A 72089-nucleotide genomic window follows, 5' to 3' on the forward strand; every position below is an offset into this window, starting at 1 on the left:
ATAAAATAGCCCTACAAAAGTAGTGGTTTATTTCAATGTGCACTAGAATATCTATGAAAAATGCTAAAATAGCCCCTCAAATTTGCAAGAACTAGCATGGTGGGCAAGCGTAACCACCAACTGGTTTTAAGAAATTTAAAAAATGCTAAAATAGCTCTCTTTTTGAACAATAACATTGATTGTAATGTGGTGGTATCATGAGGAGGGTTTAACCTTAAACCTAAACCCATTTCCTATAAAAACCCACTCCACCCCCTCATTCTTCATCTTTCACATCTTGCCTCCATCCCCTTCCCCATTCCGAGCCCTATGCAAGACACTCCTCCCTCTCCATCGACCACCATCCTACTCCCATCCTCACATGGTAAGTTACTTTGAGCCCATCACAAAGTGATAACCTAGACATCCACCCACCCTCCATTGGTCCTCAACAATCCCGTTGCATTGAGAAAGAGTTGGAGAGCGTCAGGTGACCACCTCTTCCTCCCTTTAGATTTCCGTAAAAGTATTTGTCCGTCAAGTTTTTTTTCTTTCTTTTTTCTTCTCCCCCGCCTCCATCTCCACCACCCCCTCTCCTCCATCTCCACCACCTCCCCCTCCACCACCTCTTTCTTCCCTCCCCCCTCCCCCCCCTCCATGCCGGTTGTGACTCGCATTCGCCAGCTGATAACAACTCATTGAAAGTCTAGCCGATTGTGTAGCTCGCAATTGCTAGCTTGTATCAACCCGCAAAGTACACACTAGAGAACATTATAGACTATACTAGTTTACTTGTAAGATGAAATTTGTGGCATTCTATACTATGCATTTATGTGTAGACATTAATCCTATCTTATCGGAACAATTAGTTGATCTTATATAGGTATGATATGTATGTCTAAACTTACATTAGATATGTCTAACCTAGGTGGCATCCTTCACTTCATAGATTCAAACAAACGGTCTTAATAAGTGCACATGGAGGTATTGCTGGCTACTGCACTAGTGTGTGTGAAATACCAACATTCACATACAGAGCATGATGTTGCAAATGATCATAGTGCAGATAGATGCTTGCTTGAGAAAGAGTGGGACATGGGAAAAGGAAACTTGCCATCCCACACGTATTTCTACAGGTAGATGACCATGTCTATAACCATCCAGTCATGTTGAGAGGGGACAAGAAGATTGGATGGTTGATCTCTCTTAAGGTATAGCAAACTTACATTTGTTTTTGATGACATGTTAATGACATTTTCTTAAGTTGCTAAAAACATATTAATGAAATGAGGTGGTTTTTGTCTCTTACATGTACAACAATCATGGTGTACAAAGAAGATAGGGTAGTCCAACATCAACTGCCAAACAAGACTCAAGGAAGAGGCCAAAGTGTTGCAAAACCATAGGATTTTGTTACAATCTTAGGGCATCAAAAGTGGAAGTGTAACTTTTGCAACCAAGTCTTTACGCGATCGGTCATGAGAATAAGAAAACATTTGATTGACGATGAAGAAAAACTAATAAGGAGATAAGAGGGACCAAGTGTCTAATCCATTGTTGCTAGCATCCTACAAGGCATTAACCATGCAGAGAGTAGAGTCACCCATGTACAACCTGAAGATGTAAATGAGTGAAGATTTACTATGTGGAACTATTCTAATAAAATTTGACATTGATTTGGACCATGGATATTCTTAATCAATTAATTGTTGATTCCTTATGTATTTATTTGATTCTAGATATTTTAGACTCATTGTAGCATGAACGAACGCATTTACATCTTTTGAACATTTGTGTCAAATGGTTGGGATTGAAAAGTAGAAGGTGTGGAGTAAGAGCTGCCACATGCATGTAAGCAGTGCTAGCTACTGCACTAGAGTGTGTGAAATACCAACTTTTGCATACAAAGCATGATGTCGCAAAACATCATAGTGCAAATAGATGCTTACTTGAGAAAGAGCGAGATGTGAAAAAAGGCAATTTGCCATCCCACGCCTAGGTCCCTAAGCAAATTACCACATCTTTAACCATCCAATTATATTAGGAGGGGGAAAGACAATTGGATGGTTGCTCCGTATCAAGGTCTAGTGCACTTACTAAAGCATTGGTGGAATAAGAGTGAGTGAAATGATTGTTCCATGCAACACATATTTGGGAAATAAAATTGTTCAAGAGTACTGGAGATATTTTTTTGATACGTGACGATTGATAATTATGTTTCTATAACTTTTGCACTGTTGTGGGTCTCGGCAGTGAATAACATGTCTTGGAGACGTTGAAGATATGGCGACGGATTCTCCACTTCTAGCTACTCGTAATGCATAGCACAAGTCGTCCGCAAGTGTCACGCAACCGGCCTCTGGATTGTTGTTGCAATGTGATTTCACGTGAGAGAGAGGGAAGAGGAAGAGGGGAGGGGAGAAGGAGAAGGAAGGGAGAAGGAGAGAGGAAGAGGGGAAGGGGGAGAAGGGACTGAAGGGGGATAGAGTGACAACCACAAGGGAACTATGAAGGAAACAAGAGAACACCCAAAACACTCTCTTGGAAGAGAAGAGGGAGCTTGTATTCAACTTGGTGCAAACAACAATGAAGACCAAAGTCAACCCTTTGGCCTTTTATACAAGTCAGCTTTTGAAGGGAGGGCCAACCCTTTTTGGCACTCTCCCTCTCTTTACAACCAAGGGCTCTTGGGTCCATAGGGTGCCAAGGCATATTGCTATTCTTAGCATCTTTCCCTACTAGTGGAAATAGCACTTGTGTTAATCATATTAAATCACTTGGGACAAGCTTGGTGTTAGGAGGCTCCCAAATAGTGCTTATGTTCGCCTTGCGCCTCCTAGGCTTAGGTAATTTGGGGCTCAAACTCCTTGAGCGCCCTCATACCTTAACCTATTGTGGTTTGAACCCCACGCATGAGGCTCAAAACCTGGAGTGGCGAGGCTCAGCTTCCATGAGACACTCAACGGTAACCTTGTCTTGGGATATTTGGGGATCAAACTCCGCTTGTACTCCTTGTACTTCTATGGACGTGGACCTAAAGTGTACATCTCCTTATTCCTGGTGGTAGCTGGAACATACAACCTGTTCCTGGAATCCTTGAATCCTTGGAGTTTGGAGTGGACTTTGGGTATTTGGGGATCAAACTCCCTGAGTTTGCACTATAGTCCTTCCATGTGCACATTGCTTGTAATCACTGACCTTGGGGTATTTGGGGATCAAACTCCCCTTGAGCTTGTTCGTTGAAGTAGATCATTCGGCTTGGTCACCTTTCATCATTTATTACCTTACATTTGGTGGCTGTACTCTATGGATGTTAACATGCAGATTATTGATCTATTAGTATGTGCATACAGACGTGAACATGGCTCCAGAGAAACGAGGCCGAAACCTTGCAAAAGCCCATGACTATGTTACGCTCGTAATTGCCACAAAGTGGAGATGCAACATCTGCCACGAAGAGTACACGGGTTGAAACTCGTATGCGCAAACATTTCCTAAGTGACCCTCAAAGAGTGATTGGAAAGTGCAAGGGTCCAGGAGTGGAAAGGGCGGTAGCCATCTTGGGTGGTCAAATAGCTGCAAGTGCAGACACGATTGTGGATGAACTAGTCGCACACCACCAATCTCAACTTGTAATTGAAGAAAGCACTATGGGTCTTGAAACCCCGGTCGAGCAATCGGCGACTATGGAAAGTTGTTTGCAAAGTGCAACCGCACACAGCAGTGGCGTGGAATCCCTTGCATAGTTGGCAAGTTGCTCAAACGTGCTTATGGAAAGAAGACAATGTAGTAATGTGCCTCATTGGTTTCTTACAGATCGGTGTGCAAATATATTTGTTTGTGAACTGCTTTCAAACCACTAGCAATAGCAGCAGCAATGGAAAATCCATTGATAGAACAACCTTGCTCGCAACTTGGTGAGTGGAGAGGTCCACTCAAAGCGAGGTGCTTCTTTGGGATGTGTGGTCTTTACCCATCTCACATATGTCCCACAATGCTATGGGAGACACATCATCATATCATGCACACCTCCTCTCCTCTTTCCTTCTCTACTCTACTTCTTCCTTCCCCTCTTCCTTCTACTCTACTCCCTCCTCCTTCTCTCGCCCCCATTATGGTCCCCTCCCTTCCTCCCTCTCCCTCTCCCTCGCATTGGGTTCCGTTCACCCTCTCCCTCTTCCTCCCCTTTCTCCTCCCTTCTCTCCCTTTCTCTTCCCATTCTCCTCCCTTATTTCCCTCTCTCTTCCCTTCTCCTCTCCTTCCTCCCTCCCTTGTCCAAGAGATCACGTTGTCATGGCAGTGTGGATGCGGCGACCAAAAAAAATAAAAATAAATAACAATAACTTCTTTTTTTTGGGTCACCGCCTCTATGCTGCCATGGCAGTGCAATCTCTTCCCCTCCTCCTCATCACCCACCTCTCTCTCTCTCTCTTTCTCTCTCTCTGTCTCTCTCCCCCCCTCTCCTTTCCTCGTTCTTCCCTTACCTTCATTCCTTCCCCCTCTTCTTTCCTCTCTTTCCCTCTCCATTCCATGTCTCTCCCCCTTCCCTTCCCTTTTCCTTATTTCCCTCTCTTTTGCCCTCCATCAAGATGCGTCATTTGAAGATGTGTGCTTCACTGAGTGCAAACACATCTTTAAAAACCTTTGTAACTATTGCAAGGTGTTTATAAAGTTGTTTGAGATTATACTAATGTTGCTTTCTGAAACATTGAAAGGTGTTTATTGACACCATTATTAAGTCTTGGCAATTTTAGAGTTCCAAAACTCTAAAAGGTGTTTATTAACACCGTTATTAAGTCTTGGAGATTTTAGAAGACTCAAATGGTAAATTAATCTCATACATGGACCTTAACTATATAAATATAAATATAAAAGCCTTATGGGAATGCCCATGCCATGTGGACAGTGCAGTGCATTGGTCCCACCATATGTATCAATGGCCTTTGATCAATGAACCAAGGACATATACGTTCCATGCATGCATGTGTAACATTGTGTGTGACTCCATATCTACCAGATTTTAGAGTTTTTAAACTCTCAAAAGGTGTTTGTTAATACCATTATGATATCTTGAAGATTTTAGAGGACACTTATGGTAAATTAATGTCATGCATGGGCCATACATAGATACATGCATGCACACATACATACATACATATATACTTCCATGCATACATGCATGCATGCATGCATGCATATAATTTTTTCATACATTTAAATTTCTTTTATTAATTTAAGTGTAATTAAACTATTATTTTTTATTAAATTATTAATTTAAATTTTTATTAAGTGCAACATTATAGAGATATTCTAAAATTTATTACGTGGAAATGACAGTGCCAAAAAGTAAACTTTTGATTCTTGAACATTTTCATAGGTAAACTTTTCATTTGGGAAGGAGTTTTAGGAATAGTCCAAATGTAGAAATATGAGTCCAAAATTCATGAAAGAAGTGTTATCATTGAAAAACAGAGTGATGACCCAAAGCTCTTGGGTGTGTGAGTACCGCAATACTCAACAGACATCTCTATGGAAAACTGTCATCCCTAACTCATTCTTTAGTGCCAAAGTATATGTAAAAATGAATTTGTACATTGACAAGTCCAAAATTAATGAAATGACTGTTCTCCATGGTATCCCTATGTGGGGGGCCACAAAAGCCAGGCCAACTCCTGTGGAGCCAATATCTTCCAAGAAAACCAATCCTCTCACCAAGTCACTTGCCTCAACATCGAGCTTTGGCAATCGGAGCTTGACCAAATTTGTTAAAAGAGATGGCACTGCGCACATCTACTGCATCATTTAGCATCTATAGGTATGGCAATAACTCATGAAGCAAAATAGAATCACCACAATCTATATCAAATTTTGTAAAGAAAATGCAATTTTCTGCTAGATTAACACAACCCGTGTAAGGCAAAACATCAATGAACACTATTCTTGCTGGTTTGCATTCCTCTTTAAAACAACACCACACTCTCATTAATGGTTTAAACTCCGCTTCCACATTCATCCTATCTGGTCAAATGATTCTACTCTTTGTATGCTTGTGGCATGCCATTGCACCCCAAACCATTTAAAAATGTAACTTTCTGTTAACATGATGCTCCAAAGTGTCCAGCATGTGTTGCACCATGTCCTTTTCTCCTCCAGTGGACCAAATGCCAACATGGCAGTGATCGAGCAACCATTGTAGAAACTCTAAACACCCAGGGCAGAGAACAAGCCAATGCTTCCCATTGTGCAAGCTCATATGTTTGTTTGTCTTTGAAAAACAATGCTCGAGCAATAACCCTTTCAAATCTATTATCACTGCTAGTCTTATTTTGTTATCACCTCTTTTGATGTTATTTCTGCGGGTGACATTATGTCTTCTCCTTTACCTTCTAAGATTTCTTCTTGCACCTGCTGTGGGCTGGATCATTAACTCCAGACATTGCATCCTCAACATTTTCAATCAACCATGTTGAGCTTGGAACTTACATGTTTATGTTCAAATTAGGCACATAACAAATCATTGGATCAGGTGTCACATGTACAAGCAATGCTTCTAGCAATGTGAAATTGAGATGGCCAAGATTATTGATAAACAAGGAAATGAAATTCATAAGTAGAAACAAATTGAAGATTGATATGGAAAACCAAATTGTCAAACTTTAGGTTGTGTGCTCTCAATGCAATTTGTTTGTGTGAAAGCATTCATGTTTTTCTTTTTCAAAACAAAATTGGATTACTAAAAAAAAGAAAACATTCATGTTCATATGCTTAGTATACCCCCTAAAGTTGTTGAATTTATACCCTTTCAAGTTATTTTAATCCCCAAAACTGCATATCCTTACAATGCCAAAAACCTTTCCGTAATAGATAGAGTGGAGTCCAACATTATCTAGCATTGCCTGAGTGTTCCCACTAACAAAAGATTTGGCCAAGTGGCCAAAACATATTTGAGCATTCATATGAAGTGAATAAGGATAGAGACAACAATTTACACTAATTCATTCATCACAATCAAGACTCAGCGCACTTTTTAACATTTATGAACTCATAAATAAATTTGGATGTGTATCACACTCCATACAATTACAACATGCAAACACATCTTTTCATGAAATATAGAAAATTAAACATATTCAAGAATACATATGAATGCTTGAATTATGGCAATGAGATAGAAGAAATTTCCAAGTAATATTAAAAGATCTTTGGAACGAAATTAATACATCATATGAAGAATATAGCAAGATAACATATGTAAAACACAAACACCATATAAAAGGACAATTTCAAGAACCTGTTGCTTCCTCTTCTGTTTCCCAAAACTTTGAAGCGTGCTTTTGTAAATGCTCGCATTGCTCTTCATTGAAGGGTTGAAGCGCTTTTTGTCCTAGTATGGTATCAATTTCTTTATCCCCTCCACCTTCAGTTGTATCATCTTCTTTTGGTACCCCCTCTATTGCCAATATTGGTTCTTGCAAGCCAGCCCATTGTCAAATTTCATGATTACTGTAAGCATACTTGTAACAGATACTTTCCACCTTTGCAACCTCCTCATAAGTCTCAACAACTGAAATAACATGCCTCTTATAAGAAAGAGACTCCATTGCAGCAAGCCCCTCAGAGAACAAGTCCAATGCATACTCATCTTCTTGAAAGAAACCCATGATCATGTCTTTCATGATACTTGAACATTTTCTTTTCAAGGACAATTCAATGTCAAATTCATCATCATCATCCTCATCACTTGATTCTTCTGCACCACTTGATTTTTCATATTTTTCATCTACAACATATATTGATGGCTTACATTGTGCATTGGTATAGCACTCAATATCGTTGAAATGCTTTTCCTTGCTTACCAGTACACAGGCAATTAAGCCATCCATAGATCCAATGACAAATATATCTACAGTTTCAAAATTATGGCAACCGAAGTGTATTTTATATTGTCCACATGTCTTATTTAATGCATTCTTCAACATGATACATGATCCATGGTCAAGAACACCATAAGAAGGAATTGCACTGGGGGAGAAGAGATTGTCATCAAGCTTTTCAACAAACACTAAAAGCGATCCTCATTCCAATGTCTACTTCTGCTTGGTCCATACATTACATCCAAAAAAGCAACCCCTATTGCCATTGGCTCTTGGTACACATTATGTATAAATTCCATCCCCTCTATGTTTGAACTGACTGTGTAGAACCTCCAAGGCCGGGTGGAATTTGGTCCATGACTTGCACCTTCACTTTGTCCCATAATCCACCTCAGATACCCCTTTGTGGCATTGGGCAATGGTGGAGTTTCCTTTCCCTGTTGAAGCTTCACTTTTAACCATGAGTTAGAGCAACCACGAGTCCGATGATACAATTTTGGACTAATTTTAAAATGTAATTTGCACTCATCCCAATTTTTTAACATTAAAGAAGGCCATTATGCCGATATAAACATATAAAGTTCTTCTTGTAGTGCAGCATCTCTCTTGATTTGCATAGCTCATCATTTAATATCAAGAATTATGGCATCAGTATTTGTTTTAGCTATGACTACTCTACCTTCCTTAATGTCATTTTGAATTTGACCAATTTGATCATCACTCAAACCATGCAAGCATCTACACATTGAGACTATGGGTTGCCTATGGCATTTTCCATCGTGAATATTTTCTTGCAATGTAATCCTCAAGGATGGAGATCCAACAATCATAAATGGCATCGCTTGTGATGATCATATGTACATCCTTCGTGGCAAGGCTATTCCCCAATGTTACCTTGCCAGTGTCAATGAAAGCCTGCAAAATATATGAATCCATTAGAATACAATAATTAAGAAAATAGACTCGTAAAAAATGATTCATAATTAAAATATGTACGTACATCCCAATTCTCACGATCTAGATGTCCTTTTGCAAGCCCTTGTTGTGCTTTCTTGGGTCTATTAAAGAGAATCCATTGTCCCCTCACCTGCTTAAGTATATCAATGTATGGAGATTGTCTCGAGATATTTTGAGACTCCAGGTTTGCCATCTTTGATATCTCCACACAAAAGCTTTCGGGACAATTCACAGCAATCCTCGCTTGGTGGGTGCGGTAGTAGTTCTTTCTTTGGGCCCTGTTGTTATCATCATTAGATGTGAATATTTTAGTAGCATATATTGAATGTTGTCCAGATAGTATCCAGTAGTGGCACTTGGTTAGATCCTTTTTATCTACCCTTTCTAGGGGCTGCTTTGTTTCAGGATTAAAAGGCATTAAATCTGCTACAGCAGCAAGAGGACTAGAGTTATAATCGAAGTCTGCAGCAAGCTTCTCCACATGCTCTTTGTTCAACCCTTTATATACATAGCTTGGAGGAGCTTTTTGACATCTTTCAACTGGAATTGGAAATGTTGCATGCAACCCAAATGGGTAGTATTTTTCATATTCCACCAAGCCTGATGGTTTCTTTTGCCCTTTTTTTCCTATGACCTTTCCACTTGGCTCCAATTCACTACCACTGCCTCTTTCCACAACTGCTAGCATACCCTCTGGAGGTGTTCCTTCCTCTGGTACATCAATTATAGTTAGCTTTCCTTTCTTTTCCCCTTCTCTGCTACCACCTGGTGCTTGAACCATAGTCGACTTTCCTTTCTTTGTTCCTTCCCCACTCTTGCGCTTCTTTAATGTTGCTGAAACTTTGTGATATGATTCAATGATTGTTGTCCTGTGTCAATTTCATTTCCATCAACTGATTCAACACTTATCTAGCCTCTTGAGTGCATGTTATCATCTACATTAGACCATACGAGATGCTTCATAATTGCTGGGATCCAAGAGAAATTTCTTATTTTGATTTATAATGATCAACAATCCAATATCTCCCCCTTTTCCAACCACATCTTCTGTGATTTGATGTACTGATCCAACACAAGTGTATGCACTTTTATTAGGTAACAAAACAAATAAGTGAACTCGTGTCAACTGTGCTCCCTCAATACTATATGTGTCAAAGTACCAAGGTATGCTTTTTTCTCCGAATCCACTTACAACTTTCTCAACCTTCTTCTTATTTGTGTCTTTCCTGTAAACAATCCAAGCAATATACAAACTATCATCTTTACAATGTTTAATGTTAGACAAAACACATTATCGATAAACATATCTCAAATAGAATTGACAATTGACACTAGACATGATGGTAGATTTGAGAAAGCAACGCCAGGAACAGGATGTCACTTGCGGATCGACGAAGGGTGCAGGAGGAAGCTGGGGGTGGGAGGTGAAAAAACGCGGAAAAGGAAGGTTTGGGGGGAAGGAGCAATCCCCCAAAATGCATGCTGAGGTTTTTTTTTTTTAAGACCTCTTTCTAATCCAACTATTGAGTGTGGAACTTATGGAGTGTTTAATTGGTGATGGAAGTTTAAAGCCTACATAGTTAAGTGCACACTGTTAGGACAAATCTGGGATGGGGAGCCTCTCGAGACCTCTCATTTTGACATAGTTTTGAACTTTTTTGCTTGCAATTAGCGAACGAAGGGTGGAGGAGTGTTTTCCAAGAATGACCCCATCTAAGAAATTGTCCTAAGGCTCTCAAACCACCCTAAAAATTTGAATTTTGAATTTTAAAATCTATATTTTCAATTTTTAAATTTAACGTTTGAAGATTTGGCCATGTGGCTAAATCTTCCTAGTGATTTGAAAGAAGCTAGCAACATTTGGCAGCACAGAAAAATCTTCCCAAACCCTGGTGGTTTGAAAGAAGCTAGCAAGATTTGGCAGCACCACCAAATCTCCCCAAACCCTGATGCTTTGAAAAGATTTGGCCACATGGCCAAATCTCCCAGAACCTAGTGATTTGAAAGAAGCACGCAAGATTTGGTTGCATAGCCAAAACTCCCAATACCCTTAGAGCTGGTCCCCATGCACCTGCAGAGAGTCACCCACCACCACGCTCACCTCCATGCCACTGGCTCTGCATAGGCAATTGCCAGTACAACCTCTCCATCTCCTTCCCACATGTGTTGCTGCCTTCCTCCAAACTCCCATTGTTGCATCGCCTCCTCCGTAGCACCTGCGTCCATGAACTTCTCCAGCAGCACGTACGGCCACCATAGCAACTATGTCCAAAGCTCTTGCAAGCACCTGCGTTTAGTGAGTCGAGCAGCCACCACCTACGTTTGACAGTGCAAGGTCATTGAAGTAGCCTCGCATGGATCTAGAGGTCATCGCTACACTTGCTGCTGCTGCTACCATGCAAGTGGGCCTTTGCATTCACCATTGGCTGCAAATGATGCAAATGCTCACAAGCCCACCCAAACATGCTCTCCTTCTCCATCACAGCGATGAAGATTCATCGGACGAGGAGTATGAATATGACGAAGAAGATGTTGAGGAATTCATCCAAGCCCTCTTTCTTCACATAGCAGGGACATTGGTGGAGGAGTTTTTTCAACTAGATATCCTATGCAAGAGGAATGTGTATGGACTTTGGTATGTGAAGCCACGCTCCCTTCATTTGTGGCAGAATTTCTTTGATTATGTTGATGATGACGACTTTAATAAACTAGCTAGAGCCTATGAACAGTCAATATCATCCCCGTCCATTCTTCCCATCACATCTTCCATGAAGTTCCTAAAGAAGAACACAAGAAAAACTTAGTCACAAAAGAGTGCAATTTCATTGGAACATTTGATAACCAACCTTATAGCCCAGACTCTCCTCTTTCTAGCACCACCAGTGGGTGCCAATGCATCAATGTTATGTAAGTACCTTCTTTTCTTATCCTTAAATCCCAAAGATGTTTCTTTCATCTTTTGCACTCGTTCTTCTGCTTTCTCTCGTTCCTTCTCTACGGCTTGTCGAACTTGATTGTATATAGATCTTTCCAAGCCTTTTTTTGACTCAGCTAGCTTACAGAGTGACTCTTCTAATTTATGTCGCTCCAAGTCCAATGCATTTTGCTCCAAGTCCAATGCTTTGGCTTTATCATGACGATCATGGCTCTTCCTTTGAAGATCCTGCATAGAGTTATGCATTGCAACAATGGTGCTATTTCCTAAATGTGCTAGCATCTCTACTTGGGCTTTGCGCATATCACTTGCTTGCATAGCCATTGACTGATTTTTGTTTAACTGATTGCAATAACCAAGAAACCCTGGATGTCCATTTCCAACAAACCAAACTAGCTCATGCATTGTATGGAAAGGAGGGCTCTTTTGGTTGGCAAGATCTAAAGATACAAGGATCCTTATACCCAAAGGTGGAGATGCTTCTTTCCTTGCGAACAAAGAATGTGGATTTTGGAAGCTCCCCTCAATCCTAGACTATGTGTGCTAAACGCCATGCAAGTGGCTTTGTAACTATTGACTTCACAAAGTTTTGGCAAAGTAAGGACACACTAGTACTACCGCAACAATGTGAACATGTATTGTACACACACACAACAACACAAAGCAACTATAGATGTGCAAAATAGCGGGCGTGTCTATAGGCGTTGCTTGAATAGAGAAATCACGGGTGCGTCTAATAGCGCGTCTAACAGCTCATCTATTTGCATGTGTATTGACACGTCTATTTGCGCATCTACACTGAGAAAATACGGGCCCGTCTTAACACTGCGTTTGTCAACGCGTCTATTTGCGTGTGTATTAGCCCGTCTATTAGCACGTCTACACTAAGAATTAGATGCGTATTTAGATGCATATTTAGACGCAAAACAGAGAATACAGAAAGTGAGATTTTGGTGTACATCACTGCTTTCCAAACATTGCCCATGATTACCAAAGCACGTAATTTTAACAAAAACATCAATGCTTTTTTGCAAGCCCACATATACAAGAATTAAGTGAGCTGAGGAGAATGAGACAATATGTAAAATAGTTTTGCCAATATCAATGATGGGCTACGGTTCAATCTCATCCTCAATGAAATCAACCCTTGCCAAACTATCTACTTCAAAATCCAAACAAGTGTTTAGATCTACAAATACATTCAACCCACTACTACTTATGCTAGTCATGTGCTCATCGAAATCAGCATCACCAATGGTAGGCTCATGGTAGGCTCATCCTCACGGCTAATGGCCTCAATATCTATATCTCCTATCTCATGATCATCCTCCTCTCTTGTATCATGGTCATCATCACGTCCATGGCCATGATCATCCTCCATATGCTCCATATTAATAAATGTACTATACATCACTTTGGAACGTGGCATAATAGGTATGACATGCCACCATCTGTTATTATCCACCATTGGTTGATAGACAACCTAATTCAAACACAAATACAATCATGTTATTTTCTTTGTATCGAAGGTATCAAATATTTAAAAGCGAGTATTTTTATATGTGTGCACAGTACCTGTTCACATTGTTGCGGTAGTACTAGTGTGTCCTTCCTACTTTGCCAAAACTTTGTGGAGTCAATAGTTACAAAGCCACTTGCATGGCGTTTGATTGTTGCATTAGGGCCTCTTTCCACCAGGTCCTTAAACCACTTTACATCCAAAACATACACAAAGAAGCGTCAAAAGTCAAGCTTAATAATATCTTGGATTATGCCACAATAATCATCCATGGCTCCATTGGCTCCCTCAAAGCTAGCAATGACGCCGCAATCTTGTGTGTTTCTCTTATCATCAATCCATTGTGTTTGAAAATGCTTGCCCTCACACCATATAGCATTGAACATAGTGCACTATACCAAGAAAAAATAAATTAAATAAGCAATCTAAATTATTGAAAGCTCCTAACTTATGCATAACATTCTATATACCGACCTTGCTCATGCATCCCCTAGCATACTCCCATTCTTCCATTCTGATATGCATCCCCTCGTCTTCCTCTACTTTCTCCATTTCATCAAGTAGCGAATCCACATGAATATCCTTTGGAAGTGCTCTTAGATAGTGAGGGTATGGCACATGAGATCCGTGGTGTGTACAAAAGAGGGCCCTTTCTTCTTGTCTTCTTGCCTTTGCATCCTCGTATCTTGTCACCCATCTTTTCATCACATCACTATTAAGCATGCAATAGAGGTTGATACTATTATGCAACTCCGTTTCTATTACTTTGTTGCGTCCTTTCCCTTGAGGCACAATAGAGGTCATCCTTAGGTCTTCATTATCTCTCCATAGTCGTGGGAGAGAGCTATCCACATCAACAAGAAACTCATAAATATATCCAAGTGACGCTTGTACCAACCAACCCTCGGCCATGCTACCTTCGAGTCTTGCATTTTGTCTCACGAAGCCCTTCAAGGTCTTCATGAAGCGCTCGAGGAAGAACAACCATCGTCCATGTATAGTACCGCATATAGCAATCTCATCCACCAAATGCACTATAAGATGTAGTTGGCTTGTGAGAATAGAACGTGGAAATGTCTTCTCCACTAAACAAACCACCTCCACTGACATAACTAGAGCATTCTCAAGCATGGTGGGATCTATATCCTTTGAGCTCACATACCTACAAATGAAAAAGTACACCATATTAGCAATATGAACACCTTGCATGGAGCATTGATATGCATCATATTTTGTATCATGTAAAGTACCTGACAAGCTCGCCCATCTTGTAAATACAATCCTTCACGTCCTTGAATGCACTACGAGAAATGCTAGTAGGTAGTATGAACTGAACCCACGAGGAGGTGGTTGATTAGTTGCTTATAATTATTCACTCACAAATTTGAAAGGAAAAATATATTATGCACATAAAATACTTACTTGGAGCATCTTGTGCCAATCATGAGATTTCAAGCCATATAATTGCCCTACACCGCTTTTCTTGCTCTTTGTAAAGGCTCCCTTCAAACACCTCATGCATCCAGTGGGAGTACGAATTGTAGTAATAGCATGCTTCACCGCCGCCATCTCTAGCTTTGATGACCTCCACGGTGCACGAGGTAAAAAATCACGCCCATTTGGTCTCTCTTGTGTCCAAGCTTCACGCATCCTCCCTGTGGTACGTAGATCCTCCCTTATGCCTATGGAATCTCGTGTCCCATTCAAATGCTCCCAAATGGTAGATACCACATTCTGAAGATATGCATGGGATCAAGCACGTGATTGATCTTGAGGTGGGACCAATATGGTAAACAATAAAAGATAGAGTATCTAAACAAAAGCTAGTGTTAGCGGGCAATCTTTATTTCCAGCCAATATAGCACACAATAGTTACAAACCCTTACCGGCTCATGCCAAGTGGTGGAGTCATCGTGGAACCATCCCAAATTCTCATCCAATCTCCCGTGGTGAGTGATTGTGGGAGGACTTCATTCCAAGGGGCAACATATCTAGGATAATCAGGTGGGAGAAATCGATGGTGATTCTCATAGATGACCTTATTCAATGCGTCTAACCATGAGGCAACTAGCGAAGGACCACAAACAGGACATGCATGGTAACCTGATGTAATGAGACCTGAACAATAGACGCAATTAAGAGTTGAAGGTGGGTTTAGGGTGCCACATGCTTTGCCTATTCATAATTAGAAGTGCAATGCTTACCTGAACACTCGCCATAGCCTGGGAAGTCATGCATCGTCCACATCAAGACTGCTTTGCAGTTGAAGTCTCGTGACGAGGGAGGCCTGCTCACATCATGCATCTCAATACCTATCCAAAGTATCTCTAGCTCGTCAATCAAAGGCTCCAAATAAACATCAAGATTTTTTACTTTATGTTTCCCTGGAATTAGAAGGGAGAGCATAACATGTCCTTTCTTAATAGCCATAGAGGGTGGAAGATTATAATTCACCAATATCACTGGCCATACACTGTAAGAGGTGCTTTTGAGACCAAATGGGTTCACACTGTCCATACCCAATCCAAGTCTCAAGCTCCTAGGTTCTTCCTTGAAGCTTGGCCATGTGTCTTCAATATGCTTCCATGCAGGAGAGTCTGCGGGAGTTCTCCACTTGCCATCGGTTGATCGATGGGAGGAATGCCATGACATGAGCTCTGCAATGGATTTGCACTTGAACATATGTTGGATGTGAGGGATTATGGGAAAATGTCACAGAACCTTACGAGGCACATCCAAAGTTTTGAGATCTACTCTATATCTTGCCTCTCCACAAGTAGGGCACTCTCTTGCAGCCTTATGTAGTCCACGAAACAAAACGCAATCGTTGACGCATGCATGGATGCGCTTGTAATCTAATCCTCCAAGAGAGGTCACATGTTGCCTTGCCATATCTCTTGAGGTCGGTAATTTATTCTCCCTTGGAAGCATTTTACACAATAGCCTGCACGTGAAGACCATAAATGAGGAAAAGCATTCGAGTAATTGACCCACTAGCATAATTCACCATGTTTGCAAAATAGACTTTAAAGCTTACTTGAGTAATGCATTCAAACTTGCATTGCTCCATCCATAGATGGTTTGCAAGTTTAGTAACTCAAGGGAGGCACGTAGAACAGAGAAAGTGCACCGCTCAAATAGTGGAGTCGATGCTGCGGTCAAAAGATCGTCCTGCTTCATGCTATCATCCCTCCCTTCAGATTGATGGACATATAAATCCAGCACCATATCATCAAGCACCTCCTCCTCCACGCTTCATGAGGTAATGGCGGAGGGCTACTATCACCATCACTCCATGCATCCGTAACGGTGCCTCTTGAAGATCCCACCTCATATCGGCGACGCTTCGCCTCCTCACAGCGAGCATAGGGCAACATACGCGGGTGTGGCACTGCATCCTGTATCAAATTAAAACGGGATCATAACTCAAACATATGAACACCCATAGGTATCTCAATCAACCTTAACTCTTTAACACTTACCATGTTTACGGTTGCATCCCATTCTCCATACTTTGAGATGTGATTCAGTGTAATCCTGCATGCATGATACATGTTTCCTCGACATTGATCACACATACATTTGATTTTTATTTGGTAATCATGGGCAATGTTTGGAAAGTAGTGATGCACATTTATCAGCCTGCACAAAAATATCACTTTTTATATTCTCTGTTCTGCGTTTATAAAAGCGTCTAAATCCGTGTCTATTTCACAGTGCAGACGCGCTTATAGGTGCACCCATATTTTCACTATTCTAGATGCGCCTATAGACGCACCCACTATTTTGTGTGTCTATCAAGTGCGTCTATAGTTGCTTTGTCTTGTTGTGCTAGCCAAAAGCCAACTTGTAGAGCAATACAAGGCTAATGTTTATAAGGGTTGGGGAGAGGCCATGGGGAGGCCTCTAAAGTGGTGAGCGACGAAGCCGTGAGTCACTTTCATATGGGGGAGAGGCCAACCCATGGCTTCTCCTGACCATCAAAGTCATGTGGTGAGGAGTTGACACATCAGCAATTAAAAGGTTGATGTGATTTCCCTCGATGAGCCCCGAAATATACGCTACCATAATGCTCAGGTGGAGAGTGAAAATTATGCTCTCCACCCTAGCATTACGGGGCCATGGTTCGTTGTAGAGCTCCTATTTGATGAAGACATCTGACATCAAAGCTGTGACGTTCTGAAATAGTTTGCACCTCTGACATAAAAGCTGTGGCATCCGTGTTTCCCTTTGCGGGAACCTTTATTGTGCTCTGCCAGGGTTCGCCTACTATGTAGCATTTTTGCTAGTGTCGTAAACCATGGGAAACACAACAACACAAAGCAAATATATACATGCTTGATAGATGCCCAAAATAGCAGGCACGTCTATAGGCATTGCTTGAATAGAGAAATTACGAGCACATCTAATAGCGCGTCTAATAGCTCGTCTATTTGCGCGTGTATTAACACGTCTATTTGCGCGTCTACACTAAGAAAATACGGGCCCATCTAACATTGCGTTTATCAGCGTGTCTATTTGCACATGTATTAGCGCATCTATTAGCGAGTTTACATTGGGAATTAGATGCATATTTAGACACAAAACAGAGAATACAGAAAGTGAGATTTTGGTGTACATCATTGCTTTCCAAACATTGCCCATGATTACCAAAGCACATAATTTTAACAAAAACATCAATGCTTTTTTGCAAGCCCACATATACAAGAATTAAGTGAGCTGAGGAGAATGAGACAATATGTAAAATAGTTTTGCCAATATCAATGATGGGCTACGGTTCAATCTCATCCTCAATGAGATCAACCCTTGCCAAACTATCTACTTCAAAATCCAAACAAGTGTTTAGATCTACAAATATATTCAACCCACTACTTTTTGTGCTACTCATGTGCTCATCGAAATCAGCATCACCAATGGTAGGCTCGTCCTCACGGGTAATGGCCTTAATATCTATATCTCCTATCTCATGATCATCCTCCTCTCTCGTATCACGGTCATCATCACGTCCATGGCCATGATCATCCTCCATACGCTCCATATTAATAAATGTACTATACATCACTTTGGAACGTGGCATAATAGGTATGACATGCCACCATCTGTTATTATCCACCATTGGTTGATAGACAACCTAATTCAAACACAAATACAATCATGTTATTTTCCTTGCATCGAAGGTATCAAATATTTAAAAGTGAGTATTTTTATATGTGTGCACAGTACCTGTTCACATTGTTGCGGTAGTACTAGTGTGTCCTTCCTACTTTGCCAAAACTTTGTGGAGTCAATAGTTACAAAGCCACTTACATGGCATTTTATTGTTGCATTAGGGCCTCTTTCCACCATGTCCTTAAACCACTTTACATCCAAAACATACACAAAGAAGCGTTGAAAGTCAAGCTTAATAATATCTTGGATTATGCCACAATAATCATCCATTGCTCCATTCGCTCCCTCAAAGCTAGCAATGACATCACAATCTTGTGTGTCTCTCTTATCATCAATCCATTGTGTTCGAAAATGCTTGCCCTCACACCATATAGCATTGAACATAGTGCACTACACCAAGAAAAAATCAATTAAATAAGCAATCTAAATTATTGAAAGCTCCTAACTTATGCATAACATTCTATATACCGGCCTTGCTCATGCATCCCCTAGCATACTCCCATTCTTCCATTCTGATATGCATCCCCTCGTCTTTCTCTGCTTTCTCCATTTCATCAAGTAGCCAATCCACATGAATATCCTTTGAAAGTACTCTTAGATAGTGAGGGTATGGCACATGAGATCCATGGTGTGTACGAAAGAGGGCCCTTTCTTCTTGTCTTCTTGCCTTTGCATCCTTGTATCTTGTCACCCATCTTTTCATCACATCACTATTAAGCACGCAATAGAGGTTGATACTATTATGCAACTCTGTGTCTATTACTTTTTGCGTCCTTTTCTTTGAGGCACAATAGAGGTCATCCTTAGCTCTTCATCATCTCTTCATAGTCGTGGGAGAGAGCTATCCACATCAACAAGAAACTCAAAAATTTATACAAGTGACAATTGTACCAAACAACCCTCGGCCATGCTACCTTCGGGTCTTGTATTTTGTCTCACGAAGCCCTTCAAGGTCTTCATGAAGCGCTCGAGAAAGAACAACCATCGTGCATGTACAGTACCGCATATAGCAATCTCATCCACCAAATGCACTATAAGATGTAGTTGGCTTGTGAGAATAGAACATGGAAATGTCTCCTCCACTAAACAAACCACCTCCACTGACATAACTCGAGCATTCTCAAGCATGGTGGGATCTATTTCCTTTGAGCTCACATACCTAGAAATGAAAAAGTACACCATATTAGCAATCTGAACACCTTGCATGGAGCATTGATACGCATCATATTTTGTATCATGTAAAGTACCTCACAAGCTCGCCCATCTTGTAAATACAATCTTTCACGTCCTTCGATGCACTACATGAAATGCTAGTAGGTAGTATGAACTGAACCCACGTGGAGGTGGTTGATTAGTTGCTTATAATTATTCACTCACAAATTTGAAAGGAAAAAGTTATTATGCACATAAAATACTTACTTGGAGCATCTTGTGCCAATCATGAGATTTCAAGCCATATAATTGCTCTACACCTCTTTTCTTGCTCTTTGTAAAGGCTCCCTTCAAACACCTCATGCATCCAGTGGGAGTACGAATTGTAGTAATAGCGCGCTTCACCGCCGCCATCTCTAGCTTTGATGACCTCCACGGTGCATGAGGTAAAAAAACACGCCCATTTGGTCTCTCTTGTGGCCTAGCTTCACGCATCCTCCTTGTGATACATAGATCCTCCCTTATGCCTATGGAATCTCGTGTCCCATTCAAATGCTCCCAAATGGTAGATGCCACATTCTTGAAGATATGCATGGGGTCAAGCAGGTGATTGATCTTGAGGTGGGACCGATATGGTAAACGATAAAAGATGGAGTATCTAAACAAAATAAAGTGTTAGCGAAAAATCTTTATTTCCAGCCAATATAGCACACAATAGTTACAAACCCTTACCGGCTCATGCCAAGTGGTGGAGGAGTCATGGAACCGTCCCAAATTCTCATCCAATCTCCTGCGGTGAGTGATTGTGGGAGGACTTCATTCCAAGTGGCAACATATCTAGGATGATCAGGTGGGAGAAATCGATGGTGATTCTCATAGATGACCTTATTCAATGCATCTGCCCATGAGGCAACTAGCGAAGGACCACAAACAGGACATGCATGGTAACCCGATGTAGTGAGACCTGAACAATAGACGCAATTAAGAGTTGAAGGTGGGTTTAGGGTGCCACATGCTTTGCCTATTCATAATTAGAAGTGCAATGCTTACCTGAACACTCGCCATAGCCTGGGAAGTCATGCATCGTCCACATCAAGACTGCTTTGCAGTTGAAGTCTCATGACGAGGGAGGCCTGCTCACATCATGCACCTCGATACCTCTCCAAAGTATCTCTAGCTCGTCAATCAAAGGCTCTAAATAAACATCAGGATTTTTGAGTTTATGTTTCTCTAGAATTAGAAGGGACAGCATAACATGTCCTTTCTTAATAGCCATAGAGGGTGGAAGATTATAATTCACCAATATCACTGGCCATACACTGTAAGAGGTGCTTTTCAGACCAAATGGGTTCACACCATCCATACCCAATCCAAGTCTCAAGCTCCTAGGTTCTTCCTTGAAGCTTGGCCATGTGTCTTCAATATGCTTCAACACAGGAGAGTCTGCGAGAGTTCTCCACTTGCCATCGGTTGATCGATGGGAGGAATGCCATGACATGAGCTCTGCAATGGATTTGCACTTGAACATATGTTGGATGCGAGGGATTATGGAAAAATGTCGCAGAACCTTATGAGGCACGTCCAAAGTTTTGAGATCTACTCTATATCTTGCCTCTCCACAAGTAGGGCACTCTCTTGCATCCTTATGTAGTCCACAAAACAAAACGCAATCGTTGACACATGCATGGATGCGCTTGTAATCTAATCCTCCAAGAGAGGTCACATGTTGCCTTGCCATATCTCTTGAGGTTGGTAATTTATTCTCCCTTGGAAGCATTTTACACAATAGCCTGCACGTGAAGACCATAAATGAGGAAAAGCATTTGAGTAATTGACCCACTAGCATAATTCACCATGTTTGCAAAATAGACTTTAAAGCTTACTTGAGTAATGCATTCAAACTTGCATTACTCCATCCATAGATGGTTTCCAAGTTTAGTAACTCAAGGGAGGCACGTAGAACAGAGAATGTGCACCCCTCAAATAGTGGAATCGATGGTACAGTAAAAAGATCATCCTGCTCCATGCTATCATCCCTCCCTTGATGGACATATAAATCCCGCACCATATCATCAAACACCTCCTCCTCCACGGCTTCATGAGGTAATGGCAGAGGGCTACTATCACCATCACTCCATGCATCCGTAACGGTCCCTCCTGAAGATCCCACCTCATATCGTCGATGCTTCGCCTCCTCACGGCGAGCATAGGGCAACATATGCAGGTGTGGCACTGCATCCTGTATCAAATTAAAACGGGATCATAACTCAAACATATGAACACCCATAGGTATCTCAATCAACCTTAACTCTTTAACACTTACCATGTTTATGGTCGCATCCCATTCTCCATACTTTGAGATGTGATTGAGTGTAATCCTACGTGCACGATACATGTTTCCTTGACATCGATCACACATACATTTGATTTTTTGCTCCAATCACATTTCGCAATGGTGGATACGGAGGGATTCATCCTCACTGGAGCTACTTGTTGAAGATGAAGACATCCTACAAACAAACAACCCAAAAAAATTTGCTCTTCTTCAAATATTTAATTTTAAACTCTGTGGCGCATCCAAAACCGCGTCTGTCTGTTCTGTGATGCGCGTCTACAACCGCGTCTATCTGTTCTAAGGTACGCATCTACAAGCGCATCTAAAACTACGTCTACTCTGTGTATTTAGACGCGTGTATAGACGTGCTATTAGACGTGCCTATAGATGTAGTTTTTAAATCTGGTTTAAGCGCGCTCGCTTTGCTTTTCTTCACATTACTTATACTTCGCGCGGCTTGCTTGCTTTGCTATTAGCAGATCCACAGTTTCGACGCTTAAGAGGAAGGCATCCACACTTACTTCCAAGCTTAAAGGAGAAGAGGGCGAACAAGGAAGAGAAGCAACTTTGAAAAAGGAGAAGAAGCTTCCATACCTCTATCCAAGGTAAGTCTTTTTACAGTTGATCTTTTTTGGAAGTTTGCTCTCTTTGGATTTGTACTTTCTCGTATCCAAGAAACGCATGATATTTGATATCAGTGTTACGTTTTTGTGTCAGGCACATGTCCTTTTCTACTTTTTAAGAAAGTCTATCTGTCGGAGCACGTCTATAGGTGCGTCTCAAAGCACGTCTAAAATCGCGTCTACAGGTGCGTCTAGCCTATTTGCAGACACAGACAACCGCGTCTATAGACGCGCTCTTATACGCGAAAATAGACTCGCTTCTCAGATGCGTCTATAGACGCACTCCGACGGTAATCTTTTCTTCCTTTTCTCTTTCTTCTCAGCTCATCAATAATCGTCTTTTTTTCTTTTTTCCAATTCATCATGTGGCCAGGAAGCTCTTCAGGCTCACTTAATCTTCGAGAGTCTATTTTTAGAGACTTATATAACCTTTTAGGGCACCCTCCTAGTCCTGCAGAGTTATACAAGTATATGATGGGTACTCTAAATACCCCCCAGGAGTCGGCACTACAGACTCCAAACCACCCCACACCAGCTGAGATTACCCCAGTGGAGTCAGCACAGCCCAGGCGACTACACAGCCGAGGCCCTTCTCCCATGCCGTCTTATGCCCCTTCCCCCATGCCGTCTGATGCCCCTTCTGCCATGCCGTCTTATGCCCCTGCCCCCAGGCCGTCAAGAGGTCCTTCTGTCTCGCGGAGCCGTCGGCGTACTCCTGTGTAGTCAAGACTCGGTTCTCCAGCTACGAGTGGTCCACGTAGTCTCTTGCAGTCTCCAGCTACGAGTGGCCAACGTACTAGCTCGACACGACACGGTAGCAGGCGTAGTAGCAAGGAGAGCGGTGGGGGATGCATGGCACAATGCTTTGGGAGGGGTGGTGGTGGGGACGACGATGATTCAGATGATTTAGACGTGCCTCCGGGTGATGGTACGATATTCTATGACATCACTCAGACAGGAGGCATCTTGATGGATGCATGGGGGAAGGACATCATGGCCTTCATGCGCTCTGTAATTGCTAACAATTACAGAGATTGCTTTATCCACTACAAAGACCAGCCAAAGAGGTTAGCTGATGAGACCCTCGCTGCTGTTCGCTCTAGGTATCCTAACCCCCCCAATCGTCAGTTCACAGATAAATGGGCCAAGTCAAAGATTGTTACGATACTTGCAATAAAAGATCTTCGCTTTTAAGAGGCAGGCACTAGCGGAGCTTGCTAGGCTCGAGGGAGGTCAACCACCAAGGGGCCCGCCCCACACCGCTCATAAGCGTGAATGGAAGAAAGCAATGAAGTTAGCGAGGGAGGACCCCAGTTTGCAGCACGTGGAGGCACGAAGGATCCAGATGGAGCAATATGGAAGCGTGCATTTTGGAGCAAGGGCTGTTGAATCATGGGAGGCCCAATTTGTAAGTATCGATCTCAAATTATATTGCTTATGTAGTTTATTAGGAGGTTGTTTCTTTGTACTAACCCCTCCGTAAATTGTGTCGTCTTGCACTTGATATCGTGGGCAGATACCCTACTCCTGTCGAGATAGCCTACCATTGCCACCATCACAGAGGAGATACATGAAAGCACTTCTATCATGATGGGTTGATTACTGAGGAGCAGTATATCCAGGCTATTGGAGCGGCCCCTGAGGTATTTGAAAGTAATTAAATAATGTTAATATTATAAGTAAAGATTTGATTTTTCATACATTGATATATGTTGTCCCTTGTTTACAGGTCCCTGCACAAGAAGACGAGGAAGAAGACATGACGTCTGTCTGTTTTTTAAATTTTTTAGTAGAGTGTCTATTTAGGCATCTAGATGCGCATCTATACGCACGTCTGTCTGCTATATAGACGCGCTGTTAGATGCGGGTCTCTAAACATAGAAATAGACACGTAAATAGACGCGCCTGTAAGTTTTTTTTAAGTTCAATAAACTCATCTGTGTGTGCGTCTGTGGGTGCTTTGTCTTGTTGTGAAAGCGCTCTTAGGATACATGAGATTTCCATGCATCCTTTGGGAGTACATTGACGCCCATGTGAACTGTTAGAAAAGAAGAAGATTCTAAAGTCATTTGAAATTGGACAATGGACCTTGACAACGACAAAAAGGACCATCCGACAATGACATGACAAGCGCTGGAGGTCCAAAAGCTTCTAAGAGGAGTTGCTCTATCCTCAACTTCCAAGCATCCATGGCTTCTACGGCCAAACCTCACGCCCTTGCCGTCCCCATGCCCGCCCAAGGCCACATCAACCCTCTCATGCGCCTCTGCAAGACCCTCGCTTCCAACCATGGCTTCCTCATCACCTTCGTCACCGTCCAACCTCTCCACCAACGCATCATTCACTGCCAAGCCAATTCCAGCCCTCCCACAGATGATCCGCACTCCATCCATTTAACCTCGATTCCCTTCCCCTCGCTCGACTTGACGGACGATTTCAGAATGCCGTTTGAAGGCGTGCTCGCCCGGACAGAGGAAGTCGGTGATTCGCTCGAGCAGCTCATACTCCGGCTTTCAAAGGAAGGCCCTCCCGTCACCTGCATCATTTCGGACGCCTTGATTTCAAGCGCAACACAGGAGGTGGCTGACAAGATGAATCTTCCCAGGATTGCTTTATTTCCGTCCAGTCAAAGCTTCAATTTATTCCTTTATTACGTCGTGAAGGGCACGATTTCTTTAGGCGATGGTTAGTTTCCTGTGAACGTATCTATCTTCTATCATTGAATGGCTACATCCAGCTCTACTGCGAGGGTCTCTAATGGTGCTATCTTTGTATGTTCTCAGTGGTTACCAAAAGAGTCACCCAGAAAAACAAGGCAGATCTCTTCCACGATGCGCTTCCGGGGTTTCCTTCCCTGCACAACGCAGATCTACCTCATTTTAGACATATTTTAGACGAAACGGACTACATAATGCGCTTCATTACCCGCCAAAGCGATATTGCGAATAGGAAGGCAGATATGGTCTTGGTGAACTCTTTTGAGAATCTGGAAGGTCCTGCGTTTCGTGAGATGTCCAAAGAGGTTCGGGTCTATCCGATAGGCCCTCTGATCGAAGATTTGGTAAATGAAACCAGCACAAGCGTATGGAGAGAACAAGACGATTGCCTGCAGTGGCTCAATACGCAACCATTGGGTTCCGTCCTGTACATCTCCTTTGGCAGCATCAGTCTTGTGTCCGAGGTACAGTTCCAAGAGATACTTGCAGGCCTTGAAGCCAGCAACCAGCGGTTCTTATGGTCCTTCCGTCCCGGCATGGTAGAGGGAGCGCCGAACACCCAGCTTCCCAACGAGTTTCTGGCAAACACGGAAGGCCGAGGCTATGTGGTTTCGTGGGCACCGCAGATGCGAGTTCTCTCTCACGGAGCGGTGGGTGGGTTTTTGACGCACTGCGGCTGGAACTCGACGATGGAAGGAGTGGCTAATGGGGTACCGATGCTGTGTTGGCCATACAATGGTGATCAGATGATGGACTGCAAGTATGTGGTGGAGGAGTGGAAGACGGGAATGAGGTTGGAAGGAGGGGAAGACGGGGTGGTGAGGAGGGGGGAGGTGGAGAGGGCGATGAGGGAGTTGATGGAGGGGGAGGAGGGCGAGCAAATGAGGAAGAATGCGGCAAGCCTGTGCGAAGCGGCTCGTCTGAGCGTGCATGAGGGAGGCTCCTCTCACACCAATTTGCAAGCGCTCGTACAGCATCTTGTAGCTAGGGCGGTTAATTAGGGCTTCTCGCAGCTCCTTCCAATCTGCAAGCGCTCGTACAGCATCTTGTAGCTATGGGGCGGGCTTCTTGTCCGCAGCTCCTTGAATCAGTTTCTTAGCACCGCCTAGCAAACTTTGACATGGCCCCTCATGTTTTTTGGGCGTTTTTTGGAATTTTCAATTTCTAATCGTGTTCATGCTCATTGCTTGCCACTTTCTCATCGTTTGAAGGTATCTTCTCCTTAAAGGTGTCGTGCTCCTCATCTTGGGGATCGAATTTCACCATTTCTTTTCTCGTTTTGGTAGATATTGAAAGCCTCTTCTTTCTTTGTGTCTCGGTGCGAGATGGTGAAGCCACTCAGAAGGCTCCTCTCTTTTCTTTCAACATTTTTTTATTCACGACTTTTTCAAAGGTAAGGTTGCTTTTGGAAGGAATATGTAAGGAATTTTGAATGACTGTGTTTTGAGTGATGGGAGTACGCTGGCCACTCGTGGCTGGAGAAGCAACTCTCGACTACACGGGAGTACGCCGACGGCTCTACGAGGTAGAAGGACCTCCTAACTATAGGGGGGGAGAAGGGGCTCGGCTTTGTAGCCTGCTGGGCTGTCTTGACTCCACTAAGGTAATCTCAACTGGTGTGGGATTAGCGTGGTTTGGAGTCTGTACTGCCCACTCCTGGGGGGTGTTTAGAGTACTTATCATGTATATGTATAACTCCCTAGGAGTGGGAGGGTGTCCCAAAATGTTATATAACTCTTAAAAGATGGCATCCCGAAGATTATTTGAGGCTGAAGAGCTTCCTATATTCCACATGATGAACTGAAGAAAAGAAAAGAAGAAGATTACCATCAAGCATGCCTCTTTCCATCATGCAAAAGAAAAAATAGAGTGACAACCTAACATTGAGCAAGCATTTACAGACTCCTGCATTCTTTAAATTAGAGTAACAGAAGTCTGTATCTGCTTGCTCAATGTCAGGCTATTGAAGCTTCACGTGGGGAAAAAGAGAAAAGGAAAGAGAGGAAAAAAGAGAGAAAAAAAGAGGGAAAAAGAGAAGAAAAGAGAGGAGAAAAGAGAGGAAAAGATAGGAAAATAGAGAGGAGAAAAAAGAGAGAAAAAGAGAGAAAAAGAGAGGAAATAAGAGAGAAAAAGAGAGGAGAAAGGAGAGGAAAAGACCCGAAAAGAGAGAAGGAAAGAGAGGATAAAAGAGAGAAAGAAAAAGAGAGAAAAAGTGAGGATAAAAGAGAGAAAAAGAGAGAAGAAAAGAGATGAGAAAAGAGAGGAAAAGAGAGGAGATAAGAGAGAAAAAGAGAGAAAAGGGGTGGAAAGAGAGGAGAAAAGAGAGGAAAAGAGATGAGAAAAAAGAGACAAAGAGAGACGATAAGAGGAGAAAAGAGATGAGAAAAAAAAGAAAAAAAGAGAGGAGATAAGAGAGAAACAGAGAGCAAAAAAGAGGAGGAAAGAGAGGTGAAAATAGAGGAAAGGAGAGGGGAAAAGAGAGGAACAAAGAGGAAAAAAAAGACTGAAAAAGAATGCTTCATCTTGCATGCCCTCTTTCTTTATCCTGCCCTCATGCTTCAGTCCAATTTTCCTCTTTCTTGGACCCACCCTCATTGAATCACTTATTTCCATCATTCATGCAATCCCTTATTTCCTCATGAATGCTTAAGTGAAAGAGAAGGGGAAGGGAAAGAGAAGGAACAAGAAGGGGAAGGGGAAGCGTAAGGGGAAAGGGAAGGGGAAAGAGAAGAACACACAGGAAATATTGTTGTAGCGTGTCTATAGAAGCGTCTAATAGTGCGTCTACAGGCACGATTGTCTGTTTTTCCAAAAATTAAATGCATTGTTTGACGCATCTATAAACGTGCATCGACAGACGCCTTCTTAAAAGAAGCTGAAAAGGACATGCGCCCGACCCCAAAAAGAACAACACTAGTATCAAAAACATCCCTTCCCTACATACGACAAAGGACGAATCCAAAGAGAGAAACTTCCAAAGAAGACCAACCGCTAAGAGACTTACCTTGGATAGAGGTAAGGAAGCTTCTTGTCCTTCTTCAAAGCTTCTTCTCTTCCTTGTTCACCCTCTTCTCTTGTATTCTTGGGGATGACTATGTAAGCCTGGAGATGAGTGTCGGTGCTTGGAGATAAGTGTGGATGCCTAGAGCTATGTCTGTTAATAGGAAAGCAAGCTGCATGATGCTAAAAGTATGTGAAGGAAAGCAAGCGTGCTAAAAGTAGGTTTGAAAATCAGCTTGCAATCTGCGCATCTAAACATGCGTCTAAAAGCGCATCTAAATGCTCGTCTATCAGTGCGGCTACACTATGTTTTAGATGTGCCTATAGACGCGTTTCACAGTACAGACGCGGTGTTCGACGTGCTTTTAGATGCTACATAGAGTTTTGACATTTACAACTCATGCAAGAATACATTTTTTGGGTTGTTTATCTGTAGGATATCTTCATCTTCAATAAGTATCTCCAATGAGGATGCATCCCTCCGTATCCACCATCGCAAAATGTGGTTGGAGCAAAAAATCAAATGTATGTGTGATCGATGTCGAGGAAACATGTATCATGCATGCAAAATTACACTCAATCATGTCTCAAAGTATGGAGAAAGGGATGTGACCGTAAACATGGTAAGTGTTAAAGAGTTAAGATTGATTGAGATACCTATGTGTGTTCATGTGTTTGATATATGATCCCTTTTTTAATTTGATACATGATGCAGTGCCACAACCGCATATGTTGCCCTATGCTCATCGCGAGGAGGCGAAGCATAGGCGATATGAGGTGGGATCTTCAGGAGGGACCGTTATGGATGCATGGAGTGATGGTGATAGTAGCCCTCTGCCATTACCTCATGAGGAGGTGTTTGATGATATGGTGCGGGATTTATATATCCATAAGTCCTCAGGTAGGGATGATAGCATGGAGCATCTTTTTACTGCAACATTGACTCCACTGTTTGAGGGGTGCACATTCTATATTCTACGTGCCTCCCTTGAGTTACTAAACTTGCAGACCATCTATGGATGGAGAAATGCAAGTTTGAATGCATTACTCAAGTAAGCTTTAAAGTCTATTTTGCAAACATGGTGAATTAAGAAACAATCACGTCATAGTTCATTTTGTGTGGTTGTTCTGCTTTCTTTTAGTACATGATTTGGAAATGGTAGAGGCTTTATTTCTTTTCAAGGAAATTTGAGAGTGAAATTACAAAGTCTTTGTAACAACAGAGAACAGAGAAAATGAGAAAATGTAAAAAAATAGTAACTTTAGATATCCTTTCAAGCAAGTAGATAGTTTCAACTACATACATTGTGACTATTCGTAGTTTTCTACAAAACTTTCTTGAATTTTATTTTGAGATGCTTGGGAGCATGTATTTCTTTTTGGAGCAAGATCCATGATGTTTAGCTTGTGATAAAATGGAGCCCAATTAGGAGAGAAAGTTAATGGATCACATGTCATCTTTGACGCAAGGACCACATCTCATCTTCAAAGGTCCTTGCTTCAAGAATCTAGAATATTTTGTTTATATATTCTGTTTTTTCTTGGAGACAATGGTTTAATAATGTTTCTAGATTTGAAATGAAATTTATGTTGTGTTTTTGGAATGTAATAAGTCAACAATGCTATTAGAGCTCTAATTATTATCATTTTACTTGGTACTTTTGTGTTTTCTTAGCATAAGATTATTTTCTGATGTATTTACAGTACATTATTTGAAAGCATTTAGAAATTCTATTTGTTTTCAAAGAAATTTTGTAGAGGGTAGTATGAGTATAAAAGCACGGTAAGTTTGAAATGAGTTTCAAATGCATATATCTTACTCTCTGAGATTTAAACAAAAAATTATTTGAAATATATTTTGAGAGTACTTTGTTTTGAAGCAAGCTCCATCAACGTCGTCGACCTTGAATACAATAGGGGCCACTAGAGAGGGCAAGTTGTTTTATCACATTTTTCCTTCAAAGGTCCTTATCCTAAGAATCATATATGGTGCTTCACAAAAAGATAAATTTATTCTAGATTCAAAAGTTTAATAATGTTTGCCATTTTAAAGGTAATTTGTGTTGTTTTATTGTAATTTGCTAAGTCAAGTGTGCTTAAAAATTTTCTAAATGAACGTTCATTTTCTTTTTTATTATATGTTGTCTTTTTATGTGGTACTAAGTTTTTTTGTTGTCATTTTATGATGTATATGTGTTGATGTTATTGACATTCATATTTTATTTTAGCATGTTCAATGCGATCATTACATAGTTTGTTTTAGATTCTGATTTGTTTTACATTCAATAGTTTAGCAATGTTTGTGGTGTTTAAGTGTAATGCATGTTGTTTCTTTGTAATTTATTAAGCCAAGTGTGCTACTATATTTTAAAATTCAAGATCATTTTATTTGTTATTTATATGGTCTTTGTCTGTGATAATATAGTTTCATTTGCTATCATTTTACAATGGTATATGTGTTGATGTTATTGACAGTTGTATTTTATTTTAGTATGTTTGATTTGGTTAACCATCATCACATGGTCATGAAATTTTTTATTTCTTCTTTCTATTAACACTTTCCTTTAGTTGTTGACAAGTATATGTTTTTTAAATGTTGTGGACAAGGAGCTTGGAAGGATCTGCTCAAGCATGCTCTAAAGAGACAATGCTAATAACAAAGCTCGAAGGATTTTAGAATACTACACTAGATAACAAGGAGGCATTATTGCTTGTGGGACACAATTGAAAGGCCTCCAAAATACTACACTATCTAACAAGAGAGAATTATTGCTTGTGGGACTACGGTATGGTTTACTAGGAAATTATAAAAGGTAAGAGAAAGCTTCTTGAAAATCCAAAGAGTATAGTTTTTTAATTCAAGAAGCATCATAGATATGGCATTGAAATCTTGCTAAAAACGAAGAAGCATCATAGATATGGCATTGAAATCTTGCTAAAAACGAGGAACTGCTAACATGACTAAGTTCTAGAAGCATTTGCTTCTAAAAGGAAAAAAGAAGCTGCAAAAGAAACAAAAAGAACTTGTAATAACAACTAGAGGCACATGTGCCGAGAGCACTCACCTTTGAAAAAGATATCTAGCCAAGTAGCTGGCCTGTTGTTCAGATTTCTAGAGGGCTCCCAAAAAAGGCACGTTCCTCTATGGTAGAGCTCTGCCCCTAAGGGGGAGTGCAGCAAAAGGCTTAAAATATCAATATTCTAGTGTCTCGGACTAAGCCAGCTCTCAAAGCAAGACAACACTAGAAAGGGGAAAATTGTGACTAAAGTAAAGATTGTTAACACAGTCCACAAGCCTCTAGAACGAAGCCTTGCATCCATGGCTTTTAGCGCCAGGCCTCACGCCCTCGCCGTCCCCCTGCCCGCCCAAGGCCACATCAACCCTCTCATGCGCCTCTGCAAGACCCTTGCTTCCTCATCACCTTCGTCAACGTCCAAGCCATCCATCAACGCATCATCGAGTGCCAAGGCGCTTCCAACCCTGCCGCAGCTTCGCAGTCCCACATCCATTTAGCCTCGATTCCCTTTCCCTCGCTCGACATGACGGACGATTTCAAACTTTCGTTTCTATGCATTATCACCTCGACGGAGAACATCGGCGATTCGCTTGAGCAGCTCATACTCCGGCTGTCAAAGGAAGGCCCTCCCGTCAGCTGCATTATTTCGGGCACTTTCATGTCAAGTGCAACACAGGAGGTGGCTGACAAGTTGAAGCTTCCCAGGATTGCTTTCTATCCATGCAGTCAACGCATCCATTTATTCTATCACTAAGTCTTGAAGGGCAGGATTCGTTTAGACGATATTGGTTAGTATAGCGTGATCCATCTTTGTTTGCGCACATCCTTTAATGCGGCGGTCTCTGATGATGTTATGGTTGTATGTTCTCAGTCATAGCTACGACGAAAAACAACACAGACCTCTTCCACGATGCGCTTCCGGGGCTCCCTTCCCTGAACAACGAAGACGTACCGCATTGCAGACACATTTTAGACGAAACGGACTCCCTAACGCGCTACTTCACCCGCCAAAACGATATTGCTAAGAGAAAGGCAGATATGGTCGTGGTGAACTCTTTTGAGAATCTGGAGGGTCCTGTCTTTCTTGGGATGTCCAAAGAGGTTCGGGTCTATCCGATAGGTCCTCTGACCGAGGATTTGGTAAATGAAACCAGGACAAGCGTATGGAGAGAGCAAGAAGATTGTCTACAGTGGCTCGACACGGAGCCATTGAGCTCCGTCCTGTACATCTCCTTCGGCAGCATCAGTCTTTTGACCCAGGTACAGTTCCAAGAGATACTTGCAGGCCTAGAAGACAGCAACCAACGGTTTCTATGGTCTTTCCGTCCGGGCACGGTGCAGGGTGCGCCGAACGCCCAGCTTCCTAACGAGTTGCTGGCAAACAGTAAAGCCCGAGGCTATGTGGTTTCGTGGGCACCGCAGATGCGAGTTCTCTCTCACGGAGCAGTGGGCGGGTTTTTGACGCACTGCGGCTGGAATTCGACGATTGAAGCTGTGGCGAATGGGGTTCCCACGCTGTGTTGGCCCTATATGGGGGATCAGATGATGAATTGCAAGTACGTGGTGGAGGACTGGAAGATGGGAATGAAGTTCGAGGAAGGGGAAGATGGGGTGGTGAGGAGGAGGGAGGTGAAAAGGGCGATGAGGGAATTGATGGAGGGGGAGGAAGGCAACCAAATGAGGAAGGATACTGTAGGCCTATGCGAAGCTGCTCGCCTGAGCGTGTAAGAGGGAGGCTCCTCTCACACCAATCTGCAAGCCCTAGTAGCTTGTATGGCCGCTAATTAGGGAAGCTTCTGCAAGGAACAACTAACCATGGGTAGCTCCTTGGTTTGTTCTAATCAAATTCTTCCTTTTGTATGTGCTATGAACTTATGAATGAGTTTATCTTAGTAGCACTCACTCGTTCCACTACGAACGTACTAAGCATGGGCAGCTCTTTCGTTTTTCTAATCGCTTTCTTCCCTTTGAAACTATGAACTTATGTTGAGTTTATCTTACTCATTCCATTGTTCCACCATAGTTAAAAACACCTTCTTGTGGTGAATTTGCTACTATTTACTTTTAAAAACAAAAAAACTCCACCTCTCTCCCTAGAGGAGTGTCCTAATGCCCTTTTTTTGCATTGACTATATTAGTTAAAGTGTTTCTTTTTCTTTTAAGAATTTTGCTCTACTCAATTTATACATAAGACATGCAAACATGACCATCTAATGATTGATGGTTAGCATAACTGTATTGCAATAAAGATGCATTGGTGTAAGATTTTTTGCAAGAAGAATGTAGCACTTTCAAAGAATACTGCCATCCAACTTGACCAAATGACTTGTGCTACCTGAAGTCTTTTACCACAATATGCAGGCATGGCATTGATTTTGATCCAGAGCACATAGTGCTTGTAGATGGCATGCCTCTAAAGGCAATGTTGAACCCGCTTGGAACTTGCATCACTCAATCCTAATTTATGGTGAGCATCCTCTTTGTGAGGAGTTATGTCAGTTCTTGTTATCATACTTGGGGAAGCCTGCAAATTTGAGGGAAACTATCCAAAAAGGATTCAAATTCAAGTTTACCTTACGAGGGCCATGTTATTGATACCATATCATATGATTCTGGATAGCACCCATTTGAGTTGTTGATTGAATAGGGTCAGCTGTGGGCTAATCTTCCTCTTTGTCACATTGTGCTGCATCTGCTATATATTCTGTTGCTTCTGTACTCTTAGGTGTACTAGCACACCATGATTGATTTGGGCTATGCATAACTTCGGCATTTGCAAATAATGCAAGCATCTTTGTTTCTATTTGGGCATATTGATTAACCTCTTATGCATGCATTGTAGGAGTTTTTGAGGTGTCAACAGGTTCTTCTCCTAGTATTGAAAATTTTTACTCAAATGGCATTTTTCTTTTAGTTCCTGCCTTCACTTTTGCACTGAGATCCTTGATATGGGCGTGTAGCAATTGCAAAAAGCCTAGTTTTAAGATTGGCCCATGATTCCTGTGAAGTTCTGCTAAGCTGATTCATCATTTCAGTAATATATGTTTTTGTCATAAACACACCAGTATAAACACATTGGTAAGGATTGCTTACATGATGTCAATATGGTGGTTTAGCTCAAAGATACTTCTGCTGCCATTTCCATCAGTTATACTTCAACATTTTCAAGCACACAGATGCAATCTTTCAGGATTGTATTCTCAATTTGTAATTCTCTCTGATCAGCGCCCATTTTGTCAACTTGAATAAAAACTTCATCCTTCATTTCTTGCAGCCATGCTTTGATAGTGGGCATGCATTCTTGTTGGACTTTGACCTCTGCCCTGTCAATTTTTCTATGTATCTGTTTTACTATTCCTTGGAGTTGTTGTACTCTTTAGCTATCTCGAAAACCTCTGCATGTGCATTAGCTAGCTCAAGTTCTGTCTGTTTGAGAAGTAAACTCTTTGTTACCTCTTTTTCTCTCTGTAACTCCTGTACTTGCTTTTACAGTTCCCTCTTCTTTTTTCTTTGCTGATCCGAGTAGTCTTTCATTATGATGAAGGCATGGTCTACCTCCATTGTTGACACCTCATGTGTTCTCTTTGGTAGTGCATCTGATATCAGGGTGTTTGAAAGAACAATAAGTTTGCATAGTGGTGAGAAACCACCTATCGGGCTATGTGGAGGAGAATTGAGTAGGATTCTCGGGAGGTCATCTTTAGGCTGCACCCAGGTGGTGCCATCATAGTCACTCTCTATCTCTTTGTTCACTTCCACCATGATGGTTTTCTCTATAGTAGGGCTCTGGCATGAGCTCTTTCGTGCACGGGCCATCGGCTTCTTCCTGGGAGCCATGTCCAAGTGGAGGAGGGTGGTAGAGATGAGGTGGTTGAGGGATGGCTATTGAGGCTGAGAAGAGATTGGGGTTGTGGGGCAGGATGTACGTTTTGGTGCCATATGTACCAATTCATGTGGCATGGAGCTTGCAGGGGAACTGCATTTTCTGGTTGCTCTTAGTGGAGCTTGCTTGTTGTCGACTAGCAGTCAAAGTCAGTGATTAGGGGAGAGTTCCCATCATTGGATTATGAGTCCTTGTGAGGATTGTGTCGGTGTCATGTGTAATTTCCATGATTGGCCGCATCGAGGCTGTGGAGCTTCGCATTAGGGGAATTTTGGACTCAAAAAGGGCCTCTTGGATTAGTCCCTTAAAATTTGTGATTAGCAAACCAGCCAATGGGAAGGCTTGGGCATTAAAAGAATTGAGGATTCTATATTGGCCTCTCATTGGGAGAGAGTCCTCCTTGGTCCCCACTAGGCTTCCACTTGCCTCTCTCTTGCCCCCACCACCTCTTGAGGCATTTACTCCCCCCTTTCACTTTTGGATGGTCCCCATATTCTCCTAGGCCCTCTTGGTAGGCCCCCAAATCTGCCACTTTTTTTTCCCTCCAAAAAACCAAAAGTGTCCCCAGCACCCCAAACTCCTCCCAGGAGTCTCCCCAAGCGAGTCCTATAGGAACTTGTTTTGTATCCTTGGAAATATCCTATTGTGTAATTCTTTTGGAAATGGAGGACACAAATGCACCTCCATTCATCAATGTAGAGCCAACTCTTCTTCTAGCAGTAGGGTAAGATGTGGATGTTGAGGAGAATCCTGATGTGGTTGCGGAAGTTGCCATTGCTCCAGATTGATCTAGTGCAACTTTGGACAAGGGAAAGCACACAACATAAATAGAGCAGATGACAGAGTTGGTTGTGGTTCCCAAAGCAGGCAGGACATCATCCCCCATAGGACAGTTAGAAGAGGAAGAGGAGGAAGGAGAGCAAAAAGAGGAGGAAGAAGGTATGACGGATGAGGTTTTGATGCAAACCCTTTCGTATAATTTGATTGAAAACAGAGAATATTTATTATTGATTGACATTCAATATATTAAAAATTTGAGAGAAGATGAAGTACTGGGGCCACTCTCCGCTTGGGAGAGTACTAGTAACTTAGGTTACCTAGAAGAGGGGTTGGATAGGTGCACAGATTTGGCACCTGCAAACACTTTGGAGCATCCGATCTTAATTGTGTGGGAGGAAATGCATGACTCTACTAATGTAGCAGTTTACAAAGATGGAGTTCTGTGAGGTCCAAGAAAGATTGGAGGCAGAGAGGGTGCAGAAACACAGAGACTTGAGAATACTGCAAAGGCCTCAACATTGGCACCACCTCCAGCAATTGATGAGAGCAAAAGCTCCATTGATATAACTCGGCTGGGAATGGACAAACAAGATGCTGCCCACATTGTAAGTTCATGATATTTTGTCAATATGAATGAATTTATGTTCTTAGTTTGGCATTGAGAATTGCTGATGTTATCTCAATTTTCAAGACATCATCGAAGTTGATAAGTTTGCGACACGTAAAGGGGGTTGAGGTGACAGCATAGGTGTGGATTCAGCACTAGGACACTACATGGGAATGTTTGAGTGCCATAGCCTAGTGTGCTTCCATACTTTGTTCTCCCCTTATGGGAAGGAAGAGATGATAAAGTGTAGGGCACTTTCAAAGATAGTCTCCTTTGTGCCTTTACCCCCTTCTGCACGTAAGTGTATTTTGGTGTGAGGTGGGACTTGGCACTATCTACTTTTGGAGAGAAACTAGCAGGAAGAAACATGGCGGTTGCTGCTATGGGTGCTTTGGTAGGTGTTTATGATGTTGGGTAGCTTGTAGAATCTTTCAGTGAACCCACTGTTTTGTCAACTTAGAGGAGAGCAGCAATAGTAGCTAAAGCTAAGCAAGCAAATATTTTGTAAAAGGTGCATCCATTGGATGCAATATACAATAAATATTGTATAGACATCAAATTTTAATATATATTTCTCTTGTTTTCTAGATGGGTGGTGTTTTGCATTATAATTGAGTTTCATTTCTTGGATTTTAGTGTATCCTTAATTTAAATATATGGTTGATTTTGAAGAAAAGTGCATTCCCTTATCAAAGGTTTCAAGAATTCTTCAAGCTACTAGGTGTAATGAATAGACAAGATCAAGATTGCCGATGAACTCTAATCAAGATAGCAACAAAAGGTTAAATTGGATGCACAATCTCAAACCCTTCCATAGTTAGATTCATCTTGGGACTAGGAATGTTTTGCATCCCAAACCTAGGAGGAAAATAAAACAATAATATGGTGGCTAATTTAGTTATGTGCATGGTTAGTTGGAAGGATTAATGTAAATTAAGAGGATATATGCTACATGATTGTGATGGCAAGCTCTCACTTATGCCAATGGTTCCACATGGAGATGGCAATAATCCACACGTATACTTGGTTGGTGTTTGTGTATTATCAAATTTGGATAGAGAACAAGCATATGATTGCTGACTCGATCTTAGCATAGGAGATTGCATTTTGACTTTTATGGAAATTGTGGCTAAGGGGTGCTACACACAATTGAAGATGTAGGCCCTTATGGTGTAAAATGTCGTAAAGTATGCTAGGAATGACCAAAATTGCTTTAGAAGTGTGCCTTGATATTCTGAAGGCATTGGTGATGACTGCAATGAAGTTTGATACAAAATGGTAAGGTTGACAAATTCACTGATAGCTATGAGCAACGATGGATTAAAATGGTTGCAATGGATTAAAATGATGTGAATAACATAACGTATGAAACCATTATTCAAAGTGGGTCCCAATTTTGAATGCTAATGATCAAGATATGGGTTTATAAATTGGGACACATTTCAAGCATGAAGAAGCAAATTGATTTGGGCAAAAATTTTGCATCTTTGATCGAAAGGTGGCCATGACACAGGCACTTTTTTTTTGTTTTTACATGTCAGGACCATCGATGGCACAAAGCGATGGAAGGATTTTGCAAGCCATAAGATTTAACCTGATGAGTGGCATCGCCCAATTGTCTGAGAAGGAAAAGGCTACCATACGAGCCGTGTGAAAGCTAATGCAAGCTAGGTTAGCATCAGATCGAAGCATCACCGCTAGTTGTGAGAAGAAGAGTGGCTGGCAGAATAGCCTTAGTTAAGGCATGAGATGAGAGGGACCCAAGAATGCTTGCAGGGTCATAATGGAGACTCAAGAGGAAAATGGGGAGAGGAAAGGAAAGAATACAGGATCTAGGTGGAGGAAAGTGGAAAAACATAGGGGAGGAGAAGATAGAGAGAAGCCCCAAAGATCTGAGCTCACACGACAAGGAGGTATAGACATTGCTTGCTTGTGAGAGATGTAAGGTGGCCGATGTCCGTGCCCGATAGGTAATGGAATCTAGGCTTCTCGCTGTTACATCTGATTTCCTCATGAGTGCCACAACTAGGATATGTACTCTTAAGGGTATAATTAAGTGAGTGGTCCAAAAGAAATGTGAGGTCCTTTGTTCAACATAGGGTCCTTGTAAGCATGAAATGTATTAATTTCAAAGTAACAATATTTATCTTATCATAGTCCCTTTAGTGGACCTAGTGGTAAAATGACTTCTTAAATGCCATCTTAACAAATGAAATCAACACCTAAGGGAGGGTGCTAACATTCGTTATTAGATGTAGCTAATAGTGGATTGACAATTCCCCCTACTATAAGGGAAATATAACATAAGGACATATGGTAAATTGGTGCCAAAGGACAAGGCTTGCCAAATGCTATGCACATAGGAAGAAAAGTTTGGTTTCTCATTCAAAGAAAAACTGAGCTACCAAACACATCTTTCAATTCAAAGTGAACATCACTTCAGAATCTGTAAAGCTTGTAGCATACAAGGGCATTCCAAATGAGGACTTTTTACTTGATAAAAAAAGTTGGGATAAGCCCCAAGTATTCTTTATTGATGAGGTTTCTTCCAATGATATTCACCAATTCATTGATAGAATAATATATACCACCATTAGTAGAGCTGTAATTTGCAATATTGTCATTTTTATCAAGAAAGAAAACAAGAAAGAGATACATAACACTTTGGAGAAAGTTTATGCCTGTGATTTCAAGATCTACAATGGTGTGTATGCATCCAAAACAAGCAAGAGAGAATGTGGATTAAAGATCCAATGCCTTGAATCATTCCTCTTATGCATGCGGAGTCCATATCCTGATCAATCCCTACAACATAACATAAGGGGGACTTCCAAGAGTTTGCATCTCATGCTAGAGGAGAAAGAAATCCACAGGTCCTCTTAAGTGCACTCCAAAATCTATGAATGTCTTGAAAAAAGTGGAGGTCTTTTGATTACTATGCTGGAATACTTGCAACCGCCTACTTGGGAGGTCACCTTATAACGAATGGGATATCTTTTTAAAGATCTTCTCAAAAAAGAATATTCCACTAATATTATTGAAAGAAAGGCTTGCATGGCACACTTTCACTTGCAAAGATCATCTAATTATTGGCCTACGAGAAAGAGGTGGAATATAACAGGATTGGAGATGATGACATGGAAGATCTTGATGACTCCCAAGATAAAGACGAGGGTGATGCACAGATGATTACAGACGATGACATGGATGATCTTCCTAGCTCACAAGATTACGCAAAGAAATCATGGACATATATCTTGGTATGACCCTTTACTTTTCTTTTACAAGCATTAGATTTAACTATAACCTATCAATCTCACAACCTTTTTGCATTTTTTACAAATGGCAGAGGGGAAGCAAGAAGAAATGAGTTCATGTGGATCTAAAGTTAGGAAGGCCACAATATTTCCTTCAAGTTTAATCGATTTGGTGATTGCTAGAAAAAATGAAAGTGAAATATTTAAGACAATAAAAGGATCACCGAAAGACTTTCCTAGTCAACTACATCACTTATATGGGAACTTAGAGTATATGATGATGGTGCGGCTCACGCTAAAGAATTCTGAAGGTTTGTCTAAGCTACAAGAAATAGGAAGAAACTATGATGTTCAGGTTGTCATTCGACAATAACCTCAATATCCATCATTTGGTGAAGAAGAGTTTCACATCCGAAGATATCGAGGGAAAGAGGTTAATGTGATAAAGTTATAATGGCCACCCTCAGGTTTAGTACAAATTTTATCTTGGCTTAGTATTTATATATTGATTAAATCTTTTTTGTTATTTTTTGATGCAGTATAATGATATCTTAGTTTCCTCCAGATTTTGGAAAGTGTGTATATGTCATAGATTCCCTACTTTCTACATGGCTCAGTAATAATAAAAAGTCAATAGAAGATATCTACACCTGGCTGCAATCTCTCACTATGGACAACCTACGAGTTATCATTTTTCCATATTATGAGGTGTAAGTGACACCGCAACCTCATATTTACTTATGCGAGAGGTAAGATGAAGTCAAATAATAAAGATTCTTAATTGGCCATGCAAGAAACACTGAGTTTGGTGGCTTTGGACCTACAAGAAAAGAAATGCTATTTTGCCAATTCAATGCCGAGATATCATGGCAATGTGTTAGCATAAGTATACTCTTAATGCACAGTAACTTTCCTAGTATGTATCTTTTGCGATGCACTTATTCATTCCCTTATATGTTATGATAGGTCTACATCAAGGTTAATAAGTGTAATTGAACAAGTCACAAAGTATGATGGTGACTTGCAAGAAGCAATGGACTTACAAAGATGCGAGGTTATAGAGCAAAATGATCCATACAGTTGTGGGTGGAGAGTGTGCTACAACTGCAAGTTGCTCCTCAATGAAATATTTGATGTGAAGGGCTCACAATCCTCACAATCTACATATTTCGATTCATAACTATATACATTTGTGGCTCATACCATTAGATACACAATTTCTCAATCTCTAATTGAAGTAATTGAGACACCCAAGTCTACATCAAAGAAGTAGAGACTCAATATACTCCCAATCCATCAATAGCCTTTAAAGGAGTCTACTCCCGAAGCATCACAATCGAGTCCAGCCATCGCAAAAGTAGAGATTCAACATACGCGTGAGGAGTATAAACCCAAAGCATCAGAAGGCAGTCCAATCGCGAAAGTAGAGACTCAATCTACGGCCAAAGCATCACACCATTTTGGGGAGTCTACATCCAAAGCATACTAGCAAAGTCCACGAGTGGAAGTAGAGACTCATTCTATGCCACAAGCATCATAGCCTCCCAAGTAGTCTATGTCCAAGGAATCACCATCTACCCCACACTCAAAAGCAAAGATTCAATATATGCCTGGAGAATCACAACCTTCATTGGATTCTACCCTAACCCATCACAACCGAGTCCACGCTTGGAAGTAGACAAATTCTATGCCCGAAGGAAGAGTCCATATATGCCTACAGCATCAAAGTCTTGAGAAAAGAGTCTACTTCCAAAGCATCACAACGGAGTCCATAGCAAGAATCAGAATCCACTTCATTGTGAAGCTTTTATGATGGGTTTAGTATGTACATGAGTTTTTTTTGAAGTAGAAAAAACTTTATAGGCAAGTGATGCATGTAAAAGTGCAAAGTCTCAAAACTTTGTATTTGTGATTTCGTTGCTCATAATGTTATTTTGGTTGATACATATTAAATGTGTGAATACATAATGGGCATTTATCATGGATACATATTAAATGTGTGACTTGTTTTCCTTCGCTCACAGTGTTATTTTAGTTGATTTTATTAAATATATGAATACATAAGGGGCATTTACTCATGGATACATAAGGGACATTTATCATGGATAAGTATTTAATGTTTGAGGATGAAAAAAATATATCTTTGATGATATAATAAATATATCATGATAGGAATGTGATAATTATATTATTCTTGTCTTCAATCACTTTATTTCATAGAATTAAATGTATTCAAAATCTATCCTCTCGTATGTCTCTCACATCATGGTCTTGCATCTTTTACTTCACTCAATCAACAACTCACCTCTCTAAATTTATTTAATCAATTTCACTTTATTCAAAGTCTAACTTATTATATACAATAAATATCTCATGATGAGAATCTAATAATTATATCATTCTTGTGTTCCATCACTTTATTTTATAGATTTCAATATACTCAAAATCTATCATCTCACATGTCTCGCATTATCGTCTTGCATCTACAAGTATAACTTATTATATACAATAAATATCTCGAGATGAGAATCTAATAGACATATCATTATTGTGTTCCATCACTTTGTTTCATAGATTTCAATGCACTCAAAATCTATCGCCTCACATGTCTCGCATTACGGTTTTGCATCTATTACTTCACACAATCTAGGCGTCTAGCATTCTCCAACCATCATCTTAGTGACATCTCATCCTCTCCCAATTCTTTATTCTAAATCTTTCATCTCACATTATGAGTCTGCAGTTCTATAAATCCCTCTCTAGTCATTCGTCTTCTACATCTTGCCCGTAGCCTTACAAAGCCAAACACTTTTTCCACTTTGCTCTCATTACCTTCCTCCTCTCCTCAAGCTTATTCCTTCCATCTTGCTTGCCGTAGCCTTACAACCAAACACTTCTTCCACTTTTCTCTCATTACCTTTCTCCTCTTCTCAAGGTTACTCAGTCCATCTTGCTCGTGGCCTTACTCTGGAACTCGAGTCTACTCCCATTATCATTCTTGGACTCATCTCATAGCCTTACTCTCAAACTCTTCTTCCATCTCGCCTTACTCCCTTACTATCTCTTGTTTCTATGGTCCATATTCTCGTAGCTTAAAGCTTCATGGATCTTTTTAAATTTATCAATTCCGTGGAGGAATCCATTAGCACCAACAAAGATTGGATCGCCGGAGAACGAGGCGAACAGGGAGCAGAGAAAGAGACAGCGAGCTCCATTAACCCAGGATGAAAAAGAGGAGTTTTCTACTCATAAGTGCCTACAGAAGGAGGAGAGAGGAAAAACAAGTAGGTCTACTAGAAAAATAGATAGATAAATTTCATATAGGAGAGAGCTAACAAACTACTTTCATATAGGAGAGAGCTTACAAACTATCTAAGTGAGGTTACTTCACATGTGGCTCGTTATAGGAGATTTCCACCAGGCTAGGAAGCGCAAGCCATACGGAATCAAAAAAGTGCTATACATGAGAAAATTTATAATTCCTTACTTCTGTTCTGTAGTTTTAACTACATCGATCATGATGAGATGGTCTTAGCTCTTGAATTGGTTGAATTTAGGATATGAATGGCAAATATTAATGCCTTCCAGCAGTGAGAGGCTTATTGTAACTTTTGGTGTTTGTTAACACCATTATGAATATTGTGAGAGTTTACTGAATTTCGTAACTTTTGAAGGTGTTTGTTAACACCATTGTCAATATCATAAGAGTTTACAACTATTAAATCTTATCTTTTGATGTAACTTATCTATGTCACATTAAAGTGTTGAGAGTTCACGCTCAACATCATGTGATCATGTGTGCATAGCACCATCACGTGATCATATGTGCATAGCACTAACCTTATAGAGTGCTATAAAGGAAAGGGTTAGAACCCCTAACCCTAACCCTAAAAGGGTTTGTATATATTCTATTTTTTCAACTAAATCTAGTGCACAGTTAGTCATTTGTGGTGTGCTATCTAGCTGTGCCCTCTCTCCTCATCTCCACTCTTCTCCTCTCCCCTCTTCATATTTTGTCATGGTATCAGAGCTCCCTTGCCTTTCGCTGAGGCATTGCAATCCTTGAGAGTGTGAGAGACTGATTGAGAGTTCTTGAGTGTTCTCTTGCGCTGAGAGAACTTCTATTTTCTTTGAGAGAAATTTATGTTCATGTGAGAATGCCGTCCATGAGAGATTGAGAGATTTCCGTTAATCTCCTTTGCTCATTCTGGGACAATTCCGTCCATTGGAGTTCTTCTTGTGAGAAAGAAAGAGGGACAGAGAGAGAGACTCTGAGAGAGCCTCCTGAAGTTTCTTCTCAGCTTTGGGCCTGACAAGTTTTTTCACAGCTTTAGGCTTGACGGTCTTCTGAGCCTCCTTGGGCTTGACGGCTATCTACATCCTCTTCTTCTATGACCCAAGTCATAGTTGTAGATCATCGACCTATGTGAGCAGTAGCCGCTTGTAGCCCTCAACTCAACGGCCAAACAGTGGCTCTCCTTGTTCAACGCCCTGCATGCAAAGCCAAAGCAATAGCCTTCAACAACTCGAACGCTTCAATCTCCAAAGACAACCTTCGTCGCTTCTATGCCATAGAGCCTCCTCACAATGTTGGCTGGCAGCCTCTCCAACCAAGCGTCAGCCACCACTTCATCCAAGCAGCTGTAGCAACTCCCGCGCCATCGAACAAGGCTCCAGCCACGACCCATCTTCAACAACTGCTCATAGCTCTAGCTAGCCGTGACTGCATGAGTCGACCGCATGAGTCGATATCAATACCCAAGGCTCCATAAGCCAGCCGACGGACCTCCAAGGTTCCACGCCTCCAAACTCCATCGTCAACCATCTACGACGACTACGCTACCCGCAGCCACCGACAGCTCCTTTGCCATCGTAAACGGTGCCAACACAGCTAGCGCGAACGACGCTCTAGCGACAGGCTCCCTCTTCAACAGAGCTCCAACTGCGCTCTCCAACGGAAACGACAACGGTGAAGATTTCATCAGCATCTCAATAGATTTTGTGAGCTTCTCCAAGCGACACGTGACAACCTTATCTTATCTCACCACGTCAGCGCCTGGCAGCTCGCCTGCCACATCATCTCCTCTGTGGTTGTGCTACATCATCTGCCACAGTGATAGCCACATCATCAGTGCCACGTAGGCAAGCCACATCATTCTACCACATCATCTAGCCACATCATCAACTGCCACATCAGTAGACACATCATCAGTGCCACATCATTAGTGCCACATCACCTTGCTGACATCATATGTGCCACCTCAGCACTGACCCTCTACAGGCACAGTCCCTTGCCAGGCACACTGTGCACACAGTGCATGTGCACACTCCTGCCACCTCAGCACAGAGCTTCACTGGCATAGCTCTTGCTAAGCATAGTGCCACATCATCACTGCATGTGACTCACAGTGACACATCATCATTGAGCACCATTTGCACTCCTTTTGCCCCTCCACCTAGATCAATTCATATCTCTTGATCCAGGAAGAATTTGAGGGCGCTCCAAAAAGGAAAGTCGCTTTTTTTTACGTGCTCTACGTGCTCATTACATCATGTGCACATTTCGGTGCAAGTTACACTCACATTTGAGCCTCACCGACAAAACCACTTCCTTCACACACATTTGCCTCTACATCGATGCATCTAACCCAGCACTTAAAAAGACGTTACATTATCTGAAACCTTACGTTCATCAGTTCAGTGAGCAGACTTCAGAGTTCAAAGGCATTGCAGATTGATTCAGTGGGTAGATAGCATTTGATTTCACACACACATGCCACCATTGTAAAGCCTATTTGGCTATCTCACGGCATCGTTCACATCATTTCAGCCTTGTAAAGCCTCTTAGCTATTCCCGGCATCATTGCCATAAGCCTTGTAACACAGATCATATTTTATATACTGCAGTTCTATCTTCACTGACAGTACAGAGATTTCACTTGGCATCTTCAGTGTATTTGCAGTTGATTCATATAGAGATTTTCAGGACACTTTTTGAGTACATTTTTTGCACCATGTCGACTAGCAACCTCAATCTGGAGGCATCTGCTAAGTTAGACAACTCCAATTACGGTACATGGAAATACCGAATGCTCAGGGGGGTCACTATGTATAAACCCTCTATATCACGTGCGTTCAAGGCCTATATTTAAAGTCCCTTATCTGTAAAAAATTTCATTAATAAAATGTATCCCTTTTCTATACAAATCTGTAAATTTTTTCCAAAACTATTTTAAATAGTCCCTTATGTATATTTATTTCTGTAAATTTTAGAAATAAAAAAAATCCTTCTGTTGAACTCACGTGATAGGGTTACATATGATGAGTGAGCCCCCCGAGACCGAATGGAGACCATTCTTGTGCTTCAGGACAAATGGGAGTATGTCGATGGGTCTACACCTAGACCATTGGCCGATCCAGTCACCAGTAGCTCTACTCTATCTGTTCTCACAACACCAGTAACGGGATCTACATCGGGATCTACATCTACACAAACAGTTTCTGCACCAGTAGCAGATCTTGCCATTGCCTGAGCTCAAGCAGAATGGGATAAGAAAGACAAGTATGCCTATCACCTGATCAAGTAGAATGTGCAAGATGTCATGCTAGGACAACTCAACATAGTCAAGACGTCAAAAGAAGCATGGGATATGTTCGTCGCTCTCTACAAGTCCAAGAACACATCCAGGATTCTCACCCTGAGAAACCACATCAACTAGAGTTTCCGCAACAGCAGTGAAACCGGTCATGCTTATGTACTCCACATTAAAGACTACAACAATCAACTTGCAGTAGCAAGAGAGACTATGAACCCTGCAGAAATGGTTCAAGTAATCCTAAATGGACTAGGAGAAGGATATGAGAATCTAGTCTAGAGTATTACCATCCAACAGCAAATTCTGACACTGGAAGAACTTCAGTCAGCCCTACTTGGTGAAGAACTCAGGACTCAGGCAATTCAAGCACGTAAAGGTCATTCTAATGATCAGGCATTCACAGCTTCAAACAGAAGCAGAGGCAAAGGCAAAAACAGAGGTAGATCATATCAAAAAAGTGGTCATCATCAACAAAATTAAAGTCAGAATCAGCATCAGCATCAGCAACATCGAAATCAGCAAAGAGGAAATCATTCCAATTGAGGAAGATTCCAAGGATGAGGGAACACATCCACCAATGTGTCAAACATTCAGTGCAACTACTGTCACAAGTTTGGACACTATGAAAGAGATTGCCACAAGAAGTAGTACGACCAAGGCGGTCAATCGAGGGAATTCCCAAGAAAGAGGAAATCATCGTGGTGGACATTCTAGTCACAGTCATTTTGCAAATGAACATGGAAATCTGTTTCTTGCAAGTGAGGAATTGCATCAGACTGATACAATGCACCTAGACACTAATTTCAATCCCAAAGAGGATTTCAGCTATCAAGTCGACCAAGTGGAACAAGATCCTTGGTACATCGACAACGGTGAATCATCTCATATGACAAATCATCAGGAATGGTTCACAGAGATGAAACCATTAGAAGGACATAAAAATGTCATCTACATAGCAGACAATACACCGAATCTAGTTCAAGGGACAGGTGTTATCCCTATGAACAATTTCACTGGTACAAAGGGATTAGTCAAAGATGTGCTCTATGTTCCAAAGCTCAGCAAGAACCTTTTGTCAGTAGGTCAAATGACGGAACACAACTACAAAGTCATCTTCGACGGTGATGAATGCACTATTAGAGACAAATCCAAAAGATATCAGCTAGTAGCAAAAGGTGTCAAGGAAGGATGCTTATACAGAATGCCAGCTACATTACCAGATAAGTATGCCATGTCAGCTCAAATGCAACAGATGCCACTATCTGCAAAATGGCACAAGAGATATGGTCATTTCAACTTCAAGTACTTGTTAGATCTCAGGAATCAGAATATGGCAATTGGGATTCCGAAGCTACAGTTCCTTGGAAAAGTTTGTGAAGCATGCTGCTTTGGCAAACAAAAGCGAACCAACTTTGTCAGAAGTACCTCTCGTGGACGAGGTATTCTTGATTTGATTCATACAGATGTATGGGGTTATGCCTAGACCCACAGCATCAATGGTTCACTTTATTACTTGACCTTCATCGACAACTACAGCAGATATTGTTGGGTCTACTTTCTGAAAGAGAAATCTGAAGTGTTTTCTAGATTTCAAGAATTCAAAGCCATGGTAGAAAACCAAACAGGCAGAAAGATCAAGGTCATGAGATCAGACAGAGGGGGTGAATACATGTCTTTAGCATTCATGAACTTTTGCAAAAATCACGGCATTCGAAGACAATTCACATGTGCAGATACTCCTCAGCAAAATGTAAGAGCTAAAAGGAAGAATGGGACTTTAGCAGATAGTGCTAGAGCAATGCTTAGTGAAAAGCATCTTCCAAATCAGTATTGGGCAGAAGCAATAGCTACAGCTAACTACTTGCTTAATCGGCTTCCTACTGAACCGATACAGGGTATGACTCCTTATAAAGTATTCACTGGACACAAGCCACGCATTGCACATCTCCGCATATTTGGTTGCATAGCATATGCCCACATACATGATGATCATCGCAGGAAATTGGATGCAAAGTCACGCAAATGCATCATGGTTGGCTACAGTGAAGAAAGCAAAGCATACAAATTGTATGATCCCATCAACCGCAAAGTCATTATCTCCAGAGATGTAATCTTTGATGAGGAATCAGAATGGAAAACCTCACCTACACAGGAGATAGAAGCATCGACTTCACAGTCATCTATAGAACAGGTTGATGAAGAAGAGCAAGAATTGCCAGCAACACCCCAAGTAGAACCACAGCGGCTCAGATGGTCTACTAGGGAAAGCAGACCACCAACCAGATTGACATATGCTCAGAAAGGCAAAGCAATTCAGGTGGAAACCACCAACTATGCTCTTATGACTACCATCATGGCTACAGAAGAGCCAGTGTACTTCGAAGATGCAGTAGACAAGCTAGAATGGCAAACTGCTATGAATGAAGAAATGGATGCTTTGTATAAAAATAACACTTGGGAATTATGTGACCTTCCACCAGGAAAGAAGGCCATAGCAAACAAATGAGTATACAAAGTGAAGTACAATCTAGATGGCAGTATTCAGAGATACAAAGCCAGATTAGTTGCAAAAGGATTTGCACAACAATATGGTGAAGACTATGATGAGACTTATGCTCCAGTAGCAAAGATGGATTCCATACGGTTCTTGATATCACTAGCGACACTCAGTAAATGGAATGTGTATCAGCTCGATGTCAAGAATGCATTTCTCAATGGTTATCTAGACGAGGAAGTCTACATGCAACAACCCGCAGGTTATGTTGAACCAGGAAAGGAGAAAAAGGTTTGCCATCTCAAGAAAAGTCTCTACAGCTTAAAGCAACCACCCAGAAGTTGGTACAGCAGAATTGACAAGTATTTTGCTGATCTGGGATACATGAAGTCCAATGCAGATCATACTCTCTACTACAAAGTTCAAGGGGAAGGCATTACTATTACACTTTTGTACGTAGATGATCTGATTGTGACAAGAAGCAAGGATAGCTTCATCAAAACAGTCTCACTGGAATGCAGCCAAAAGAGTCTTGAGATACATCGGAGAAACAAGACAGTTTGGGATAGAATACAGAGGAAGTCATCCACGGCTGCATGTATACTATGACTATATGGTTGCCCAACAAATAGCCAACTGTTTCTTTGTCTTCGACTGAAGCAGAATATAGGGCACTCACTACAGGTGCATGTGAGGCTATATGGCTCAGAAGACTATTGTCAGAAACAGATTACTTTGATGAGTCAAAGCCAACAACAATATACTGTGATAATCAATCAGCTCAAGCATTGGCCAAAAATCCAGTATATCACTCCAGGACAAAGCACATTGATGTCAGAGAGCACTTCATCAGAGAAAGAGTGTTACTTGGTGACATCACACTGCAGCATTGTGATAGCAAAGAAAATGTTGCAGACATCTTTACCAAACCACTCGGTAAAGAGCTATTTGAGAAACACCGACTAGCTCTTGGTTTGACGCAAAGGAAGGACATTCCCATTAAAGGGGTGTGATGAATGTAATGCTCAGTCCTTCTTCGATTCCCCAGAATCATCATCTTGAGGGAAGGCCTACTTCATGATGTTGATCTTGAGGGAAGGTGTTGAGAGTTCACGCTTAACATCATGTGATCATGTGTGCATAGCACCATCATGTGATCATATGTGCATAGCACTAACCTTATAGAGTGCTATAAAGGAAAGGGTTAGATCCCCTAACCCTAACCCTAAAATGGTTTGTATATATTCTATTTTTTCAGCTACATCTAGTGCACAGTTAGTCATTTGTGGTGTGCTATCTAGCTGTGCCCTCTCTCCTCATCTCCACTCTTCTCCTCTCCCCTCTTCATATTTTGTCATAAAGTCTATAATTTTGAATTCATCTCCTTTAAAATTCTCAAAAAAACTGCTTGTTTTTATGTTTTCATCTATGCTTTGAAAAGTGGGTTTTTTCTTAAATTTTATCCAAAAACTAGTCCAAAAGTATATGTAAAGATGATTTTGTACATTGACAAGTCCAAAATTAATGAAATAAGTGTTTGATATAGTATTTATACTAATATAGTATTTATACTGACATAGTATTGATTATTGATATGTTGATTAGTACTACTGCTAATATGCTAATTTAGAACAACAATAGTACTATTGTAAAAATAAAGAAGTGCTAAATCAACACTAATATGCTGATTAGTGATGATGTTGATATGTTGATGTAGTACTAATTTAGTATTGATATATTAGTGTTAATTTAATACTAAATTAATAGTAATGTAGCACTAATATATCCTTACTAAACCAACACTAATATATCAATACTAAATTAGTACTAAATTAATCATAAAAAGGATAGTTCAATGTTTGTATGGACACACCCAAGGTGTACAGTCCTTACGGAGAAAGGTGATGCAAATGGTGGGTGGTAGGTTCTATGTTCTGACTTGTCAGGCTTGATCCTCAAGGACTAGCAAGAATCTAAGTTCTAACTTATCGGGATCAATCCTTGAGTGATGTGAGACACTAATTGACAGCACCAAAGTGGCTTGGAATCTTCATTTCTTCAGTGGACTTGAAAGATAAGCACTTGGTGAAGAGATCTCCCATGCAAGCATCTCCTTCTTGTTGCCATAAGATAAGTGTTGAAGTTGAGATGGAATGATCACTCTTAGTTCAGAGTACAACAATTCAACAAAAAGAGTCGAATTTCTCACTCCCATCCCTCCAAAACTGAGAATTCACTTTTTATGGCTCCTTTGGAACATTGCACGTGTTGCAGGTGCACTTGGAATGGATGGACTCCCTGCAAGGCATCCCTTTGACAAAAAGAGGGCAATTCACCTAAGGAGTACTCGTCATCTATAGGTCTCACTACAGCACCGTGCATGCACCAAAGGGCAAAACAAAAATTTAGTTCTGCCATGCATGTGCACCATTTAGTTCCAACATCAGTGATGGAGAATGCAAACATTCATCCAATGGGATGTTTTCTAAAGATAATGGAAGAGATAGGATGGATCTACCAACTATCATTGTGTCTTTTCAATCTTGGGGGAATGCACCAGATATTCTTCAATGAATCTGGAACTTGGGAAAATGCACCATAGATGCGATCTTTGAAGTCTTGAGCAAAGGTCTACTAGTAATTGGGAGGCCAGTAATTGGGCTCTCTTCTCCCATGTACTATTTCTAGACCTCTTTGTGTTTACCTCCATGCTAATTTATGGTCAAAGCACAAGAATTCAGTTTCATTGTTGCTTGTAAGGTGAAGTAGTTCATGCATCTAGGCTAACTGTTCATTAGTTGATGCACACAGGCCCAAAATTTTTATATCAAAGTAGCAGATGCCCTAATTGATAAGGTCCGGCACAACCTCAAGAAGGACGTTACACTTGCAAATGAGAAATTGGAAATTACAAATAAAATTTGGAATGTCTTTTTGTAACTTGAAGTTATTGTGTCCCCCTCTCATGATGGAGCTATTGTGCCCCCCTCTCGGGATGGAGCTATTGTTCCCCCCTCTTAGGATGGACGAAAGGACTAAAGAACCTATTTTACTTACCATAATTTGGTTACCTCAACTTGCATACTATTGTACCCCCCCTTACCCTAGTTGACCCCTCACATCATCTTTTGTTTTGCTCCTTTGAAAGGAGATGCAAATATGATGCAGTCTTTTTGGTTTTGTACTAAAATATCCCTCTTATCGATGTGCCCTCTTTTTTGTTAAGATATTTGCAAAATCAAGATAAATTAAAACTTTAAATTGGTGTTAGGAAGCATGATATGCTTTGATAACATAGATATTAGTGTAGTGAATTTGTAATGGGTTAACTAAAAGGATTGCAACTTTCTCAACATTAGGAAAAGACATTGTTATAAGGATCATTGCCTCTTTTGTATAAAACACTAGAAGCCAACTATAAATCAATCTAAAAAAATGAAGAAAACTATCCTAAATGAGTGTGATGAAAGAAGTGCTAGATATGCTCAATGCCCCACCCTCCTGGTATCCACCAATGGTCCAAGGTGCTCAAGTTGTAAGGCCCCCATATGAGGAGAAGCCATGTGTGAGAGCCCGGGACACTGGATGGGATCCCGACTTGCATGTCAGATGAGGTCTATCAATGAGACCGTTGATGGTAGAAAAGTGATTGTGTGGGAGCCCCTTGCTCTTACTGGGGTCAAGGGGCCAATTGGCCCCCAACTGGGGGGATCCCAGGGGTGTGGTGGGGGTTCAAGGGCGAGATCCCCTAAGGCGATGGTATAGGAAAAATTCCTTGAATATTCTAGGGATGACTAGTCGGTTGTTGGAATGGTCTATAAGCCCCCATATGAGGAGAGCGTGGGGGAGGGAGACCTAGGGCAGAAGATGCCCAAAGAAGAGAGAGAGGGGGGGCTACCACATGGGCAGCCAGCTAAGGGAACACACCTGTAGCTAAGGTGGCTGCAAAATATGGCACCAAAAACAAGAGCAGATGGTGAGGAATTCAGCATCAGGATTTGGCCTGAAAGAGGTGGATCTAGAACAGCAGACATGGCGGGGTGTCCCAGGTAAAAGGTGCGATGACGTCAGTAATAGTATAGATGTGTACAAGAAGGACATGGTGCTGGCAAAGGGCTGCAGCATGGTAGGGATTTATGGGCAGGTGTACAGCCTGCAATAGAGTCTCCAGTAGCAGCAAATGGGGTTGCTAGTGGACAGTGGCATGCCTTATATAGGGCTGGGCCCTTGCCTTAATTGGAGGGCCAAAGGCCTTAGAAGTTTCGGCCAAAGGGCCCCAGTTTTAGAGCCCTTAAAGGGCTAGACCAGCAACAGACTGGTCGGCTAGTATGAAGCTTATTTTTTAATTTTTATGACAGGCCCTTGGGCCTATAAAAGGAGGGCCTCCAGCCCTCATAAATAATCCAACAATCCAACAAGTCAGCAAACATAGGAGCAACAGGAGCAGCAAAAGCCTGATCTTTGGGCCTACATCCAGGAGGCAAAGTAGGGCCAGAGTTGCTGCAGACTTTGATCTCACTTGGGGTTGAAGCCTAGGCTACCTACTAGGGTAGCAAGGTGTTGAGATCTTTGGACGGAGAGTCCACATAAGCTTGAGGCAGAGCATGCGGGCTCAAGTCTAGAGATAATTGGTAGATAGGAGAAGCACCTTGTGGTAAGATCAGAGGACCACACCATTGGTGGGACTCTAGAACTATATCTTTTGTATTGTGTCCATAGTTTTGGATGAAAATATATATTTTGGTGGTTTCTCTATCTGGCTGGTTCATTGTCTATTGATGACTCTGCACATCTATTGTATGCACATTAAGTAAAGAAGTTTGTGATTCCACACCCACACTACACTGTGTGAGCTCCTAGGCATTACTATAAGTCTTCCGCTGTGTGTACCCTCTGTTGTGTCATTTCTAACATCGGTTCTACTGATTAGGTTGACTGGTTGGCTCCACTGACTAGGTCGATTGGTCGGCTCCACCAACTACATTGATTCGACTACTGCCCTTATAGCTATAAAGAGGTGACCTCCCCAATCCATTGTACCAGATCAAATCTTCCAGTATAGATCTTTTAGCTAGTAGCTCTTCACCTAGTATCTGTCTAGATTGCCATCTAAGCTCCACTGTGGGAGCACATGAGTATTAAAAGAAAATTCTTTTTGTCTCCAATTTGCTGTGTACTCTCTATTCTTTGTTCAGTTTCTATTCCGCTGCATTGTGTAATTTAACAAGAAGTACTAAAATGAAAGTGTTTGATGTCCAAGTTCCATTTGCATATAGTTCTATTTACTATCATGTAGACCTCACAATTAACTGTTTGCCAATATCTCTTCATGCACCTCTGGGGGTACAGGATACACTTTTTTGTGGCCTTTAACCTTGTTCTTTACTTTTAGTAACTAGAACTTGATTGCCAACACTACATCAGCATACACGATAGCAAGTGGTGCGTCATCACATAGGAAATAGATGCTTCTTCCAGTAGGCAGTTTGGCATAGATGATTCCATAGGTCACTTCATCTTCAATGTTGAACACATTGCCTCAGCCAACCTTGATTTGCTCTGATAGGAGTGCTTTACATTTCTTGCATAGAATTGCATAATAATCCTCATCATCATCATTTAGAGGGGACGTGAGCACTTGAAAATGGTCACCCATCTCAAGCATGTCTGTCACTTGTTCTCTATCCATTGAATATGCTATATCATCCTCTATCGCGAGTCTTGCATTCAATCCATTGATGGGCTTCAACCTGTGGTACCTACATGAGATAAATTTGTGCACTTGTCCCATGCTTCATCCATGCAAAATGAACAAAAACATGATAAATCTCTAATCAAGGCTTTTGAAAGATCTTTGTGACTAAAACCCAATATGTAGTGTCTTGAATGAGTCCCTTTGATGGTCTGGAATCCCATTCTTTAGTTCTATATAAATCACCTACCTTTACTTCCATGAAGAGTCTTTTCTTCACATCTTCTTGCATCTTCCAAGTTAACCATTCCACAACCTCATGAGAATTTTGTAGCTTCATACAATTTGCATCCAATTGTTTGGCAATTAATGCATGCTTTATCACTGCACCAGCACTGTGATGTTCTCCCTCACCATGTCCACTACCAAAAAGCTCCACATGATCCGAATACCAGTCAAAGAGCAATACCTGGCACAACCAAAAGAGGAAAAATTTTGTTATATAGCACTTTAAAATGTGTAGCATCTTCACAGTGATGTAGAAAACATCAAGGACCTATTGTAAATTCCTTAGCTTGCAAGAAAGTAAAATGGGCATGCTATCTTGAAGTGAGATGCTGCCCCATTTGACCAAACTCAATGTATTTCCAACTTCAGGCCTTTGGACAGTAGCCATTGGTAGTGGAGCATAAATCAATGCTACACGAATAGGGTGTCATGCTATTTGTCATCTGAAGTTTAAAAGATGGATTGCTTTATAATCTCTCCCATCTCTCAATAATAGAAAATATGAACCATGATAGTACATTGGTAATTATGCCAATGCATTGATTAGCTTTCATTACACACTTTAAAAGTATAGTTCTCTGCAAAATCAACTATTGACACCACCACATACTCTGGAAAAATTTTGATACGCTCTTTTAAATTTAAAGTTCTGTAAGTAACTACATAATTTTTGTGTGATAAAGACTTTTAAGTGGTGATAGATTTTCCTGAGGAGAACCTAGATATACTTAAGATGCATCATCTTTGCATGGGCCTATGTGCAATTTCTTATGCAAGGTTTGTAAACATGTGTTGCCTACAATAGCACCTACTCTTTTGGATCTAAAATGTGAAGGTTAGTAGTATGTCCAAAGAAAGAGGATGTTGACTGGCATAATCTTAACTACTTACATCGCAAATGTGAATAATGCCCAAAACTTTTCTTTTACCCATGTGAGATGAATGATGCAAATAATACATTGATAATGTGGAAGACATATGAGTATGTCACTAAGAATCAAAAGAAAAGAATAAAACTTATATACAAGGAAATAGCTCAATCCACCATCATCAACACCTATTTCATTAATTTTGGACTAGTGCACTGTCCAAATTCATTTTGTGAGATAATTTTGGATAAAGCATTTCAAAAAAAGAGGCTCTTATAAAATAAAACTTTGAGTCAAAAAGTAAGATTTTAAAAAAGCAAATTAGAAAAAATGACATGACATGTTATTAAAACTAGAGTACATTAAAAAAAGAGGACTCCATGTTGTTAAAAGAGACAAAAAGTAAGATTTTAAAAAATCAAATTAGAAAAAAAACTAGAGTACATTTAAAAAAACGCATGACACATTTGTACAAGAAGTAGATCATATAACTCAAAGCCATATGGTGTTAAAAAACACCTTCCATTAGCTCAGCCTAGAAGATGTCATCTTTGTCTCTCTTGTCTATTACAACTTTACATTAGAGAACTAAAAAGTCTTTGTGGAATTGTAGTTTCATTTCTTGTCTATTACAGTTACTTTAGAAAACACAAGATGAATTTTAAAAAATAGAACTCAAAAACTTTAACAAGAAACTAATTGAAAAAGAATTGTAAGTAAAGAAAAAGAATTACAAGACGAATGAAAAAGAATGCAAGTACCTGGAAAAAGTGAAAAAAGTAAGGCTCCACTTATCGTTTCTCTTCAACTCTTGGTTGCTTCAATGAAATGAGGAGAGAGTGAGAATGAATGAATGGAAAGAAGAGTATATATAAGAAAAACTAGCCCACTCCTCCTATGCATAAATTTGAATTTTCAAAAAAGAGAGGGAAATTTGAATTCCTTATAAATTTGAATTCAAATTTGTGTTCAACATTCTTCTCATACTTTCTTCTCGTACGTTCCTTTTGAATTCAAATTTGTGTTCAACATTCTTCTTGATACTTTCTTCTCGTAAGTCCCTTTCATTCTTCTCATAAGTCAAATCTTATTTGTCAAGTCCCTTTCATTCTTCTCGTAAGTCAAATCTTATTTGTCGCTCTTGCTAGTGATAGTAAGTCAAATCTTATTTGTCACTCTTGCTTGTGATAGTAATCTCATTTGAGCAAGAATCTTATTTGTCGCTCTTGCTCGTGATAGTAAGTCAAATCTTATTTGAGCAAGAATCTTATGTGTCGCTCTTGCTCGTGATAGTTCTACTCTTAGTTGTAAGAATTCAAATTTGTGTTCAACATTCTTCTTGATACTTTCTTCTAGTAAGTCCCTTTCATTCTCTTCCTAAGTCAAATCTTATTTGTCGCTCTTGTGGAATTCAACCTCTCTCCCTCTACTCCCTTGTTTCTCTCTCCCTCACTCTCTCTCTCTCTCCCATACCTTCCCCCCTCACTCTCTCTCTCTCTCTTTCTCTCTCCCTCCCCTCACTCTCTCTCTCACTCACTCCCCTCCCTCCTCTCCCCTCTCTCTCCTTCGGCTCCCTCCTCTCCTCTCCCTCTCTCTCTATCCCTCTCTCCTTCTGCTCCCCTCCCTCCCTCCCTCCCTCCCTCCCTCGACCCCGCCCTCCCCTCCTCCCCTCGCTCCCTCCCTCCCTCGACCCTGTCCTCCCCTCCTCCCCTCCCCTCCCCTCCCTCCACCGCTAGAACCCCTCCCCCCCCTGCGCCCCCCCTCCCTCTCGCCCGCCCCCCCTTCCCTCCAGCCCCCCTTCCCCCTTCCCTCTCCACCCCCCTTCCCCCTCGCCCCCCTTCCCCCCCTTCGCCCCTCCCCCCTCCCCTCTTCCCCCCCCTCGGCCGCCAGCCCCCGCCCCCCTTCCCCCCCCCTTCCCCCCTGCCAGCCCCCCGCCCCCCCTCCCCCCTTCCCCCTACTGGCGACCGTGGCTGCCAGCCCCCCCTTCCCCTTGCTGGCGGCCACGGCCACCAGCCCCCCCTTCCCCCTGCTGGTGGCTGTGGCTGCCAGCCCCCCCTTCCCACCCTTCCCCCTTGCCCCCCTTCCCCCTGCTGGCGGCCGCGGCCGCCAGCCCCCCCCTTCCCCCCCACCCGCCCTTCCCCCTGCTAGCGGCCGCAGCTGCTAGCCCCCCCCTTCCCCCCCTTCCCCGTGCTAGCAGCCGCGGCTGCCAGCCCCCCCTTTCCCCCCTTCCCCCCCCTTCCCCCTGTTGGTGACCGCGGCCGCCAGCCCCCCCCTTCCCCCTACCCGCCCTTTCTCCTGCTGGCGACCGCGACCGCCAACCCCCCCCTTTTCCCCTGTCGGCGGTTGCGGCCGCCAGCCCCCCCTTCCCCCCCACCCGCCCTTCCCCCTGCTGGCGGCCGTGACTGCCAGCCCCCCCTTCCCCCCGCCTTCCCCCTGCTGGCGGCCGCGGTCGCCAGCCCCCCTTCCCCCCCCGCCAGCCCCCCTCCCCCCTTCCCCTGCTAGCAGCCGCGGTCGCCAGCCCCCCCTTCCCCCTGCTAGCGGTCATGGCCGCTAGCCCCCCCACCCCCCCTTCCCCCTGCTGGCAGCCACGACCGCCAACAACCCTGCCCCTTCCCCCCCTCCCCCCTTCCCCCCCCGCCAGCCCCCCTGCCCCCCTTCCCCCCCTGCACCCCCCCGTCCCCCCTTCCCCCCCTCCACCGCCCCATCCCCCCTTCCCCCCCTCCAGGGGGTCTGGCAGCCGCAGCTGCCAGCCCCCACCCCCCTTCCCCTCGCCCCCCTTCCCCTTCCCCTTCCCCCCCTCTAAGGGAGGCTTCCCCAGCCCCGCCCCTTCCCCCCCCGCCCCCCTTCCCCCCTCCTTTCCCCCCTCCCCCTCTCGACCCTACCCCTGCCTATCCCTCCCCTCCTCCTCCCTTCCCTCTTGCCCCTCCATCCTCTCCTTCTCCTCCCCTCTTGGCAGGAACCTTTCTCTCTCTAGTTTCTCTCTCTTCAAAATTTTTTTTAAAAATCTAGATAAAGAATTAATCAAAAAAATGTGCTCTTCCTTGCTTTCTTGATCGTCCTTGCTTTCTTGCTTCAATGAATGAAATGAGGGGAGAATGAATGAAGAAGGAAGACTATATATAAGAAAAATTAGGTTTTCCTCCTCCTCTCCTATTGGCTTTCCATTCCTCCCCTCTCTCCTATTGGCTTTTCATTTATCCCCTCTCCCATTGGCTCCCATTACTCCCCCTCTCCCATTGGACCCCCATCCCTCATCCCAATCTTCTATTAGCCCTTCCCCCATCCATTTCTTCTTCCTCCCCCATTGCCACCACTCCCATCCCACATTTCCACCACGTCCCATACTCCTCCCATTTTCCAAAATCCCATATTTCCCCATCTCACCCTCCTCTTTTTCATCCCCTATTAACTCCCCTCACTCATTTTACTCCCTTATTATCCTACTCCCCTATTACCTTCCCCTCTCCCATTCCATTCTTCCCTCCCCACTCTCACTTCCACTTCCCATTACTCACTTGCCATTTGAAAACTATTAATATATTATTATACTATTTTTTATACTTATTATCATACACCCCTATTACTTCCCTCTCCCATTCCACTCCTCCCTCCTCACTCCCACTTCCACTTCCCATTACTCACTTGCTATACACATTTGCAAACTATTAATATATTATTATATGATTTTTTATACTATTTGCAAACTTACATGTGGGCAAAATCACAGGTGTCAAAGCGATCCTATTGTGGTCATACAACAACTGTGCTTTTATTCAAGGGCGTATTTATCCTCATCAACAAGCTTATTTACTCAAGGTATGAAGTGCATAATTTGTGCACTAGGTGTTTACTTTGTTGTATCAAAATTGTTTGCCACACACACACACATATACACATACCGAGAATTTTCTAATATTATCACATCTACATTTCTCCGATGGGCACAAAACTTTGTACACGCCTCAACCTAGGTTGTATTGACTTGTATACAAAGTGGTGCACCCATCCCATAAGTACTTGTTCGGATAACACACCTCCAAACGTATTTTATGACCATTGTGCATAACACTAGGAACAAAATGGTGTATAATGTGAGATCGACTATGCAAAGCATATCCAATGGACACAAGACTTTGCACGTTCCTCAACCTAGGCAGTATTGACTTGTGTGCAAAGTGGCATCCCCATTCGATAAGTACTTGTTTGAAAAATACACCTATGATCGTGTTTTTTAACGGTTGTACATGACACCAAGGCCAAAAATGGTATTTAATACTCAATCTACCATGTAAAGCATATCCGATGGGCACAATACTTTGCACGTGCCTCAAAAGCAGTGGTATGGTATTCCATGCAAAGTGGAACGCCCATTCAATAAGTACTTTTTAGAATATCACACCTAGGACCATGTTTTTTATTGGTTGTTGTCCATGACACTAAGGCAAAAACGCTGATTTATGCTTAATCGACAATGCAACGCATATGCGATCATCACAATACTTTGCACACATCTCAACCTAGATATTATTTAATTACATGCAAAGTGGCATGCCCATCCCATAATTACTTAGTCGAATAACACATCTAGGACCGCGTTTTTTGACGGTTGTGCATGACACTAAGGCCAAAACAGTGTTTAATGCTTGTTCGACAATGCAAAGCATATCCAATGGGCACAATACTTTGCACACACCTTTAACTAGGTGGAATTGACTTACATGCAAAGTGGCACACCCATCCCATAAGTGCTTGATCGGATAACATACCTAGCAACGTGTTTTTTTAAGGATGTGCATGACACTAGAGCAAAAATAATATTTAATACTCGATCGACCATGCAAAGGATATCCGATGGGCACAACACTTTTCTTACACCTCAACCTAGGTGCTATTGAAATGTTCTCAATGAGTCACACCCATCCGATAAGTACTTGGTCAGATAACACACCTAAGGGCGTGCTTTTTTGCGGATGTCCATATCACTAGGGAAAAAATGGTGTATAATGCGTGATCGACCATGCAAAGCATATCCTATGGTGACAATACTTTGCACGCACCTCAACGTAGTTGAAACAAACTTGCGTGCAAAGTGGAGCCCCCATCCGATAAGTACTTATTTGAATAACATGCCTACGGTCGTGTTTTTATATGGTTGTGCATGACACAAAGGCAAAAACAGTGTTTTATGCTTGATCGACAATGCAAAGCATATCCGATGGGCACAATACTTTGCACACACCTTCAACTAGGTGGAATTGACTTACATTCAAAGTGGCATTCCCATCGCATAAGTACTTGATCAGATAACACACCTAGCAGCGTGTTTTTTTACGGATGTGCATGACACTAAGGCAAAAATGGTATTTAATGCTCGATCGACCATGCAAATCATATCCGATGGGCATAATACTTTTCCTACACCTTAACCTATGTGGTATTGAAATGTTCTTAAAGAGGCACACCCATCCGATAAGTACTTGGTCAGATAACATACCTAAGGGCATGTTTTTTTGCGGATGTGCATATCACTCAGGAAAAAACGGTGTATAATGCGTGATCAACCATGCAAATCATATCCGATGGTGACAATACTTTGTGTGCACCTCAAGTTAGCTGAAACAGACTTGCGTGCAAAGTGGATCCCCCATCCGATAAGTACTTTTTTAATTAACACACATAGGACCGTGTTTTTTCATGGTTGTGCATGACACTAAGGCAAAAACGGTGTTTTGTGCTTGATCGACAATGCAAAGCATATCTGATGGGCACAATACTTTGCACACACCTTCAACTAGGTGGAATTGACTTACATGCAAAGTGGCACTTCCATCCCATAAGTGCCTGATCGGATAACATACCTAGCAGTGTGCTTTTTTACGGATGTGCATGACACTAGAGCAAAAATAGTATTTATTGCTCGATCGATCATGCAAAGGAAATCCGATGGGCACAACACTTTTTGTACACCTCAACCTAGGTGGTATTGGAATGTTCTCAAAGAGGCACACCCATCCGATAAGTACTTGGTCAGATAACACACCTAAGGGCATGTTTTTTTGCGGATGTGCATATCACTCGAGAAAAAATGGTGTATAATGCATGATCGACCATGCAAAGCATATCCGATGGTGACAATACTTTGCATGCACCTCAACGTAGTTGAAATAGACTTGCATGCAAAGTGGAGCCCCCATCCGATAAGTACTTGTTTGAATAACACACCTAGGGCTATGTTTTTATATGGTTGTGCATGACACTAAGGCAAAAACGGTGTTTTATGCTTGATCCACAATGCAAAGCATATCCGATGGGCACAATACTTTGCACACACCTTCAACCAGATGGAATTGACTTACATGCAAAGTGGCATTCCCATCGCATAAGTACTTGATCGGATAACACACCTAGCAGCATGTTTTTTTTACAGATGTGCATGACACTAGAGCAAAAATAGTATTTAATGCTCGATCGACCATGCAAAGCATATCCGATGGGAACAATACTTTTCCTATGCCTTAACCTAGGTGGTATTGAAATTTTGTCAAAGAGGCACACCCATCCGATAAGTACTTGGTCAAATAACATACCTAAGCGCATGTTTTTTTACAGATGTGCATATCACTACGGGAAGAACGTTGTATAATGCGTAATCGACCATGCAAAGCATATCCGATGGTGACAATACTTTGCACGCATCTCACCCTAGTTGAAACGGACTTGTGTGAAAAGTGGAGCCCCCATCCAATAAGTACTTGTTTGATTAACACACTTAGGGCCGTGTTTTTTCATGGTTGTGCATGACACTAAGGCAAAAACGGTGTTTTATGCTTGATCGACAATGCAAAGCATATCCGATGGGCACAATACTTTGCACACACCTTCAACTAGGTGGAATTGACTTACATGCAAAGTGGCACACCCATCCCATAAGTGCTTGATTGGATAACATACCTAGCAGGCTCGTATTTTTTTATGGATGTGCATGACACTAGAGCAAAAATAGTATTTAATGCTTGATCGACCATGCAAAGGATAACTTGGCGTGTCCATTTGATGAGTACTTGATCGGATAACTTCTCCCACCAATAAACTAAGTACTAATTAAAAATTATAATAAATGAGTAGATTATTAAAAAGAGACTAATATTTATGTAATTGTTGCTACTGCAGCTTGCTTGTGAAGGACTCTCACAAAGGAGATGGCTATAGTTTTTGTTCCAGGGATGGATGTGATTTTATGTAGCAAAAGAGAAGTAGTTGTATTTGCTACAATCCATGATAGTGATCCCAATTCAGTTTGCCACTTTCGAAGACTTGGCAAAGATAAGGTGGCAGTTACTGTATCAAAGATTCTTAGTGCACATGTTGAGCTAAAGTATAAATGTGGAGACATGGAAACACTTGGAGATGTTATGCCCTACAATACATCCAACAAATCATTTATAGCACGGGACAAAGATGAGACTTAAGCAATAGACATTATCAAGAATACAAAGTGCACCACCTTGGATTTTACTATAGGGGACATTTTACAAATGAGATTATTTGCAAATAAGACTGTAGCAGAAGGTGAAGTATTGGGATTTGAACAAGTGGAGCAATGCTCATTTGCACAGATGAGGATTCTAAAAGTCACTGATGATGGTATGGTTGATAACATAACATCCTTATGTGATCCCTACTATGAGGTAGGCAAGAATATGAGATGGAGCATGCAATTTTTAAACATGAGAAAGAGACACGTGGTTTTCAATGATAAAGACAAGATATACTACAATATCAAAGGACCTAAAAAGCGGGCCCATGTGCCAGGCTCTATCACTTCAAATGTGGATGATTTCAATATACTCAATTATAGAAGTGACATCTTATCTGGAGTGGATGAGTTCATTGGTTCCGAGAAACAAAATGATTTTAGAAGTGAAGCCTTATCTGGGGTGGATGAATTCTTGAATAGTGAGAAGGGCAAAGGTTTCAATAGCGATGTCTTGTCAAGTGTGGATGAGTTCATGCATATTAACAAACCTGCTATCAATCAAGCTTGTGGATTTGTGAAAGCCATGCAAGATGTCCCAATGAGTGATGTTCTCTCAGGAGTGGAAGAGTTTCAAGGTTCTCAATACTCTCGTAGAATATTGAATTCATTGAATGGTCCTAAGAGTATGTTAAAAACGAGGATGAGATCAACAGAGGATTATTCAATATTTAACTTTGATTGTGATATGGACAAGGATGCAATGACCAATCATGGATGCTTGGTTACAAACAAATGTGAGGAGAAGAAGTGCATAAATACAGATAACAACATGCACGAGGAACGAAAACGGTCATACATATGCATGAAGAGAAAGCAAATCCAGGCAGATCCACAAAAGCAACCAAAGAGGAAGAGAGTAATGAAGGAGGAGAACATGTTAAATGCCTTGGGATATCTATGTTGCAAGCGAAGATGTATGCACTTCATTGATCTTGCAGACATCAGGGAATGTAGAGGACACATGTGGCAAAGAAGAGGAAGCGAAAGAAATGAATACCTTCTCACAAGTCTCTCTTGCTTTCTTCAGAATGGCAATAAAAGGCTAAGTTTAAGACAAAAGGTAAAACCTCTCGTAAAAGGATTTGCAATAAGGCATATCGCAATATTACTGGATTATCCATCTCAACTGTCAAGGCAACAGCAATTTTGCAAGACTTCATACATGAAAATGCTTTACCTCAACCCCATATATCTACCAAACTCCCTAACGGTGATGCGATCACTGAAATGCACCTTCCAATGGGCTTGACAAAGCTCGAAGTATTTGACTCTATTGCAGAAAAGCAAAGGCAAAGAGGGGATGCTGTAGCTTCTTCTCATACTTTGTATACTCTTTGGAAGAAGAACTTTGGATATGTTAAAATCCCAAGGAGGCAAAAAATGTCAAAGTGCAATGTCTGTGATGATTTAAAGCGAGCGATTGAGAGTGCAACATGTCCAAATCAAAGGGAATTATACAAAAAAATCCAAAAATCTCATCATGACCTTATTCGACATTCCAGACAAAAATATGCATTTTGGAAGGAACAAGCTATTTCGCATCCCGATGACTACATATGCCTTATTGTAGATGGCATGGATCAGAATACAACAACATTGCCTCGTTTTGTTGCCACTCCACCTAGATTACAAGGAAAGCACTTTCTAAAGACACATCTATGTGGAGTGTTAGTGCATGGAATTAAGTTCTTTGCAGATATATGGATTGATTCCTTGCATCTATGGGATAGCAATCAAGTTGTAACATCTATTATGAAGGCAATTTGCAATATACATGTAGAAAAAGGTCACCTACCACCGACTTTGAGAATACAAGCTGGTAATTGTTGGCGAGAAAATAAGAATGTACTCATGTTTGCATTCTGCTCCATGCTAGTTGCTCATCGAATCTTCAATGAGGTCGAATGTGGATTTTTGTATGTTGGGCATACACATGAGGATATCGATCAGGTTTTTAGCACAGTCTCAAGGGAGCTTAAATGCAAGGATGTGGAGATAATAGATGACTTGGTAAGAAGATGTGGCAGGCAAGTTGGTGGTCATAAGGAAAGTATAGTATGTGAGAGGCTCGAAAGAATGTATGATTGGAAGAGCTTCATTCTACCTTTCATACAAACGGGTGGTGATGCATTGACAGGTCATACCAATCCACACTACTTTCGTTTTTTTTTAAAAGATGAAAAACCCGTAATGCAATGGCAACAGTATTCTCATGATACAAAATGGAAACCTGAAGAACCTTACAGTCTCTTAACTTCAATTCCCAGCAAGGAAAGGTATCCAACATGGGCTCCTATACAAGAATTCAATGAGAGGTCTAACTGTGAAATAGAAGGATTAAAAGCATTTATTACATACAAAGAGGAAATGCTCCGGAGATATCTTGATTCGAAGCCTACTTGGAGAGAACACACTACCACTGTAATTAACAAGACATGAAATTTAATAAAGGACCTTGAAAAACCAGTCTTTGAAAATGAATTTGTATCATTACTCCCACGTCCATATTATGGACCGAAGAAGAGAGAGTTTATGCCACAAGTAGATATAGAGGTCGATTGTTTTGTTGTGGTTCGGCCATCGGATGATGAATATGAGAATGTGAAGTTTTGGGTTGCAAAAGTAGTTGATGTGCAAAGAGATGACCAAGGGAGAGCTACAACATTTACAGTGGTATGGTATGAGCCAAAGGGCAGGAAGGAGAATATGGATAACAACACATTGTATACTAATTGTATAATGAAAGAGTGGGTCCCAAATGATGAAGCGGTCTCTCAAGTTTCGACGGAGACAATCATAGTGTCTTGGCATTCAAGGGCAAAGAAATCAAAGAAGCACATGGGATATGAGGTAGAAGGAAAAATAAAAATACCACAGCAAACTATTTTGCATATACACGAATTTTTAAGGATGCTTGCCATGAAGGAAGTAGAAGGAGATAGCGCAAATGAAGAATGTCCATGATTAAAGCTTTGTATTGAAGTCCATTGAAGGATTTTATTTGGGTACTAGGCAAGAAGCCAATCCAAGACAATTATAATCAGAGTCATCACCTCCTATGTCAAATGAGAGTCAAAATATGCACTGGATGTCACAAGGGTCAAGGCTTGCCAAGACAATAGGGAGTTAATGTAGATGGCACCTGGCAAGGGACTATCACATTGAGCAATAAGACAATGGGGAGTCAATGCACCCAAGGGGCAAGGCTTGGCAAGACAACTTGTGGGAGTTAATGTAGATGGCACCTGTATTTTGCACTGGATGTCACCCAAGGGTCAAGGCTTGGCAAGACAATAGGGAGTTAATGCAGATGGCACCTGGCAAGGGACTATCGCATTGAGCAATAAGACAATGGGGAGTCAATGCACCTAAGGGGCAAGGCTTGGCAAGACAAGTGGGAGTCAAATTATGCAGATGGCACCTGGCAAGGGCATCTAGGAGTATGATAGTAGTACTAAATACCATATGAGAGTGGTCAATAGAACCTTAATAGTGTTAAATCTCAGCATCTAAGGGCTCTGAGAAGGACACCTTCTTCCTGGGGCGGCCCGGTCCATGGTTTGGAGAGGGGTCCGAGGTGGTACGACTTCTTTTCCTGAGGTCAAGGATCTCTACATCAAAATCCTCAGTGCCTGATTCACTTAGAAGATTCACCCTTGGAATATTGGGACATTCCATGCGATAATGACCGTTCTGATGGCACTCGTAGCACACAACATTGGCACGTTCTCTTGGAGGGCGATTGGATTGATTTCTGATGCCCACCATCTCAAGCCGAAGATCAATTCAGAGCCTTGGCTAGGTCATTGACTCTGGGTTCCTTAGCAGGAGGGGCCAGGGGAGTAGGTGAGAGTGCTCTCAACGGAAGCAAGAACGGAAGAAGGAGAGAGAGAGACAGAGAGCCACACAAGTTTGGTGGGTGCAGAACCACCCTAATCTTCTTTTTCATTCATTTATATATGTGTTTGAGTATTGTACATAACCCGGGTAAAGGCACAGTGACCTTTAACCCCCACAACCTCCCACTTAAAGGACAATGTGCCTTTAAGGGAGAACAACTAGTGAGCATACTATCCAATGCCCATCAATACACGACAATACTCAAACCGCTGACTAGGTAGACTCTTCGTCAGCATATCTGCAGGGTTATCATCTATATGAACCTTAACAAGCTCTATGTGCTTGTCCTCAAGTACCTCCCTGATGAAATGGTACCTGACCTCAATGTGTTTGGTCTTTGCATGAAAGACCGGATTCCGTGCTAGCTGAAATAGCACTCATGGAATCACTATGCAATGTCGGTACACCTGTATGAATCCCCAAATCTCCCACTAGCCGATCAAGCCATATAGCCTCCTTGCAACCCTCTGTGGCTGCAACATTCTCAACCTCTGTGGTAGACAAAGCAACGCACTTCTGTGCGTGAGACATCCACGACACTGCACCACCTGCAAAGGTGAACACATAACCAGAAGTGGATCTCCTACTATCCACATGCCCTGCATAGTGACCTGCAAGTCCCAAATCCTTCATATCAAAGGCCTCATGCAACTTGGCCTTTAATGCATCTAGCTCATAAGTATTCTTGCTAGCCAATAGCATATCATCCACATATAGTGCCAAGATTATCAGGCTATTATCCTTAGCCCTTTTAATGTAGAGGCAGTGATCAATTTCACTCCTTCTAAAACCCTGGGACCGAATGAAAGCATCAAACTTCTGATACCATTCTCTAGGTGCTTGCTTAAGACCATAGAGACTCTTCTTCAGCTTGCAAACTAAATGCTCTTTGCCCTTTTCTTCAAAGCCTTCCGGTTGAACCATGTAAATTTCCTCATGCAAATCCCCATGCAAGAAAGCTGTCTTGACATCCATCTGCATAAGCTCCATATCCTCTATTGCCACTAGTCCAAGCATGCATCTAAGTGTGGTCATCTTCACAACCGGAGAGAATATCTCATCAAAGTCCACACCCTTCTCTTGCTTGAACCCTTTAGCAACCAAACGGGCCTTGTACCTAGGCACATCATCACCTGTGACCTTCATTTTGTAGACCCATTTACATGGCAATGCTTTCTTTCCATGTGGCAAAGAAACCAAGTCCCAAGTCTTATTCTTCATAAGTGAACTCATCTCTGATTGCATAGCATACTCCCACTTGCGTTTATCCTCACGCATCATAGCCTCTCTGTAGCAAGAAGGCTCCCTGCAATCAGTAAGCATCACATAGTCTACCCCTGGAACAAACCTATCAGGCGGTCTAGACACTCTAGATGATCTTCTCAAGGGCATTTCAGATTGCTGTCCCACTTGCATATCAGCCACATTTGGCTCATCATTTCCACCAATAGATGATCCATCATCTACCCTTGATTGTATACCTGTGGGAGTACTTGGTGGTACCATTTCTTGCACATTTGGTGCATGGACAGCTTGCTGTCTATCAACATATGCAGGTGGATTCACATCTTGGAAAGTGATTCTCCTCATTTCCACATCCCTCATGGGTGCCTTATGCATCTTCTTCTCATTGAAGACCACATCATGGCTGCGTATGATCTTCTTTGCTTCTGGATCCTAGAGACGATAGCCCATCTCTCCATTTTCACCATAACCCTAGAGACAATGCTCACAAAATTCAAAATCAGAGAAACTCAAATGCGGTACATAACCCAAATGGCATAAGAGTTTCATTCCATTCTGGCTCATGTGCCCCAACCTACAATGCCATAAAGAAGTGCTTGGCTGCTCGGTTATTGCAACAACATGATCAAATACCCCTGATACATATAAGGGATACAAAGTCCCACACTTGGCACCCCTGGCCAAAAGCATAGAGCCCTTCTGAATTTTCCAACTTTGAAAGCCAAAAGTGGTGTGAAAACCAGAATCATCTAGCTGACCCACTGAAATAAGACTCTTGGTCAGCTTAGGCACACGTCTCACATGTTTCAAAACAAATGCAGACCCATTTGTAAAAGAAAACTTTATGTCACCTGCTCCCACTATGTCACATGCATAGTCATTTCCAAGATGCACACAACCTGTCTTTCCACTATCATAAGTGGAGAACCATTCCCTATGGGGAGTAACATGGAATGAAGCACCAGAATCCAAAATCCAATCCTGGGAATATGCATCATCTGAAGTGGTAAGCAACTCTGCAGATAAACTAGACATGAAGAGAACATCATTGTCACTATCACGTGTGACTGCATTGATCTCCTCGATCTTCACTTTTCCTTTGTCCTCCCTTGGACTCTCTTTCTTTTGATTTGCACCCCAATTTGCATTCTTTTTCTTATTCTTTTGCTCTCTTTTCAGCTTGTAGCAATCCTTTTTCATATGGCCCCTCTTGCCACAATGGTAACACTCAATGTTCCGTGCCCTGGATTTGCTACGAGACTTCCCTCTTTCTTGGGACTTCCCCCTGAACTGTAATCTACCCCTTTGCACATTTAAGGCTGCATCCTGCTTGTTGCCATCCATAGACTTCCGTCTAATCTCCTCGGCTAACAAGCTACCCACAACATCATCAAATTTCAGTACTCCACCAGGTGCAGAGTTACTAACAGCTGTGTACGGAAGGTATCCCATGAGGATGGCAATGAACATAAGAGAAATATTGCCTTAGTCTCCGCATCAAAATTCATTTTCTGAGCCTGAAGCTGGCTGAAAATAATATTGAATTCATTCAAATGAGAAGCAATGGAGACCCCTTCCTTCATCTACAGCTCAAACAACCTCTTCATGAGGTAAACTTTATTAGAGGCAGTTTCCTTCTCATAAGTGGCACATAGTTTCTTCCACAAATCTTCCGTAGTCTGCTCATTTACTACTGTGAAATAAAAGCTTGGGGAGCATCCCACCCTTCAAAGAAGGACACCCTTTTAATTACCTCCGAAGTAGCAAGTAGCTCGATCACCGCACAATGAGTAGAATTAAAATCAAAGTCCTCCCAGCATATCACTAGTTCTTCACCTTGAATCATCCATGGTGTATCATCCCACCCGTCGTCTCCTTGCGCAATGCACTGTACAATCAGTTGTTGAAGATTGACATGAAGATCAAGAAAGAGATCTCACCCATTGGTAGCCATAAGGCATGGAGGGCCAGGCACCACATCCTTAAACTCGTCAAGAAGTGACATAAATGTCCACCCTCCTTATGTGGCATGTGTCCGTGAAGTGAACTTAAAAAAGTTTAGAATCTATGATCTAGTAGGAGATATGAGTAGAGCACATGAAGTGAAGTACTTTTGCTTTTTATAACATGTGAAAACTCCCCACGGTTAGAGAGTTATAGTTCATGGGATTTCAATATATAAGCAATATCAGTACATTTTCATCACTTCTTATCTACTGGCCCAATGATAAGTCTCCCTTTTGTGAAGGGGGAGGTCTTGGGTTCAAATCCCACTCTTTAATAGAAAGAGAGGAGAGGAGAGGAGAAGGAGAAGAGAAAGAGAAGAGAGGGGGGCGCGAGATCTGTTATAGTTTTGCGGAAGCCCAGAAAAACTGTCCACGACCAGAAGACGCTAGAGCCCAGAAAACCGTCACAATCTGTCTATGATGCATAGGGGTGTACATAGTAGACACGCGAATGCATGCGTAGGAACTCAGAGGGAGCACGGATGTTAAAGTTTTGCAGATGCAACCGGTACGAGCAAAAGATTCGCAAGCCAGAATACACGTAGGAACCGTGAGCAAAAAGCAAGCAGACTGGAAGCACAGAAGCAGGGAGGTTTTGCAGCCGTAGAGACAGGGAAGGCACACAGTTTGGAGGTGCAAAAGTAGAGAATTGCACACGGAAGAGGCCGCAGAACTGCACCCAATCGTAGGAGTAACAGATTTCACACCACTGGCCATGGAGATCTGGGCTCGAATCCCAACAACCACACCATTTCTATTAGCTGGAAAAGAAATTAAGACAAGAGGCTAGAGGATAGGTATGGCGACGCTCGAGGGCCATAGAGGAATAGGGAACGTGAGGGGAGGAGCGTTAACATGGGTGGGGAAAAGGGATTAAGAGGGGAGGAAAAGATGAGGGAGACTATGGCACAAGGGGAGAGGGAGAGGGGAAAGAGGAGTATGTACATGGGTGGAGGAGGAATGTAGAGATGGAGACATCAAGGGAAGAGGGTCATGCTTTATTTGAAAGGAAAGATGAGGGGGAAATATCAGAGTACTAGCTAGGTGGATTTACAAGAATGAGCGTGTCCCATCAAGAAGTAGCCCCCTCCTTTTATAGCCAAGAGAGAGGGTCTCTCCCAATAAATGCATCCTCCCACATGCATGGTGTGTGTGGAAGAGTCTCCCATGTGGGCTAGGCGATTACGCACTCTCAATTGTGTGCGATAATGCTTGGCCACATTTTTCCACATATATCAACTCCCATATCCCAAGTCTATGATACTACCTTAGTCTCTTCCCAATTTTATAATACGTTCAAACATCTAGGAGGACAAGTGGAGGGTTGGCACAAGGAATCTTGGCACCTCATCCTACTTTCCCCATTATTTAACTTGCACTCTTGGACCTTCTATACCTCCCCCACATGGGCCTATCCTATATGGAGGGAATAACCCAATATAAAATTCATCTCCACCTATTTTATATTACTTCTCCCATGGATTTTGAGCCATATCTCACTAAATGCAGGCATGGGACTGCCTAGGTGGAGGGGTGGCACATGGAGGAGCCATGCCACCTTAACATTTTATAATATTACTACCATGGATTATGTACAACACACCTTATGGGTCCTCTTACATGGAAGGGTGGCACATGGTCATGCCTTGCCACATCAA

At 41.8% G+C, this 72089-nt stretch overlaps 1 protein-coding gene and 2 pseudogenes across 1 annotated transcript; 2 read left to right on the plus strand and 1 right to left on the minus strand.

Moving 5' to 3' along the window:
* Positions 1-8476: 8476 nt before the first annotated feature.
* Positions 8477-9773, minus strand: LOC147886635 (uncharacterized; annotated as a pseudogene).
* A 14969-nt stretch (positions 9774-24742) lies between these two features.
* On the plus strand, positions 24743-26312 carry LOC147886636 (UDP-glycosyltransferase 85A2-like). The gene is made up of 2 exons (XM_087395358.1): positions 24743-25228; positions 25327-26312. Exons 1-2 carry the CDS (start codon positions 24772-24774, stop codon positions 26259-26261), a joined length of 1392 nt encoding a protein of 463 aa, XP_087251484.1. The 5' UTR covers positions 24743-24771; the 3' UTR covers positions 26262-26312.
* Positions 26313-31579: 5267 nt separating this feature from the next.
* On the plus strand, positions 31580-33065 carry LOC147886637 (UDP-glycosyltransferase 85A1-like; annotated as a pseudogene).
* Positions 33066-72089: the final 39024 nt, after the last annotated feature.

Source organism: Dipteris shenzhenensis, chromosome 24 (genome assembly GCF_047967505.1).
Source record: "Dipteris shenzhenensis isolate YYH24624 ecotype China chromosome 24, Dip_SZ_1.0, whole genome shotgun sequence".
Taxonomy (NCBI): Eukaryota; Viridiplantae; Streptophyta; class Polypodiopsida; order Gleicheniales; family Dipteridaceae; genus Dipteris; species Dipteris shenzhenensis.

Bases quoted from the DNA above. Each gene is read 5' to 3' on its own strand.
- LOC147886636 (XM_087395358.1), top strand. From the start codon at position 24,772: ATGCCCGCCCAAGGCCACATCAACCCTCTCATGCGCCTCTGCAAGACC. The intron at 25,229-25,326 runs GTTAGTTTCCTG...GTATGTTCTCAG, and splicing joins CACGATTTCTTTAGGCGATG to TGGTTACCAAAAGAGTCACC.